The following is a 68696-nucleotide window of genomic DNA, read 5'->3' as shown; positions in this document are numbered from 1 at the left end:
AAAAAAAAAAAAAAAGAAAAAAAAAAGAGGACTGGTGTCTGGAAAAATAATAATAATAGTAAAACCAAGTTTTGAAGTGTCAGACTGTAAAATTCAGAGTTTCAGCCGGGATAATGTTATGCCTTCTGGCAGGTGAGCACTGCGCGGGGAGCCCCTCACCCTCCGCAGGGCAGGGAGACAAACGAAAATCGCAGACAGTTTGGGGACATGCGAGTGCTTTATGAGCCCAAGGGTGACCTCTGTGCCAGCCTGTCACCCCTGTGCAAGCCATGAGGCGCACAGGGTTTCATAGGAAGGACCGAGGGCAGAAATCACAGCGTGAAGCACCTCTGCACCCCTTCACCCCCAAAGGATGCACCCCCAGCCCTCTCCAGCCTACCCGGCCGGGTGACTATCAGGTTGTTATTTCTCTTTGGCTCATGGGTCTTGTTCCGGGTGTATATTTATTTTTGAAGTGTTGAAGCCCCAGTAACACGAGGGTTTTTTCTCGGAAGGAAAAACAAACCCTAACGAAATCCCAGAGCAATCTTCACCGCAAACCGGAGCTGCCTGTTTCTGGAAATGATGCTTGCAGAAAGGGTGAAAGTCATGAGCCTCTAACCAAAAATGTAACAAACCCTGGCCAGTATCACAAGGGCAAACTTCCCATGGGCCTCAGGGTTTGCTGTTATCCTTGCTTACACTGATAAGTCCTTTTGCTAAATCCTCCAAAGTTGCTTGCTCTTCCCTTTCATGTATAAAGTTACCGAAATCTGACAGATAAGACAGATTTACTGTTTCTGGATAAGACTTATAGCCACACATAAGAGACCACACTGCAAAAGATCAGTTAAAATGTGTTACCGCTTCAGTGAAAGACTGTTGAAAAAAAAAAGTGGTTTTACTTTAAACGATAGCATGAGAAAAATCATAATATAGTAAGAGGAGAAAAGAGGCAGCTCCCAGAAGAATAAAGACATTTTCTGCTCTGCTGTCACTTGTGTTTTCACCTGTATCTGTGCTTTCAAGAGCAGGCAGTGTGGCTCAGGGAGCCGCTTCTCTTCTCCTTTTCTTCTATTTTATTTCAAAATGCAGCTGACATCTTCACAGGTACACGACATTATCTGCACTCACACTAGAAGATAGGTCTGGAGAATGTGCTGGAAGAATGTGTCAAGGATGAGGCAAGAAAGCAAAAAATTAGAAAATCTTGGAAGTTTTTCTAAAAGCTACCTGAAAAGACAAATTAACGGGGAGTCCTGGGATTTTAACATTTTTGTACTCTTTTTGGAGACCTTTAGCATTTCAGGAAGGATGACCAATTTCCTCAGAGTCAACTGTTTGTTTCTTCCACTTCAGTGACAAGGTTTTGCCTACATTTGCAGCCGCAGGTGTTTCGCTGCACTGTTGCCTTGGGGGAAGAAAGCCCAAAACCAACTTCCTCATCTCACCAATAAATTCCAGCTTTCCTTTGGTTATCCAAAACTATTTGAATTTGAGCTAGTAAGCCCCGAAACTTTTACAAAGCTGAATAGAGAAATATCCTGTGTGAAAGTGTGTTAGAACACAGGGAGACAAATCACAATGCAGTGGCTAAAATAAAAATTTAATAAAATAAAGTATGGGCTCTCGCTCAGGTTTATTTATTTATTTATTTATTTTTTCTTTTAATGGTAGTAAAAGAATCGAAGGGACGAATAACAGCTTTGAAGTTAAATAGGAGAGGAGAATGGAGTATCATAGGAAGAGAAAAGCCAGGCAGGAGTGCGGGTGTTGGAAACCAAGCATTCCTTGGCGAAATCTCTGGGAGATGGGAGAGCAGACACAAGCCTGGAGCCAGGCAGTAGGATTTGCCCCTCTGCTAGAGGCAGAGAGGGCATCGTTCTTCTCTGGGTCCCCCCAGCCCTCGGATAATAAACTCAAGTGTCTGCATGTCTCAGCCCTGCCCATCTTCTTTAGCCAACTTGACAAAGTGGAAGAAATATGACATGTGAATTATTAAAGAGGAGGCAGTTGACTCCTAACCTCTGTTGCTTTTTCTCAGAACCCATTACCTGAGAATTTATCTTGCGGGAATTACAGTGTCTGAAAGCTTCGGGAGGAGCAGCGAGGAGGGAGGGGGGCGTTAGAATAAGAGTTTTGAAGAAATACCGCTGAAAAGCACCAGGTTTCACCTTAGCATTTGCACCACTCAAGAGGTGGATAACGTGTTAGAGAAAACAAGCCATTCCTCCTTAGAAGTGGATCAGTTCGCCACAGGGAGCCAGGGAATAAAATCCGGACTGAATTTAAAACGGCTATCACCACTTAAATACCTTTAAAAAGTAGAAAGGGGGAAATAGAGAGCTTTTCCGTGGTTAAAGTTTGTCCTTTAGCCCCGTTCTTAAAGTTAACGAGGGCTCTTGATAAATAATCTCCTCACCAGTCCTGGGTGAAGAGGGGCTCTGCAGTGTGTCTGCTCAGCCCTCGGCACCCAGAGACGGGATTTAGTTCCCTGTCAGGAATGCAGAGCCCGGAATCCCGGGGGAAAGGCACAACTCTCGGTACAGACTCTAAAGTTTGGAAGATCCGACATAATCTTCCTTACAAAAGTTTCACAGTGCGATGGAACTGCCAGGTAACTCTCAGGTCGAACAAAGTGGTGGCTATTTTTTTTTTTTCCCCCAGGAATTCGTATCAGAGGGACAGACTGAATGGCATGGACATGGATTTTTTTTTTTTTTTTTAATATTTATTTTATTTAAGAAAGGGAGGAAACCCACTTTGGGAGACAAGAAGAAGGGGGTGATTTTCCCGGTCCTTTGGGCATAGATTTGTATCTACCGCTGCCAAGCCTAAGGTAATAATTGAATCTCTCCCAAATCTTGGTGATAGAGCAGTCAGAAATGACTCCATCTGACAGCAGAGCCATGAGGCAAGTGATGGATACTATTGTCCAAGCCTGACCCTCCATTAACACCACCTATCAGCATCTGTATTCTGTCACCAATTCCCATGCCGGAGCCAAGAGGGGTGACTCTAATATTCTGAGCACATTGAAGGCTTCCATGCTGAGTTCAACCCTGCATCAACTAAATGGGTGGAGAGGATGACCTAAACCTTGCTCTCTCTATCTCCACTCGCCTTATTACCCCTCTCCAATCCCATTGTTTTGCAGGTGCCTGCAATTTGCTCCTTATCTCCTCACTGTTTATGAGGGCTTCTTTTTATTAATACAAAGGGAGAAATGTTATTAATATTAATTAACAAAATAAAAAATGAAGCAGTTTTGGGAATCCACCAAATGAATAATCTCATCCCCTAATTGGAGATGAAGTGTGGGGGGGGAGGAGGTGTAAGAGAAACAGATGACCTACTGGGTGACAGGCACAGGTTGGAAGGGTGACATTTTATTGTAAGCCTCCCTATGAAAGGAAGAAAAGGAAAGGACCAGTCAATTTAATGCAGGGACCAAGAGTGCAAGAGTGTTGCTAAGAGACAGAGATGCTGCTAAAGTTCTGTGAGAAGCTGTACCCTGACCTTATGCAAATGGAGGCTTCCAACTCTTTGTGGAAAGGCTGCAAATTCCACCCACTGTGTCACCAATACCTGGCATCGAGCCTTTTATTCAAATGTTCTCTAAAAACACACACGCAGAGGATGTGACAAAGCATGACACATTTAGGGCTGGAAGGGGGAGATGCGGAGAAGGGGGAGCAGAGAGGGGGAAGGACAGATCTCATGGTGGAAATGTCACCCATCCATACCTCCCAGAGCCTGTCATCTTCCCGAGCTGAGAGACGAACGTAAGGATTCCTAAATTACCTTAATCCAGATGTATTAGGAGTCATAAATAGCATCTATTTCTTGTGCGTGGGGGAAGCTTTGGGAAAACAGAGGAGCCACCACGATCTGCTAGCTAACAGATATCTAACCTACACCTGCAGCACCTCTAACTGGGCAGGGACTTCCTTCTGGATTTGATTACTCCTCATGGTCAAAATTAGCCCAAGAAAAACTCTTGGTACAGCTTAGAGAGGGCCCAGCCCTATGGGAAAGTGTTAAATCTGGGGGAGCAGGGAGGTGAAACACTCCCAGTGAAGTTCAAACACAACCTTCACCAAAGATTCAAGGTGAAGAGTGACTCCACAGGGGCTTTTTCTCAATGCAATCAGCAGAGAGTAAATACCGGGGTAGATCAATACAGTCCACCTCCTGACGGAAAACAAGTCGGGTTTTTTTTAATGGAATGTGAGTTCCAGGCGGGCATCAGTGTAATTGAAGAGTTATCTCGGGGAAAAAAATTCTATCAAACAGGTTATGCCAACTATCTTCCTAGTATATTAAACACCTGTAGATGCTGGATGTGGGCTCCCCAAAGCCCCCGGACGTTTCTCTCCCTGCACCCTCCTCACACACAAATGGCAAATTTATATTTTCCCAGGAATGTGCAGGTTTGCGATGCAGAGAAAGGAAGGGCTGTTTGTGCTCGGAATGTTAAATAATAATAAATAAAAAAGAGCAGAATGACCTGGGCATCTCTCTCGAATGGGAGCGCGATAAAGTGCTCCAGGAGAGGTTCGTCCTGCCGGGCTGAGCTTTAACCGGTGGTTAAATTCGATACCTCTCTGTTTTCCACGCGATCTGGAAATTATCGGTTTACTTTCATTTCAGTTGATCCTCGGGGCACTTTTGGGACTGCGGCGGCCAATTTGCCTTTCACAGGAGATAGGATTTCTCTGTCCACCCTGAGCAGCAACTGAAAAGTGACTCAGCTGCGGTCTGCGAAGTAAGCTGATGCCCGATTACTCATCTCTGAGACGCTCAGAGTTTTGCTTGGGCTTCAAACCGGCTCGAAAAGTCGAGCTGGGGAAAGCAGTCAAAAAACTTACAGCTCCTCTCTCACCACCGAACCCACCTGATTCCCCTCGGCCCCATCGCTCGCCGGGGTAAAGCTGCTCTGGGCATCTCCTGTCCTCAGGATGCCACAGACCAGATGGAAAACGTGACCCTTCACAAGTAGATGACTCAGTTCCGTGGGTGGAGGTGGCACTGAGAGGAACATGCTGCTTCCTGCGGTGCCACCCCTGCTCCGGGGCTGCTCCCAGTGCAGCCCCGCTCCACCCCGCGGCCCCCCGGGCAACCCTCCCCGCGGGGCCGGGGCTGCGGGTCCCCTGCACCAGGTGGACACAGTAAATGAATTTTCCCGTGCCAATCGCCCGGTATATGTTTTTTAATAATAAGAATTTTCATAATGTGCACAATACTATTAATATTTCATATTAGCGGCGCGTGTATGGTGAACTTTGTAATGGGAAATTCAATCGCCGCTGTAAATATTAATAGAATATGAAATGAAGCCACAGCTTCCATGTAGCACTGACAGTAAAACGGAGTGAACATGTGGTGGCCCTGGGGCAAGATAGGCCTTTCCTCTTGTCTCTCTCGCTTTATTACATTAGCCCGAGCCTCTCCTTACAGTCCTGGGCTCAGAAGCTGAAGTTCACAGGTCAGCCATGACAAATGTCCTCACGTCTAGCCAAACAAGACCCCCTGGCCTTGCCATTACATCTGCCCAACAAGCCCCTGGAGAGTGCTTAAGGGTGGCTGGTGCAGGTAAAAGGGCTCTTTAGCGCAACTTTCCAAACAGATCAGAGGAGCGGAGGCCCCCTCAGCTACTCCAGGGCCGGCTGCGGGGACCCTGCCAGCCCCCCACCGCCCCCGGGGGGCACCGACCCGAGCCTTCCTCCCGTGCTCCGCGCTCACGCGTGGTGCCCTGCCACGAGCTGTCCTTTCCCGGAGAATTCCTTCCACCCGAGGTGTCCCGACCGCACCCGCGAGGTTCGGGACATCCCCGCGACGCCCACTCGCGACGGGTGAAGGGTTCCCCAGGGCAGATGGAGAGGACCGGGAACCAAACGCCTTTTTGGCTTCTCAGCCCCATATATTTTGGCCGACATCAGCCCCATATATTTTGGCTGACATCAGCCCTGGATCTGCAGCTTCCTGAGCTTTGGGGTGTTTTCCCCCTCTTTCCCCTATTTCCAGGATTTCTCCTGTATAAACATCACTTCCAACCGCTTTTTTTTTTTTTTCTTTTTTTCTTTCCAGCGGGCATTAATCTCCATTTGTTAGGGGAAACCTCGTCAGAATTCCCTTCTGCCTTTCCCCGTGGAGGTTTGGGCCGCCCAGTGATTTATGTTGTATCTCCCTTAGGCTCGGTGGGGACTTTTCCCGTGCCTTGAGGGGCTTAAGGTGGGCGAGGAGGGGCTCGGGGAGCGGGGGAAGGGGTCTAACGCCGCACTGCTGCCGCCAGCCCCACAAACTCGCCGAGGGCTTTGCAGTCCGCCGGGAGACCCGGCAGGACCAGGGCCTTTGAGGGGAGGGGGTGAGGTGGGGAACTGGGACAAGGCACCGCAATGGGAATTAAAAAAAGTGAGTGGAAAGCGAGGAGGTAACAAATGGGCGATAATCCCAAAGCGCACTCGGGCGACGGCCCTTTTTATCTCAGTAGGTAAAACTTCCCTCACGTGAGACGGGGAAAACACACATTGCACCCCGAGAGTCCCCCTCCTTCCTACAAAAAAAACCCTATCCAAACAAAAAGCCCCATGATCGGACCTTACCAACAACTTCTGTTTCAACAAACACCTGAGAGAACTGATTTCTTTTAGGAAATTATAATATTTTATTATTTCTTCGACAAAGTATTAAACAAAATAATCTGAGCATCCTTGTCTCTCCTGCTTCTCCAGCCGCTCCAACTGTCCGGCAGCTGCGATAGATGCTGAGCTGGGAAGGAAGAACCCCCGGTCGTTTCCTCCTTGGAGGGGCTCGTCCCTAATTACATGCCAAGAAGAAACAGTTCGGGAGCCTTTTAGCCACCCTGGTTGTGAAATCATGAATGGAAAGGAAATAAACCCTAATGCGCAGCCAGGATTCGGCTCCGGTCACTTCTACATTGACTTGTTCTTTTAACAGCTTCTGTATTTTTCCAGCATCGTGGCTCAGGTACTTTGTACAGTGTCTGTGGCTTCATTAAAAGCTTTCTATTATATCCCCCAGGAAAATGCAACTGTCACCTCTCCTTGCCTTTTAAGAAGAGTTGCACTTTCAAAGAATATTTTTCTCCCCTTTTACTAAAAGAAACAGCACTGAATTCAGGTTTTGTAAGTGTTAAATAACTTTCCCAGCGTGTATTAAAGGAAGATTGTATTTTATCAACAGCTGATTGATGCGGCCATGTGATCCTCTCGGTTTGTCTATAGTATCATATTTATTTAACCTGCTGGGGGACTGTGTTCAGGGGCCGCTTGCTCCCGCTGGCAAGAGCACACACATTACACACTACCCCAGGTATTCTGATTGATTGTTCCCACCCCACAGCCTTTGGATCATAATTTAACACAGCAGGTCCTACAGCACAGAGGAGGTTTTCGGGAAATACAGTGAGGGGTTTCTATGAGCCAATACCGAACAGCTACTAGGCTTTTCTGAACTAAAAATTTGATGTATGTATGGAGAGAGGTGGAGGAGCGCTCGCACAATCGTGATGCGAACGGTGGCACAAGCAAATGCCTTTAGCCCCTACATTTGATCCAAGCCCTTCATTTTTAACAGGTTCTTCCTGCAAATGAGCATTTTCAGGGACTTTCAGGGCACCCACCATCATCCACGTCAAATGATCCATAGCGGCAGTCAGTCAATTATATTCAAGCATATTTAAAATGCGGAGAGAGTCAGACGTCACTTTTCTCCTCACTTTCCCAAATGAAACAGTTCAGAAAGTCTTTTGGCTGCCAGTTGCTGTTTGGCCCCAGAGAGGAGGTAAAACCAAAACACTCTCCACCGACTCCCCCTCCAAAAAACCCCCTCGAACAACCCAACTCCCCCCCAGTCCACAACATGCTCGCCCTGCAAATTGTTTAACACGCTCTGTGATGAATTAATTTGCGCGGGGAGATCTGGATCCCGGTGGCTGCTCCCCGCAGCGGGGCTGCTGGTCCCTTCCCGGGCAGCGGCGGTGCCAGAGCGGGGCGTCCCCCGGAGAGGTGCGGGATGCGGGTGGGGGCTGCGCCCCATCTAGGACAGGTTTGTTTAAGGTATTACTTTTTTTTTTCACCGTGTTTATCCTGCGCGCAGCCACGCTTTACTGCGAAAAGCAACGTTTCTCAACTGTTTTTTAAAAAGAATTATTATCTTTATTCCCCCCCCCGCCTTCCTCCAGCCGGGTCAGGGATGCGCTCCGGGTCAGGTCCTCGCCCCCGAGCCGTCTCTTCGTGCCTGTGAGTGACTTTTTTTCCCCTCTTCCCTGTCTGTGCCCTTTGGAATGGTGGGGAACTCACTCATTTACTCTCTGAAGGCTGCACCCTTGTCCCGCAGGAGCCCCTAAACCCTCACGTTGGGTGCGGGGCCGGGAGGCGCCGGCCCCGGGCGGGTACCCCGGGCACAGCCTGGCACCCGGCGGTGTTTACCCATGACTCAGGGCCAGGCGAGGGATGCAGGGGCTCACCAAGGTGAGGGAGATGGCAAAGGAGGTGCCAGGTAATAGATCGGCTCCGGTCCCGCGGGGCAAAGGCGTATTGACAGATCACGTTAATCAGTAATTCTTTTTATATATTTTTTTTTTTTCCTGCTGGGTGCCGGTGACAAACAGCTCCGGTCTCCGGGCTCGTTACCCTTTCGTGGCCGGGGCCCCTCTCCCTGCCCACCCTCCCGCCACCCATGTGAGTTTGTCCCCCTCACTCCCTGGGAAATCCCCCCCGAGGGAGGCCGGATGGGTTTCTCAGGGCATTTCTCCTTTCCAGTTTAATTTTGCTCGGGGAAAATCCTGTCACTCAGGACTACCTGTGGTGAAATCTCTTCAGTTGGCCAGGAAAGTCGGTTTTATGGTCCAAATGTCTCTTTTGGAAGAGAGGACGGGAAAAGCTTTTACTCTCCAATAGAGACTTCCCACATTACCTGTTCTGTTGACAAAGTAAAGTAAATCCCGCTTAAAAACATGATTCCTAGGCTCTGTGAGAATGAGGCATATATGTTTTTAGGGCTTGTTAGTGCCAGGTCATATTGACTAATTCCTGAATAGTTGCCATTGTGCCGCGCTTGCTAAAGGAACCCGAGCAAACACCGCCCGAGAAAGGCTTGTGGTTCCCTTCCACTGCCGGCTGCAGGCTCGCAGCCAGCCTGTCCCTCCCCTGCCTAATCTCTTCCTTCTAAATTTGTTTAGGAAAGAAAAAAAAAATAGATAATTCCTGAGAAGGTGGAGAGGGAGAACGGATCAAACAGCACGGCGAGGGTCATGCACCTCCGAGGCGGTCCCGGGGCGAGCATCAGCCGGAGGGAGATGGAGCGCGCCCGGGGGTTCCCGTCGCTTTTCCCGCTGAGAGGCGGTTTCTCCCTGTCCAGGAACGGGATGAGGGATCCCTGCGTAGGCTGCGGAGCAGGGTAGGGCTGTTGCCTTTGGCAGGGTGCGGGGCAGGACCCGCGCCCTGCACGCACCGCGCTGCGGGAGCGCCGGGGCCGGACCCGCCCCGACCCGCCGTTCTCCCTCCCCGAGGAGCTGTGGGAGGAAAACAACAACGTTTGTTCATTCCAAGCCTCGGCAAACAGCTAAACTAGTTTACACAGTTGGTTTTGACGAACGAATAAATTGTTTTCTTTAAGTACACCGTCCTAAGCAAGCACACACTTTAACTAGTTTTCCTAGGAGGGAGCTTTTTACTAGATTGCTTTTTCATTGCGTGGCTATCGAAATAAGATAATGACCAAAGAGGTGGAACCTAATCAGCCTTTTAGTTGAGTTTAAAGAGTCTAGAGGTAGTTTAAAGGTAGCTTTGGTCATGTTTGCTGGCCAGCTGCGATGTTTGCACTACCACGTTATGATGGGGAGAGTAATGTGTTTGACAGATAAGGGAAAGAGGCTAGCCAAAAAGCAAGGTCAGGTGTGATAAGGCTTGACACTTTTACTCATTTTTCACACACATAAAAGGAAACTTTAAAATATGAAGCGAAAAGAAGGAAAGACTCGACATGCTAACAGCTATCATAAAAACTGTACATTAACAAACCTTACTTCTTATTTAATTTGCCCAAAACCTTATCATAGTTTGGAACGTGTCATGCCTTTTAAAAAGAAAACCCCAACTTCTATTTTGTCAGCAACTAGGTATGTTCTAAAAATAAACCCTCACTGTTCATGGGATAACCACACAATTCCTCTTCTCCTTTTTCATGTTTTATCTTCACTTTTTAAAGTAGTTAATAAAATAAGTTATAAGCTGAAGATAAGAGCTTGTGAGTGTAATCAATAGTGAAGGGAGGGCATAAGGTTTTGATAGAGACAGAAATCCTGGGGGAAAAGGAAAAAAAAGTCTCTCTGGAGTTAAAATCAGTTCAAAATAAAAACACCAGGAACTGATGAAGAAATATAAAGTCCAATGTAACCAAACAATCAATGGCAAAACTCTCACAACCTTAAATAAGACCTGCTGTGACTTGAATGGTATTTTAGAAATACTGGTGTCCAGGAGCACAGCTCCATATTATTGATCCTCCATTCTATGAAAATGAATTGATTTTTTGCCATATACACAAGAATTCTAAATCAGAACTTACTATATTTTTTCTTTCAGGAAGCATTTCTGCCATCTTCAGTTGAAATCTAAGCTACATTTTGAAGATCAGTCCCTCAACATGTACCTTCCATTTCAGTCCACATTCAACAAAAAAGTAGTAAGACAATATTTGCAGAGCCATCTGAAACCAATTTTCAAAGGCAAATTAGGCTAATGTACAGAGGCACTTACACACCCATGTCCAAAATGTGGCTTCTCAAAATGCCTGTGCAGTTGCTGGTCAAAATAAATCCAGAATTTGTAGGCACTGCAGTTTTTCTCCTTGAAGCCTGGCAAGCACCTAGAATTTGCCTCTGGGCAGGTCTAAGGTGCTCTGTCCCTTGGCAGGGCTGAACAGCTTGGTGTTTTCTGCTTTTTCTCTGAGCTCTTCACAAATGAGGCTGCTGTGCTTGCCCAGGGGGTCTCTAAAAGAGAAAATGAACCGGGTGAAGAAAAAGGACTGACCTGTTGTCTCTTCCCTCCTGGAAGGTGTGCTTTTCCTAACTTTGCATCAGCCCTCTGGGGGTTAGACTAGCCCCAAGGGGATGGTGATCTAAGCTCAGGATCCTCCTCCATCTGAGAGGACATAAGCCCCTGCCCCATCTCTGCTGGGAGACGAAGAGGAATGGGTCACATTTTCACCAGTTCTTCCTGAAATGGCTCCATTCTGCAGAAAAACGGGGCCAGAAAGAATGCAATATGAACGTGACTCTGTATCTCCATGGTTAGAGCCAGCACCAGGGAAACAGAGGAGGAAATGTAGCTCTTTGGGGGACCTGGTAAGTCTGGGATCCCCTGTGCTTTCAGGCACCTAAAGCACCACTGCTGCAAATCCCAGCCCTCAAAACTCCCCAGTTTCTGATATCATTCCAGCTCATAAGGGAAGGAGATTGGACGTTGAACGGTCCCTTGATTCCCACTCCATGCAGGGCACCAGGGCAGATCCCTGAGGACGGACTGAAAATTCACCCAGAGGAGCCTGATCTTGGCAGAGCTTTCCTGCAGAGCTCAGTGCAGTGCTGGGTTTAGAGGTCCCTGAGCAAACAAGAACTCACGTCCCATGGCTGGTACCGTCACGCCAGCACAGCCCTGTGCCAGCAAACAGCTCCTAATCAGGTGGGGCTCAAATACCTGCATTGTTCCCAGCCAGTGCATTTGATGTGCACTCACACATCCAAGCATAGGATAGGCTTGAACACACACCTAAGGCTTATGAGATTTAGGTGCCTGAACACCTACAATGCTTTGGAAAATCAGTCTGACAAACCTGAGTCACTCAGGTATTTTTTATGATACTATTCTTAAGCACCTGCTTAACTGATGCCACATGGGGGATCTCATAGACTTCATGGAGACACCTCATGTCTAAAATAGAATTGAGGGCTGTGGTGAACAGGAATGAGATCACTCACCCACTTGGGGATCATACCATGTCTTAACACGCTGCTGGATCATGGCCAAGGCAACGAAAGTACAAAAAGCACACATGGGATAAAGAAGGTGAAAAGCAGTTTCTCAAGCTCAGCAATAGTCCTGAAAATAACCCAGCTCAGTGTCTTGGCAAAATCCACTGCTGCACTTCCAGCAAGGACTCATGTAAAGATGGTAAAGGGTTTTCCACATCACCCCAGCCTGGGAGAGATGTTTGTCTCCAGTGTGTCTCTCTGCCCCTGAGTCCCACAGAAAAGTGACTGGTGGGTGCAAACTTCCTTAGAGTAATGGGCAGGCAATGGTGGCTCCAGCTGGATTATATTTTCCATTTAAAAAAAAAAAAAAAAGAAACCTTAGGTTTCAGGAATTATTTTCTTCCTATAGGGACCACCTTGTACACTTTTTTGGTCTCATTTTAATAATCTATATCAGTGTTGTTTTTTAGTTGATTTTAATGTCAACTGGGGATTAATGTGCATTAATTAAATTGACTGTATTTTCTTTAATGAACACAAAAGGATTTTATGTTAATACTGATGATCCTAATAAGGATTCTGTCTACTTATCTGTGTTTTCTCAGCATCCTGAAATATTTTATTAGGAAGCAAATTAATTTAGTTACTATCACAGGGTAAAAACAAAAGCTATCAGGTGACTGCTGACTGGGTGTGATGATTAAGCTGTTAGAACTGCACTTAGCTGCAGGACTGTTCGTTGCAATGCATTATTTTAAACTTAATTTATGCTTTTTTTATGTCTGGTTTGGCATCGATTGACCTTTCTGGATTGAAACACACTATTAAATGAGCACCTGAGTAGCCTTAAAAGAGATGCTGGAAGTGAAACTGGGTTAGGGTCCATACCCCTTGCCTTGGAGAGCTGCTAAGAAGTAGAAAACAGGGAATTAGCTGGGACCAGATGCTACAGAGTGATTACAAACAGGTAGACAGGTATTAATGTGCAACCCCCTTTCAGCTGTTCAGATTGGTAACGCAAATTAGTTTTTAACTTGCTAAAAACCTATAATATAATAACAATCATTCACAACAAATGAAAGAAATACATTTATTTGCATGCATGAATATATCTGTGTCAATATATTTTTATACATTCACAGCTGCTCGGAGCTTGAAAGACACTTGACTTGCTGAGCAAGCATTTAATAAAAAGCCCATGGAAATGTTAATTAATGGTATTTGGTACTAAATGCTCACTTTGATGCTAAAATGTTACACTGTGCAGATTTAAAATTCATTCGGCATTTTTTGCCCTTGTTACCATCTGCAAATTTCCACCCCACACCCCATTCTCACATCAGGTTGCTGAAATAATTTGATAGTATTATAGCATATGCCAGTAATGAACACTAGGGATGGCTTCTGATCCCACTACACCTGTTTAACATCGTGGCTCTCAACTGCCTGATTCTTGTCAGTCGTTCGCCTCATTTCCTTGACTATCCCAACTCAAGCCACCCTTGGTTTTGCACAAGTGTGTAGGAAGAGGAAATGTCCTTCAAAGAACTCCCAAGAACTTCAGCAGCTGTCAGCTTTTAAATAAATCAGAGCAATTCCAATGAACTCAGAAAAAAAAATATTCTGCTGAACAGAGTTGTTCAGGCACAAAATAGTTTGTGAGATCCAGCAGCAAGTAGAGGTATAAGAAATCTGACAGTGGCTTTAGGATATGCTGGAAGAGGGGATCTGAAGGCTTTCAGGGGCTAAAAGCCCTCTTTGCACACTTTGACCACGGAAAGGAGCTCTGTGAATCCTACCTGTGATAATTCAGGTTTCCTAATGCCTGTGGTATTGGGAAATTCAGTCAAGAAAGTGGTAAATATAATTCAGGGCTGATAATAAGGTAAATTGCAAACTCTTTGAAAATATCTATATGACTGAAAGAAAATATTGCTTACATTTCAAAGACTTTAATTTTAACCTTAGTTTACAAAAATGTTACCGATCTGATTTACTAAACTACTTATCTTTTATTTACATTTGTCCTCAACAAGAACGTGCAAATGAAATCACAATAACAACTTAAACATATTTTAAAATAATTCCATTGGCTAAAATGTTTGAAAAAGGATTGATTTCTTAAACATACCAGAATTATTTTTTTTTTTTAGATTAAAATTCTTGCTGGAAAAAAACCTCACTGATGTGTCATTTGTAAGGAGAGAATAACACCTCTAAGAAATCCAACTACTCTATGAAATTCCAATGGATAGATGGCTGTGTAGATGTTTAGACATTTATTTCTTTATATTGTTTCTTTATGTTCAGTTCAAGTTTTCAAATGAATGTTTATATGGGGTTTTAATAACATTTCTGTTTACCTTGTGTCTTTCTTGACAAATTAACCTTTTTCAACAGTAACTATAAATTACATAATCACATTACAGCATTAATTAATTGAAGATATTAGTAGATGACCTATAATTAATATAAAATAATTACAGAAATTATTGTTAGTTTCGGCAATCTGGAGCTGAAACCCTATTTGTGATGTCTTATGCCAGTATTCCTCAGTGTGATTATAGTGTATGTTACAGTAAAATATCCCACTATCATTTTAACTGTGTGCACAGGAGAATTAATTTTTATGCCAGATATCCCCAGCATGTCCAGGCATTGACTTTTACAGAATGGACTGGGGGCATAATTATGAGCAACACATTTTGCACAGGTCACCAAAGAGCTCCAAACTATAAAAATATAGAATATAAAAATATAAGTGACACATTCTACCATTTTTTTTTGTTGCTGTTGTCTCTGTAGTCTGTGAATTGTGCTGGCATCTGGTTGCTGTCCTCTAAGGCTGCACTTTTCCTTTCTACCTGGCAGCCTCTACCACATCCCTCTTGGTCCTTTTGGAGCATCTCAAATGCAGTAGAGCAGAGTGTCTAACTTTGCCTAAGGAAATTCAGCTGTAACTTGACAAATTGGCAAAAAAAATTGGCCAAGGGGTTAATTCTCGTTTTAAAAAGTGTTTTGTGAGACAGTTAATGACCTATCCTAACTTATTAAAAAACTAGGCATGGAATGTAAGAATGCAGCAGATGTAGACTTGAGGGATTCTGTTTAGGTCTGCACTCTGGGTACTTTCTATACGTGAAAACTAGACCATAAATTGATTAAAATCCATCTTAATTCAATTATCTTTGTAATTGTTTTCTGTGTCTTCCTTTTCTATACATTCTTCCCCATTTAATAAAATGCATAACTCAATTTGCAGAATCTCAACCTTGCTCTGTCTCCAGAGGCCAATTCTGAGTTCTCACTCCTAGAAACACAGTGAAACCTTCCCAAGGATCCTAAACCTTCCTAAAGAGTAAACTAGTCTTCCAACTCCAAACCTTGGTCCCTCTCCTTCCTTAATGAACTGGGAGATTCATTTACCCACAGTTTGAAGGTAAAACTTTTCATATTAGACTTTCACAAGAAACAGGTTCATTTGCAAATATTTAGCAGGGCTCTGCAGCCCTCCCCAGGGGCAACTTGGGCAGAAATGTCAGCCTGAGAACTGTAGGACTTTCAGGAGAGTAAAACCACAAAGCTCTGAGCTGACTATAAATGTTACATTACATTTCATTATTGGTTTGGCACACACTATACAAGATGAATGTAGACATCTTTATCTGTGTGTTTGAATCTCTGTACACACATCTGTCATGAGTGATATTTTTAAGGTTGCTGCCTTGGTTAGATGAAGACAATAACATTTATTTGTGCAGGGATTGCACTAAATATTGGCATGTGTATAAATGGAGGCTGTAGCCAGAAAATACAATCCATAAAGATTTAGGGGATGTCGTTCAAAGCACACAAATCTATGACTTGTTCATATGCATCTATAAATAGCTGCATAAGAAACTCGAGGCAGTGTCCAGTCTAGATCATGGCCTTATAAAAGCAGCTCCTGTGCAAGAGTCCACTTTACAATTTCCTCTGCTCTAACCACCTCCTTTCATTGCAAATTTAATGAGTACTTTCAAGTGCACGACAAATACAAGATGAGAGAGTTTGGGGAAGCCTCCTTGTCGGGGAAAAGCAACACCTTGAATTAAAGGCATCAACTAGTTGAGCCTCTGCAGTCAAAGCTGTGTTTTCAGAATATAAAACTAATAGCATTCATTGAACTACTGAAATACTATAAAATAAAGGAGAAAAGTCCAGTAAACACAGCGCCTAAAAACTGCAAAGAGATGCTTTCTTTTGATCTGCAGGAGTATCCGTTTCTCTATATTGTGCAGGAATGATCACTCAGCTTAACCTGTGGGTGCTGCCTAAAGCAATATTTTAACAATTTGATATTTTTTAAAAACACCCTTGCAATTTCTTGGGACTTTCACTATTCATTTTTCCCTGGTTTTTTTTTTTTTTTTGTGTGTTCTTAAGCTAAAGAAAAATAGGATTTTTTTCCCTTCTCTTGTTTTGTCCGTAAACTGATTTATGTTAGAGTGAGTAGTTGCATTACACACCCTTGTGTAAAACATGCTGAACACTAAAGAATAACTCACTATCTACCACTTGAAGATTAATCTTCTCTTTTTTTGACTGTCTGAGACTACAGGGTACTCACAGCTGGAAAAGAGCATTCCAGCTACAGGTTTGTGTTTTTAATAGCATATGAAAGTTGTTGTCAGTTTTTTTGCAGCAGAATTTATTTATCATCATCATCGCCAGAATAAATCGTTGTAATTCTACTGTACATTTCATCCCCCAACCTCAGAGTGCTTTACAGGCATTAATTATCCCAACCAAATTATGCAACATGTAAATGATGCACAGGGATAATTTAACAACTACTAAAAGGAGCTAACTGTGAGGTAGCTCCAGAGAGGTTGTAAATTAGTTGTATGGGCTATCTGAATGAGTTAGTTGTAGCCTGGGAGAGCTGAAAGGTATATTACCCAACTAAAACAGCAATGTGGCATTAGCAGACTGAGTATAATTATGTTTTGGTCAAGTTTTTGGATCAAATTATCACATTATGCTGAGATTCACACTGAGACGGGTAAGAGCCCTCCTTCAGTACCATGTGTGTGCTGGCATCTTTGTGTTCTCCATTCACTAGGGATGATGTGCATTGATGAAGTCTACAGAAGATAGATAATTTTTACCTAGACAGGCCAAACTTGTGACTTTTGGCCCAAAAAAATCAAGGAATAGAGAGGAGTTCTGTTAATTTGATTTTACTTTTAAAGAAAATGAAACCATTCCTCATAAACTGCATTTACAAGGCTTTTCTAAGTTGCATCCCAAAGACATTTCCAACAGCATAGGCAATGCCACTGCTCTACTGGAATGTGGGTCACTCTAACTCAGACTAGAAACACCAGTACTGAGCTGTTATCTGGTGAGATGTGATGGAATCACACACCTAGGCAGTAAGGCTGAATGAATACAGAGATGCAAATATTTCTATTACCAATACAGGAACCAGGGGAGATGTTTCCAGCATGACTAGGCTCTTGGTGTGCTCCTCACCTCCAAGTGGAAGGAACTTAAAACTTTTATTTTGAATGTTTTATAGAAACTTTAATTAAGAAACAGAGAACATTTTGGTCTTGAGGGGAATGGTACTATTTTAAAATTTTACTGAAGCTACACTTTATGGAATACTCATGGTTTTAAAACACATTTGCAACAATAATGTTAATTTTGCTCTTTTTCCTAGGATTTATTAAAAGGTAATTGCCATCACTCTTCCCATCAGCTACTCACCTCAGAACAGTGGCTGTCCCTGACATCAGTCAGATGTTGCCATGGGAAAGAGTAAGTTGTCTTAATTGCACATGTTGCCACTTAAAAACACCAGAAGGAAAAAAAAAAAGACAATCCACAACCAAAAGCAATGACCAGGGAACATCTACATGAGTTTCTAACAAAGGCTGGAACGAATACACAAGGAATGGAAACTATTGCCTTTTGTAAGATCAGCAAGTCCAATTTTCAAACAACAGTGCTAAGGTGAGGTTTAGGGGTGCATGTCCTCAGCTACAGCAGCTCATTCCTGCTTGTTTCAGGGATAAGACAAAGCCTTTCACCAGCTGAGGATGCTCAGATATCACTCAGATGCCACGTGAGTGCTCCATCCCCTGGGTTTTGAAGAGATGTGGAGTGGTGACCTGTACACACGCGTGGGTGTCACAGTGAGAGGTTTGTCAACAGGGTTCAAGGTCAATATGTATCAAAACACGGGGCCTGGCTAATTTATTATCATTCATGCACTTGGAGTTAAGCAGCAAAGAAGGGGTTAACCATAAAGTATTTCACCTTGAACCTTGCACTCTCTTTATCTAGCACACCATAATAAAAGATCAAGAGTTCCTGCTTATTATCTTATTTTTCCTCCTTGTTCCACTAGGCTAGGGCCCAGACTAGTTATGGATTAACACTGTGATCAATAGTAAGCTTGCTGTCTCACTCTCGGCAGGGGAAAATGAACTCAAAATGCAGTCAAACTCTTATTGATCAAGGATATAGGTCTCACTTTCATTACCTCTGTCTCCTGATAACCCACATATAATGTGATGAGTTGCTAATCTCTCTGATTTTCAATGGACCCTTCACCCCTCCTGTCTGCATGGTAGAGCTTTTATTTTTGCTTTTTCTCTGTAATGCTTGTAGCATTAACTCTCACTCTATTACCATCATGCCTGGTCAATCAGGACTCAGAGAAGGACTTTTAAATAGAATTGGGTCAACTGTGTTATGATTTTATTTGGGTATCTCCAAGCAAGTGAGTTACCCTTCAGTAATAAACCCTGAGAAGATTGGGTAGTCTGGACAACTCAAACCCATCTCAGGAGAAGATGTTTATGTGGATGCTTGAATTAAAAACATATGCTGTGCCATAGAGCACCTATAGCTTTTAATTTCATTCTTCCATCCATTGTGGATAAAGACTTATTTCATGTCCATCTATCTCATCTGTCATTTTGGATACTCACAAAGAAATACTTATTAGTTCCTTTGAATAAACTTGGTTGGGTGTGCACAGGCGAGTGCATTTTGTATGCAAAGATAACATTTCCTCATATCCCCTGAAGCAAATATCTCAGCACCAAAAGAAAGGCAGAAAAGCACTTTATTGACTGGTACTGATAGCCAGAGACATGCAGAGCATTTGGTCACCTTCTGCAAATTTTTAGTGTGCTCAGAAACCACCTTCCATTTGCAGATTCCAAATGAAGAAATATCCTTCTGAAATACTGTGGTTTGCCGGCTAAAAGGAAGGTTTGTATTGATTTTTCATTGAATTTTTAACCCAGTATTATAAAAATGTTTCCCTTTGATGGATTCTAAATTTTCTTCATTTATTTCCCATTGATAATAACAATGGTAATGATAAAACTGAATCAAAATTAAATTCTTATCAGAAGCTTGAAAGAAAGAGTAAGAAAACCTGGTTCTTAAAATAATGAAATTTGAAGGGATTTTGTTCTGATTTGGAGGAAAACAAGGCTTGAAATATCAGAATTCCCTGCAAGAGGAGATTCCCAGCATCAACTAACCCCGCTATCTTGAAAACAGATAATTTGCTGGTAATCTAAGTCACTGGATTAAAGTAATCAGAACTGTGTTAGAATGTGTTAATCAATGTCCCCAAGCAGTGCTTTTCCCAGTTAGTCTCAAACAAGTAGTCTATGTACTTCTATCAGGTAATTGAACCAGGTCCCCTTGCATACAGTGTCACAGGAATTCAAACAGCAGTTCTTGTAGATCCAGTCCTTGTAGATTCTACAAAGTCAGTCATTATTAGCATAATTATTTGTGTGATCTTCAATCAGGGATCTCATCACATTTTCTTAAACATAATATAGATTAAAAATGAGACGTTATTGATTGGTTCTGAAAGAGAAAGGTCTCAGGTTTCATGTGTACTGTTTGCCTTCAGTGGTGGTTTTCTTTATACACGAGATAACACTCATAACCTCGTAGCCATTGTGAACACTGAGCTTCCTTTTGAAGCTTACATCAATCATATAATTAAGACATCTTAATACCACTTTCACAATCTAGCCAGATTGCGATCTGTGCTCCCTGGGCCTGTTTCTGAAACTTCAATTCATGTGCTTTCTTTTTTGTATGTGTGCATGTGTCACGTAATTACCGCTCTTCTTTCTTTATGCTTCTTCCAGGTACTCTTTGCGGTTGGTCCAAATTTCTTTAGATTAGCCTTCCTGTTAGCTCTAAGTCCTTCCATTTTATTACAAAGAAAAATTAATTGGGTTCTAATAATGAGGTAGGCATGCGGGGCACTTACCAATGAAATACAATTGTTTGTGCATAATAGAATCTCTATGGTGGCATCTGCTTGAACAGCTAAATCAAAGACCAACCAAAATCGCTGGTTAGAGATAATTATCTTTGCTGTAAAACATGCTCAGATCTATATGGTAAGATAAAAGCTCACCCATGATATCACTAACTAATACCTTTTTTGAGGGGGGGGGGAGAGGCACCGATGCATTAGTTAAAAAAGCAAAACCACAGATCAAAATATTCAGATGCTCCAACGTTAAGCAGCTGATCTTTCATTTTATCATCTTAATAAAAAGGGGTCTGGGCTTCAAAGGGGTTGTTGACACTTCATGCTACCCTTACTGCTATGTCTCTCTTTTTTGTTTCTCCTCAGACATGTCTTCTGACACCCAACATTCTCTGCTAAATGTGACATATTGTCAATTTGTGTATTAGAGTTGAAGTTTCTTAAAAATTGCTCATTTATAGGTGTCGGACCTCCCCATATGATTTTCTTTACTATTTCAGTTCTGCATTGAATAGACAAGAATAGAAAAGGATAAAGGCAGATGTGAGGAGGAAAATATATTTTACAGTGGAAAATATTTTTGTGGAAATGATGAAGGTGTCCATCATAAGAAATAAAAGCGAGCTGAATTTTTGATGTATAAACCTGAGATACAGTCTTGCATGTGTCAAATGGATATGTCAGAAAAAGTGACAGTGGTATTTTTTCACTTTATGACCCAGTCTGATTCTTATCAAAGTCAAATCTGGCCCATAAAGATCATGGACATCAGATACTGGATAGACCTAATAAGGCAGGTTTAATCTTACAGTCTCAAATGCATTTTATCATTGGAGACCTAAAGCACACTTAAAATGTTGCATACAAAACAATGTAAGCCCAGGGTATAATTTGATAAGACTGGCAAGGTCCCCACTATGGAGACAATTTATCTCTAGCAGAGGTTTGGTAGAATAGCTGTGGTGTAAACCAAAACAATTTAACTTTAAATACAGAGGTGGTTTGAGTTTAGTACTGTATTTGTGCTACTTTTTCAATCAAATCAAGGCCCAGGTTTTCCATTTAGTTATTATTCCCTCTTTCTCCAGAGAGACAAACAGGGATAGGCCATCACCATGTGAATTAATGAACTGCTGGCAATAATTACAATTATAGTTGACAGTCACACTGCAGTGCTCTACCTACTAGTCATGACACCAAGAACAATACCTGAGAGGAAGAATTAAATTCTCCAGAAAGGAAAGAATGGGTTAAAAAGCCATATGGAAATTTACACTGGGGATAATTTAAAGCAACTGCTAAGATTAAGGGAAAAAAAAAAGTATAATCACAAAATGTCCACCAATTAAGCCTCAAGAAAATATCCTTTTTTTTTTTTACTTTCGTGTTTCGAGATGCAGAGTTCACCCTAGAGCGCTGAATTTCCATTCATGAGCATAGTACATACATAATTAATGCAATCTGCTGTCTGTTATGACTAGAGATGACAGAAATTTATGTGACAGCTACCAAATATGTATATATTTGGTTGTTGTGTATATGGCTGTTAATAGGTTTGACTGTATCTGGCATTGATAATATGCCACCAATGTGGTGAAGTTAAACCCATCCCACGTCTTCCAGGCCTGGTGTGTGGTAGGGCTATCCAATTTGAATAGCTCCTTTATGTTCTTTTTCAAACCAAACGTTTTTATTTTTGTCAATAAACTGTGTCATTTATTATAGTTAAGAAAACTCATGTTGTTTGAGGTCTTTATCAGAGTTCCTACAAATCAGGTTAATTGGTGATCAACAGAGCTTTTCTGCCTTTAATGAGCCCTGGTAGCCCAAGGCAAGGCCCAGCTCTTGATAAGGGACTTTCCCTTTCCTTATTCAGGACTCTTTGATCACTTTTTTTTAACTGGGAGAACAACCGCCGGGAATGTCATTGTTTTTTAATTGCCTGATTACCAAATGTTGGAGATAAAAGATAGATGTTCTCAATTAATAACATTTACATAGATTAGCATCACTAACAAGCCTCATTAGTAGCTGCTGACTTTTGTTTAGACTGCGTCCCATGTCAGTTGTGCTCTGATAGTGCACTGGTAACTACATTCTCCATATTAAAATACATTTCTTTCTAACCTATTTCCATTAATCAACCTATATATATGATATTTTAAAGCACAAACAGGCTTCCATTAAAGTTAACTCTCACTTCTCGGAACATTCAGTGCAAAGTTGGACATATTGGGAGGCTTTGCATCAAAAAAGCTTTGCCTTCAGGAAGAGCAGTCAGGCCTGAGGTACATTAATGTATTTAGAATAATAAACAAGCCAGTACAGCCAGTTACTTGTGTTCCTCTGCAACTTGTTTTGCTGATTTAGTTATTAATTTTGAACTGTCAGATCATTAGCTTTTCTCTACTCATCCATGAACTGTGTACACTGATACATGTTCTTCTTAAAAGTGCTTCGAATGTGAGGCAGAAAATACACTGGTTGCACTCACAACATATTGAATAAATATCTGGAGTGAGAAAATAAATCTCTTTTACACCATTCTGTTGGTGCAAGTGTTATTCCTGAAATCTGACCTTCTCCTGAGGCTGTTCCTCAGCAAAGCATCTCGTCCTAATGATTAAATCATAGATGTCAAGATCCTTCAGGTTTGCACTCCTTGGTCCTCACCCTGAGATTGACTTTTCTGTTGGCCAATGCACAATGCAAGCACTGTCGGGGTGGTAGGAGAAACCTCCCTCTCCCCTTCCATCAAACCCTCCTCAAGTTGGCTGTGCTTTAAACACACTTGATTTTTGACAACAAAAGTCTATTTGAGAACTTGTGCTTTTCTGCTTCAAGAACAAAACAAAACACACCAAGTGAAAGAAAGAAAACAGCAGAGGAGTACTGTTAAAAAAAATAAAAAGGCTTAACATGTATAGCTTGCCACAAGGGAAGGGAAAATGGTATTCTGACTGAACTGTCAATGAAATCAAGCTAAAAGCTGAAATATATATCGAATGTCAAATACTTTGGGAGATAGAGATATACTTCTGCATGTCTTTGTATGTGTGCGTACAACTGGAGATACAAACATGTATGGACTTGTGCAGATTAAAAAATGCTTCTATCTATTATTTTGATCAATGGTCTTATTTTTTTGTATTTGCAACACCTATTGCACTGATACACACAAACCCAATATTTTTTTACTCCATCTGCTTGAAAATCTCTAGTGTCACGGCCTTTGCTTCAGTGTTGAAGCTGATTTCAGGGTTGCACACAAAAAGTGAGCTCTATAGTTCAGTCAAGCAGCAACGGCAAAGTGCTAAAGCAGAAGCTCTTGTGCTATCAGTGGATGGATTAAATAAATAAATCAATCAATAGCGAATGTAAACTTTTTTTTTTTTTAAATCTCTCTTTTCAGTAGAAAAACTAAGACACAGACTCTTCTATCCTTAGTCTTTAAGACAGAAATAGGTTTGTTGACTTCCGCTAGAACCTGTGGTGTAAGATATTTCTCCCTTGTCAGCAAGGGATATCAGGATGTGAAATCAAACAGAACTCAGGAGGGATTAACATATTTTGATTTGTCACATTTTTCAGCCTGTCATGTATGTTTAATTTTTATATTTTTTTAAAAGTGAGAAAATAATCCTGAGCTTTGTTTTATCGAGGCATGCACTTCATAGGGCAATACAAAGCATGAAGCAGAAAAAGACAAGAAAGGTGTGGGAACAAGATATTCCATTTGTGGCTTTGCAGCAAAAGATGACAGAACTGTGATTACAGTATTTATTATAAAAAATACAGTACATGTACTTATTTTTTAATTATCTGTTTTAGAGGAGAAAAGGTAGTACTAAAATTTCTCATGTGCACAGTAGGTACCAAGACTGCTAAACACCATCATGCGAGGTGTCAGAGCCCTAACATGACAGATGTGCTCAGAGAGTGAAATTCATCTTTGTTTATAGGGCCAGTGTGGAGCCTGTGAACCACTTAAACCCCGTTATGGGGAGGGACATGGCCCACAAACCCACAGTGCTTGGGCCCTTGAAGGGCCATCGCTTCAGACTCGGGTTGGGTCCAACCACTTCCCCAAAGGAACTGCTTTTGTGCCATTCTCTGTCTCCTGGACTACCTACTCCACAAACACAAGTTGTCGTTATTTATATTTTAGTTCTTCTTTGCTTTTCCTTTTTAAACTTTCACCCTTTCTTTGTGACCAACAGAAAAGAAAAATAAGTAGAGAGAAAGATGAGTCTAAATAAGCAAGTTGGGTCTTTTTCTATCCTTACTTTTCGAGACCAGGTAATTCCAGCATTCTGCTCCTCCAAATTCTTTGATTCATGTTCAGCCAACCAGAATATTTTCCCTCTTGACAAGGTATAATTTCAATGGAGCTGTGTTTTGTCTCTGTATGATGCACTTCATATTTTTCATGATTTTGCATCCCTCACACAAGACTCTGTCAATTAAAATGATAGCTACTTATGTGGGACAATAAGTGACTATGAGGGAAGGGATTTGTGGAGGCAATTTACAACCTCTAATTCAGCTCCAGGGATGTGCTCCAGCACAGCCACCCTGCAGTGGCTGTGCCAGGTAATTTGCTGGAACACTCCACTGAGGCATCAGCCTGTTGATTGCCTGATGTGTAAGAGGCCTCAGACTGGGTCATATTCGACAATTAGTTTTAGTAAAAAAATCAGGAATATTTCTTTCAACATTCCTTTCAAACTAGATTACATGCTCCCATACTGCAAGGGTTAAAACACTCAGAAAGAGGGAAGCTTAAATAGAACACTAAAAAAAATTAAATCACTGTTTTGGCTGAAACAAAACATCACAGATTTACCTAAGATCATGTTGTTTGTCGCATTGCAATAAACCTTTACATCTGTCTTTAAGTGCTGACGCAAATCCTATTTAGAACTTGATGTTCAGCCGCAGAAGAAAAACCCCCAAACAACTATTTATCACCTAGATCTAATCCTGACCACATTTTCTCCTTAGCTAGTAGAATATTCTAAAAAGAAACAGATGGTTTTAACCATCTTTCCAATACCAAAATATAAAACTGGTTTAATTAGTGTGTAAGCAGTCATGGCCACGCACTGCATGTGCAGCTCCCCACAGTATCTCCTCTCCTCCATCACTGAAATCCTCCCATTCCCATTACTCTTATAAACCTTTAGCCCAGATCTTTGATTGACATAAATCAGAGAAGCTCCACTGAGCTGGATGAAGTTGTGTCAATTTGTGGAACTTGAGGTTCCATGCTCGTGTCCTTATTTCCCCCCACCCCCCAAAATGTGTTAAGAAAATGAGAGAATACAGAGGGAATTCCAAATGTGGTAGCACTGATTCATGGTTTGGCCCTTTCACCAACTGTAAATACACTAGAATGTTGGTTTGGGTTTTTTTCCTGAACACTGTTCTCATTTACATATGCACTTTTAAATAAAACAGGGCATTTGCCAATAAAATGGTGCAATCAGAAGCATATTATTACAGGATCTACAGAAAGAAGACCAGTGAAGATGACCAATTTTAGAAAAATAGCTTTTTCACTGCAGAGAAAACAATTTTTGCAATTGCTTTTTTTTTTTTCCCTCCTCAGTATTTTATCCTTTTCTGATTTCTGGGGAAATTATGATTTTTCTTTTTTTTTTTTTTTTTTTTTTAAACCAAAACAACCTTTTCCTATTTAAACCACATGACGATTCAGGGCAGCTTAGTGGGTAAGGCAACCAGAGATCACCGACAGGACCTCAGCTTGAACCAACTCCAGGTTACAACCTAATTGCCTTCTTTGTCTGAGCTCAGTGTCTCCAGGTCGGGCCATGGATCACTGCCAAGGCATTAGGGAAACTTGCAGCGGAGTTGAGTGGCCTGGAGATAGACAACTTCACTTACAAGCTCTGCCTGTCCTGACCCTGATCCTTCCCTTGCACGAATATCCTCTGCCTGGTTAAAAGAAGAAAGAAAATCCACGCTCTCCCCGGATCAAAGCCGTTATTTGTCTTTGCTTTGCAAGGCATCCGGGCAAGCAAAAGGAATAAAAAGGTGGTTCGGGTTGTTAGTTCACTTTTAGTTTGAATATGGAGCAGAACTCCGGGAAAAAGTAATAGAAGTTGAATCAAATAGCTGGAAAAACAGTGTTTATGTAGTGGCTTTGAGGCAATTGGACCCAGGTGATCAAAGATTCATGATTTCTAGAAAAGAAATAAAAGAATAGGCCTAAGAAGTGGGACAAATCCAGAGTCAAGCCATTAGCAAAACTGGAGGAGATTTTTCTTAGGATTCAATTAAAACAAATAGACAAACAAAAAAGGAATCATAGAATCATTAAGGTTGGAAAAGACCTCTAAGATGTCCAAGCATTAACTTGAGGTAATTCATTAATTCTTCAGTGTAAATTTTGCTATGGTTGGACTACATCAGTGATGGAACTGTGGAGCATAAAATCCCAACGTTAACACCAGAGGACTGACAGGAGACCAAACAGGTGTCAGAAGGGAGGGACCTACACTAGGGAATGTATTCTTGAGAAATCAGATTAAGCCCCCTGAAGAATCTCTCTTGCTTTATTCATTGTTTCTCCTGAATGAATAGTTATCCAACGAGGTCTTTCCATGTTTCTTCATGCAAGGACTCTCTTTTAAAAATCTTCTATTGGTTTTGGTGGCTGTACATTAAATAAGTATATTCATCTCTTCAGCAAATTGATATATAACTTAAGCCTGATTATAATTTGGATTTATTGGACCCATTTGATATTTTTTTTTCCTTAAAACATTTGGTGAGAACTATTTTTAATAAAAAATATGTTCCTATGAGGTTGGCAGTCATAAAACACTTTATTTTCTGCAGAAGTGCAAAACTTAACTACCAACCAATCTCTTGAAATTTTAAAATTCTATTCTCAAAGAATGATTTTAAAGAAGATTCTGGAGCTTTATATTTGGGTGGGAAAAAAAGTGTGAAAGAATGTTAGTGATTTGTTTTTCCATCTTTTTTTTTTTCATTTTTTTGCTGTTTCCGAATTTTTAAGTATTTCATGGCTTTTGGAAAGTGGCCAAAAGAAAGAGGAGGCTGTCATTTAGTCAAAATCTAATTTTTCTAAGCTGGAGGAAAAGAATAAAGTTTATAGAATAGACAAATAAAATAGAGAGGAACAAGAAAGTAACTGAGTGGAGCCACTTCTGTCCCCGCAAATAAACAAAACGAAACCCACCAAATAAAAACAAACCAAAAAAGCCAAACTACAAATCATGTTGTTTCAAATGCTTTGAAAAGCAAACAAACACCAAAAAGGGGAGGAGACAGTTTGGGGGGGGGGCATTTTTACAATATTAAATTGCAGAATTTGAATTATGGTGACAAGTCTTTTGGAGAAGAAATGTAAAATTAAACTATGAACGGGGTTCCCATTCCATATTTTTCACAAATACTCTTTTTCTCCCCTCCAGCAATCTTTCCTTGCACCTCTCTTGCTTTGTACTACTTCCAGTGACAGTGATGTTCAGTTTTACAGGGTCAGATGTGCTCTAATTTAACTGGTTTTTGCTGTGACATGGAGCAAGACTCCACCATTTCATGCCCTGGGGCAGCCCCTGTCACAGAGCAGTTTCTGGGAGAGGTTTGGGACAGGTGAAATGGATATGTAGCTCCTGGTGGTAGGTCTAGTTGTCATCCCAAAGATTGGCACAGCAGGAAATGAATGTCAATAATAATTTTTGGCAGCCTTGTCATCACGTGCAAGTGGTATTTGCTAGATCTCAGCCCTGATCTCTGCACCAGCTGAGAGGGGAGTTAGATTCTGTAAATCCCTGTTTTTCCTAGGAACTGAAAATGAAGGAAATCCTCACATTGGTGACTGTGAGCGAGGAACGCCTGCCGTGACTCTGTTCCAGAAGACTCCTCATGGAAGACACCAACAGGACAATTCAAGTCAAAACTTGACTAACAGGTGCCTCTTCCAGCCTTTAATCCCATTATCAGCCAGGTTTGGCAGAGAAGGGGAACATGTCATTTCAGCCCTGTGCCCTTGGCACAGGAACAGTGTCACAGCACTGCCAGGTGCCCGTGCCACGGGCTAAGAGTCATCTGTCATCGATTCCCCTGGAATCAGACAGAAATTATCTTTTGTTGCTTTTTGAATCTGTGGTTTATTAAAATCAGTCACGCTTCTGGGCTGGGAATTTTCTGAGTTCTGTTAGGAATATTTTTTTTTTTGAGTAATTTTGCATCATTTGCAATTTCTGATGCATTCAAATACTACATTAGGTCCCCAGAGCAAAACCTCTCTGTCAATACACCTCATCTGACAGCAATTGTGGAACGGAGCTTTGAAACTCAAGCACTAGTTTTAAATGCTGGAAAAAGCTGCCCAAGAGATAAGAAAAGAGGAGATAACTGGTAGTCCTCTTAAAAGTGCTTCATGTCACCCTGAGAATCTCTTGAATATCTTATAAGAGAAAAAAAAAAACATGGCATGAATCAATTCAAATTAAATACTATAGAAGATATTTTCTAGATAAATCAGAATGTCTCATATAAATTTGAGCTGCACACCTCAAATTAATTTTTCCATTGTGTCTTTTTCAGTATATGAGTGGGTATAAAATGCTCCATAGACACTCCTGTCATCTTTCCCTATCACATTGCAAATATGAGATTTACTGCCTTTTCCTACAATGAAAATAAATAGCGAATGTTCTTTTCTACTCACCATGTTATATGTTTCAGAAACTTCCAGAAATAAGTCAGAGCAGCAATATTTATATAGTTAGGCCTGGCATATTTGTGTATATTAGGTAAACATGGTTATTTGGAACCAAGCTGTGCCTGTATGGTTTCTTCACGCTGTTTTGTTGTCTAGAGGCACAACGAGGCCAATTTTTTAGAAGAAAAATGTGCCATATAATTGCCACTGTGTGATGCATTCAGCTAAAATTATGGAAAGAAAGAATCTCGGTTCTCCCTTTGATGCATTGTGCTGCTGTTCCACTCTGGCTTTTACGAGCTTTCCGATGCAACTGTCCTGTTCAGTAGGAGAAAATACCGGAATTACACACACAAGTGCACACACGTAAACACACACACGCATACTGATAAGGTTTGTCTAACCCCTGACTTGAGCACACAGCTCAAAAATCGCCACAGAGAAAAGGATATATTTGTTTGAAGGGGAAGAAAGGCTACACTGCTAAGAAAGGTGCGAGCTGACACGGTAAATAAAAGCAACACAAGTGAAGGCACAATTGGAGCAGGAGATACCTGGGAGATGTGATTCAGCACTTAGGCTGGGAGATTATGTTTAAGGTGAGGAGTGGAAAATGTAAGGCAGCTCCTCCTCGCTCTGTGTTCATCCTAATCTGGCAAATGGAAAAATGAGGGACAAAGCTCATTTGAGACCAATGCCGTGCAGTCCCAAGTTTTCATCTATTGCCATTAGAAATGTGGGAAAACAAAAAGACTGTATTATTGGTGCATTAAATCACTCAATAGCTCCACGCAATGTTCTGTGGCACCAGGATGATACTTTAAAAGGGTGCAATTACATTCTCTGTACGACAAAGATGACCCTTCAGAGAACACCGAGCCTGACTTTTTTTTTGACATTGTCACAACAGAAACGCAACAACAAGTACCTCTACCCACTGCCTGTAGACAGTTTATTTATGCAAGAAGAAAATAGGAGGAATGCTCAGATATTTATGTTTTAACATGAAAGAAAATTCAGGTTCAGGCCAGCACACAGCTGAAAATCTGTTCGTCATGGAGAGGTTATCTCTGCAATGCTGCCAAAAGCAGTAAAACATCGTGTTACCTGTGATGTGATTACCATCAGAGAGAATGGATGGAGTCACCTTGGTCACACCAGTATTTCTGTAAAAACACTTTGTGTATTTGTGGTGGGTTTACTTCTCTCTTTTTCTGATTTCACCATTCTCCCTTGCAGACCAGATGCTGGGAAATGCATTCAACATATCTACAGTCTTCCCAAAAATGGCACTGCAGTTCCACTACATGCATTTTGCTCCCACAGGATGTTTTACACCTGTGGACTAAAAATTAAGAAACTGTGTGTAAACCTGGATTTTAAACTTCATTGAGTTTTTGACATTTTGTTTCTTCCTGCTTTTGGATGAAAATGCAGAATTTCAAATCCTTTAAAAATGGGGTGCCTTGAAAATGTTTACCTCTGAAGGCATCAACATCACCATTTTACAACAAATGCTGAAACAAAACTTTATTGAAAGCATCATTTAAATATTTTGTGGTTTAGAACAGAATATCCTTTTAATTCAATATATTTGAAAATTCCTGGTTGAAAATGTAACATTTTTCTTTCACAATTTTTGAAAATTTTTATGCAGATATGTTGATAGGGCATCTCATTAAAGTGCTAAAGGAAAAGAAATCTCTGCATGTGGTATCATATGCCAGAGGATATGTAATTTAAAACCAAAATATTAACATTTAATCAGAACAGTGAAGTCAAAGTGAAACAGGAAAATCTGACAGATGATACATAAATAAGAATAAAATGAAGTACGATTCCATTTTATAACCAGCCATCAGCACTGTAGACAGAGCTGGTAAAACTTACAAGCTGGTTCAGCTGAAATGAAATGACACTCTTCACATAATTTTTCCCCTGAAATTGTGCAGTAAGTTATATGAATTTAATTTCATATGAAAATGCAATTCCCTTGAGTGCAGAATCCAACTCAGAGTACATCCTCTTCTCTTGTCACAAGACATGAAGACATGAAAGACCATCAGGCTGGTTTCAACAACTTGAGATTTCTCCTGATGGCTCAACTCTGGCCACAAAGAAATATATCAATACACCTCTCTAATGAAAAAAACACACTTCAGCAAACAGACGTGGGTTTCTTTCCTTTCCTTCTTTAATTACCTGCAATTTTCCAAATGTGTGAAATGATAGCAGCTTCCACTCCTTGCCATTGGACAGAAGGGGTAGGCATGTCTTAATTTTTTAGGGGGAATGGCTTGACCTGAGCAGTTTCACAACCCACTCTAGATTAGCCACATCAAGGAAAACTTATGCTCAAATTATTTTTCATATTTGAAGAGACAAGGTTTATGATACCTCTTGTTCACAGGTGGTCAGTTCAAGGACTCATTAAAAGTTAGACAAGTTTCCTATTGATAAATATGTGGGAATTGTAGTCAAACTGTCTTAAGAAGTCACAGCCATTAAAGAACATGTGCAGCATTAAAGGGAAATAACAAATTATTATTTAATGAGATGACTACTCTTGCCATTGTTGCTTTATTTTCAAGTAACACTGAAATGGGCTCCCTGGTGTTTGTAGTTTCTGGCTATCTTTTTTTCCCTCCTCATTATTAATTCCTTTTTCTCCATGCTAATCAGCCAAAGCACCGTGTGTTTGGAAGACTGATTTTCATACTTCATTCCCTTTGGATTTAAGGGTTACTTGTCGGCCCAGCCAAAAAACTCCAGCAGCAGGTAAAGTCAAGGGCAGTCCTCGTGACCACTGTGACACACACACACTCACACGCAGAGTTTATGTGACTGCTACACCTCCGGGTTAGGGTTCATTGAGGATTTCCATAAATCCAATGGGTAATGTGCCAAATAAGATTAGAGAAGACTTCACATAATTGTACAATCCAATGAAATATCTGCTAAGCTCCTTCTGGTGGTGACGGGGAGCAGGTAGCTAATATTAGCAGGTGTTTGTCTCAGAGGCAAAGAGAAGGCAGGAGCACCTGCTTATACCTCTGCTGAGGGTGGGAGCACCTATTGTAACTTCACCTGTGGCAAAGTCTTCAGTAAAAATGCAATTTTTAAGAGCTGAAATTCCAATCATTGCCACGTTGTGTCAAATTCCTTTCTCTACCTTTGATTACACTATGTTTAATCTCACCCTGGTTTGTATTCCCAAATGTATCTTGATTCAAAATTCTGTTTAAATTTATCTAGCTGTACTTTCATATGCTACCTAATTCCTGACACTGTACTTTCACATGCAGAACTGCATTAATAAATGGAACAGGTGGATTTTTACATCTGATCTGTGGCTGTTTTATCTATACACATATTTTTCTTTCAAACCTTGACCTGCAAGAAAGCAAGAAGGAAGAGTCAATTTTGATACCTACATCCTGGCACTCAGACAATAATCATTCAATATGTTTGTATTTGAGAATAAAGGAAGATGATTTTTTTCTTTTTTTGTTCCATGAGGCAATAGCAGAGGAAGCCTTAAAGAGGCAAGTGCATTTGCATTCTGTATTTGTCTCCTTCACAAATGTGGTTAACTAATTGCCTCTCCTTTCATCAGTTATCAATCCTTTGTCCCTGAACACTAGCAGAATCAGATTCTGATGCCATCACTGAACTTGATGAGCTCCTGACTCTATTAGTCATCCTCTTGAACTCCATGGTCCAGATTCTCAAATGGTAGAAATCAGCATAGCCCATTCCCATAATCAAAAAAAGCTGACCTAAGGAGATAATCTGTGGAATAAAGTCCTACGTGGTGAGAGTAAGGAAATTGGAATCATAATGTTCTAAAATCTTATGAAAAATCCTTATCCGTAAAGCTTTAAAGAAGTAAGGTGGGAATAAATACTTTTGAAACAATCAGCTGTGTTATTCCTAGATAACATGGTTTGATGAAACATGATCTGTAGTTCTGCTCTGAGGTAGAATGGATATATAATATATATTACATATAATATGCTGATGTTTATGAAATGACTTCAAAGAATTTAACCTGTTTAAAGATTGCCCAATATATTCATTATTCATAATTGTTGGATACATGTGAATAATCCTAAATGTTACTCAGGATCTGTAAAATGGGAATGTTGCATACTGAGACTCCTGGAACTGAGATATACGGCAGGTGCAAATAAATGATACTGTTACAGTAGCCTGTCTAGATGGACCTTATCTTTATAAACTGCCATGTTTGCATAAAAATGGGTTTTGCTTCATAGCAGAAAAAACCTGACTTCATGCTGCCCACTCTCTGGTAGCTTGTAACTGTACCAGAAATACAGCTGTAGTATGCTTCCAAAAAGTTGAATGGAGCAGGCTGAGTACAAGATCCTGTCTACAAGTGACCAAAACGTTGGAGTCACAATAAAGGAACAGTGCCCAAATCTTAATCCTCTGATGCTGACAAGGAGGAATGATGAATTTCCACAGTTGGTGTGCAAAAGTGATGTCCCTAACCATGGCCTTGGCAATCTCTCAGACCTCAGAGTAAATTAATGCAGTCTGCAGCTGTTCTAAATTTTGTCAAATCAAAAAACATTTAAAAAAAAAAAAAGAAGAAGAAGAAGAAAAAAGCATGTATCCCATTTCTGGCATGATTCTCATTTGCTTGTTCTCCTCCTGGCTCACTGCCATTTGCCTTCCAGTGACTCAGTTATAACAAGGAGGCATGGAAAACATCTCTCATCTCTAGTTCTCCCAGACCTTTAATAGCACAGTGGTTGGGGAACATATGCAGAAAGTGAGAGATTGGATTTTAGTCTCTACAGGCTCAGGAAGAAACAGAGATCAGATCTCCCTTAGGAAGCATCCAGAATATGGCCATGGCTAGTGATCTTCAGCTTCTACGTAGGGTACAGAGCTTCTTGCAAGCAGCAAAGACACAGCAGTGCTCACTCAAGTTACAGTCATGTGTCCCTGGGGAGTCCATCCCCTCATGTTTATAACTTACAGAGTATATACTATGCAATTCAACTTTGTTGACTTCTCAGGAAACACAGTTAATCCAGCATTGAGTGTTTGTAAAACACCAACCTGATGGGCGGTGAAGAAACGCTACAAAAATAGAGTTCTGCTCTTTACTTCCAAAAGTACCACCCTATCAGTGAAAGTGGGAAAGGTCTGCCAAGGTAACGCATCCCACATCGGCCAGAGATGAAGGTTCATGGGAGATAGGATGAACTTCATAAAACACTTTTAATCTTTGGCCTTTAAGCAGCATAGCCAACAACAGGTTCACATCAGGGTAGTGGCATTAGCCAAGACAAGTTTACAAATCCCTGAATGTGCTTCCATCATCCTGAGCTTGAGATATCTGTCAGTCCATAGCAGATGCTGCTGTTGCTGTGCGTGTGTCATGTTACTGAAACCCCTAGATAATGATTACGACCGATTATACAAGATGCCATGTTCCTTAATCATATCACTTACATTTCTGCTGAACGGCAGTGACAAGGTTTTGAAAGGAGAAGATCACAGCTGTCCAATAAAAAAAAAAATAATCAGATAAACCAGACAGTGTTTGCAGACAGAAGATTATGCTAACCTGAAAAGTAGCTTTAGTGCTGTTGATTTTTGCACTCTCCCTAACTGAGCTGAACCCTCATTCATCCTCTCTGTTTGGCATCGCATCTGAAATGGAGGTGATCAATGCACGAGCGGGTATATTTCAAATTTTTGTGTGTGTGTGTGTGTGTTATTTAAAATTTTCTGTTCTGCTAGTGAGCGTTTGAGTGGTTGTTTATTTTTTTCCACTTTTTTCTCCTTCCCTCAACAAGATTGCAGGTCTCAGAGTAGCAGGAACTGAATACCAGTTCCGATGCAGACAGCTGGAGTGAGAAAATCCCCTCCTTGCCCTAGAGGTAACCCCAGCTCTAAGCTGAAGACATTCCCCTCCTTTATATGCTGGCTCATTTTGGAGTCTCACTTGTGCAGAGGCTGCCAACTGTCCTGAATTAAATGCAGTGCATTTTGATATGAGTAACTGCCTACTAATGACTGAGCAAAACCAGTGTATTCATTTAAGTAAAGAGTTCAAGCGGGGTCCCAGGAACGAAGAGCCGTGTGCCCCACTAACAAAGCTATCTAGTTCAGTGCACAATCTGAACTATACAAAAGAAAGAACCTTCTACTTTTAAGTTGTTATAATGCTGTACTAGAGCACTTAGAGTTTTTGGTGGAAAAGTCAGATGTAATTACTGTTTGACACAAAGAGTTTTTTTTCTTTCCTAGCTCTACCGACGTTCTATTTTAAATAATTAAAAGTATAATTTAAAACTTAAATTGATCGTTTCAATAGACCTGATCCTGTCCTCAGAGGGAGCCACTTGTGTCATTGTTAAACTGTTGATCAGCCCAGTGTCACTGTTCCTCCTTCATCAGAACATGTACCATCAGATCAATAATTCTTTTTTGCTTATGATGGCAGAGCTCCAACATGGGTGTAGTTTGACCCAGGTTAAGCAGATTTAGCTAAATGCATAAATTGTTCACATTCTGTCATGTGAAAGATATAGGCCTTCAGCCAACGTTGGGAATACAACTGATAGCTCACCCAATGAAGAAAGTAATGTATATATACAAATTTTCATAGATTCATAGATTACTTTCTTCAACTCCTACCTGTCCAAAGGAGGTATATGGATTAAAACAATGTCTTTGATTTTTATAAAAGTTTAGATGATTCTGTATCCTGATGTTAACAGTCATAGAAAGCAGATTTCAAGGATATACAACTCACTGAAAGTGGGCTCCTTTTGGTTTTCCTGGCCCATTTCCACCAATAAAATCACATGAAGAATAAACCCATAAGCCAAATAATAAGTCAAAAAGTTTTCATGGTATAAACCACAGACCCAACAGGATGCCAGTGTCCTGCAGACCAGGTTTATTCCTCTGGATTCCTTGTACCATAACACAGAATCTGGTTTCCAGTGCATTCCTGTCCATTGGCAGCTTTGGTAGAACTGTCCTATCAGACATGTCCTCCAACATCTGTACTATCTTTTCAGACTAGTTTTCATCAGTGTGCAAGGAATGATATTTCCACATGGCACAACTTGCAGAAAACAGAACTCAGCCCTGAAAGCACCATTAATTTGTGCCTTAAACTATATTTTTAAACTATTAGTTGTTAAACTAACAGTATGATGGGTTTCAGTCTCCAGGATTTTCTGTTCCATACAAGATATTAAGGAACTTCTTCTGCCAAATAATGTAGATATCTAATTTAAATAACAAACCCATGTTTAATCTGTGATAATGGTTGAACTCAATGATCTTAGAGGTCTTTCCCAACTTAAACAACTCAGTGATTCTATAAACATTAAAACAGTCCCTCTCAAAACCAGTGTTTCACATGACGAAGATTTGCTCCTTTCCCCTCAACTCTGGATACTGGACTTCACTAAAAATCAGGAATACCTCCCTGTGATTTCTGGAGGTAAGGGGATAAGTTATACCCTCCTAAACAAAGTAAGATGGTTGCCTGGTGTTTGCCTACACCTCCTAAGATGACATCTATGGCCCATATGTGACCACATGTGGTATAAATAAAATGGAAGTATAAAAGAGAAAGAGATAAACATATAATTAAAAACAGCATAACAAACACTTGTGCTCATTCATTTTAATGACTGCATGCTCCAGTTTACAGAGCAGTTGCAGACCCACGCCGTAATAGCTGTGTTGACCACATGCCATAAAATACATCAGGGTAGGCTGGGTCCAAATTATTCAATACTTGTAATAAATCCATCCCATTAACTGGATAAATATGCACAAGCAACAACTCTGGTGATAACGCTGGAAAGTGGCATGTTGTTATTTAGCAGGAATGTTAGTTAGGGGGACCTGATAAATAGTAATACCATCGCCTTTTATTAAGAAACAAACAAACAAAAAAGATTAGTTTTGCTTTTAAGATCTCATAACTGTGTCTTTCCTTCTGTTATCTGTAACTTGAAGTGAAAAAAGAGACTGTGGCCTTGAAAGCTTCAATTCTGATTACTTTTTTTGTAAGCCTAATAAAGGCATCAGTCATACCATGTATTTGTGAAAATGAAATCTTCATATATTGAAGGTCAATTTTAGTTGAACTAATATAATCACTAAAAGTCAAGGTTCCTTTACCATTAAAATTGTCCATGCTCTGAGTCTTTTGATATTCTATGCTTAACCTTGAATCATGCTGTGTATGTTGCATGCAGGGAGGATAGTGAATTCACGTTACAGTATAATGACTGAGTCATCTTGGCCTTGATTTTCAGCTGGGCAAAGCAGATATCCAAGAAATATAAGACTTCTTTAAAATTATTTGAAATTAATACACTCTTGAAGTACTTCCTCTTACCTCAGAATAAGCAGCAGGTCACCTAAAGTCTACAAACAGCTTTTCGTTACAGTTTTATGAAATATTTATTATCACTCCTGAATATATTCCTTAAAGTTGAAAGATGGTTACACATATCTAGAGCAAGTATTGATATCGAGAAGCGCTTTGAGGTTTGCACAGAAGAAATCACACGATAATTAAATATTTAGTGCAGCCTGTGATTAAAATGCTCCCAACCACTGCAGGCTGGCCCTTCCCTGTGCACAGCCCTACCTCACTGTGCCAAAGCTGTCGCACTGGGCTGACCAGGAGGAGGATTTGGGCAGCAGCTCACTATTCACAGTTTGAGTAGGAGAAGTGCCTGCCCTGCTTCTGCCATGTCAGCTGAGAGAAGGGTGAACCGAGGGTGCTGTGGGCTGCTTTGAGAGCAAAGCTTGTCAGAAGATCCACTGGCTAAGCAGCTCATAGGTGATTTCTTCAGGAGAAATCATTCCCCTCAGGGAAAGGGAGTGGAAGAGCACTAAAAATTTGTATTATCTTGTAAAGGTGCAAGATATTTGGCTGGAATCTGGGTGCCATGGTTGCAAATTAGAATTCCCTTTGGATAGAGAATGCCTAAACTTGAGCTTAACTCTACCTAATGGTCAAACTGATGAAATGCTCACATGTCTTCAAGCACATACTTCATGACCTCTGGAGTACTGTGAAAAGGAATAATGTTGTTCCACTGTTTGGGATCCTTACTTACACCACAGAAAAGCCACACTCTTACCTCTGTCCCATCTATGATGCCTTGAAGGAAACACAGAGCAGAAAAGATTGAGAGGCTGCTCCCTGAAAGATGACGAATCCTGTGTTCAGTTTTAGGCCTCTCACTGCAAGACAGACACTGAAGGTCTGGAGAAGGGAACGGAGCTGAGGGAGGGTCTGGAGGACAAGTCTGATGAGGAGCAGCTGCAGGAGCCGAGGGGGCTCAACCTGGAGGAAAGAAGGCTCAGGGGGGACATTCTCACCCTCTACAATTACCTGAAAGGATGTTGTAGCCAGGTGAGGTCAGTCTCTTCTCCCAGCTAAGAAGTGACAGGACAAGAGGAACTGGTCTCAAGTTGCACCAGGGGAGGCTTAGGTTGGATATTAGGATTTCTTCCCTGAAAGAGTTGTTAACCACTGAAACAGGCTGCCCAGGGAAGTGGTGGAATCACTGGAAGGATTTGATTTGTTCCAAAAACTTTCCCTCTCTCTACCTCTTCCTTTTCAGTACAACTATCACATAGTAACCTGATCATTTGCAGTGAGGAATGAAAAGGCAAATCACCGTGACACTGCCAACCCCGGATCAGGGTAGGGTCAGGCTGGATGGAAGCTGTGTGTGAAGGACATTGACCTGAAAGCACTGGCAGGGCAGAGATCTTCACAAGCATGAGTGCCACCTGATTTTTAAAAGAGAGGTTTAATTAAAGAACACATTCAAATCAGTTGGCTCAGAGATGTGTTAAAAGCATCACACACAAAACTGCCAAAAGTACGAAGCAGGGCAGGTTTACAGCAGTGCCACTGCTCACTCCCGTGGATTGAGTTCTGATTTTGATCTGTGTAAATGAGGTTAGGCCGGGGCCTGCATCTTATCTCTCGGGAACTGGATATCTGGAGATGACATAAAAATATATATTTTGTGTTCTGAAAGCAGTCCTGCACCAAGAGAGAACTTGAGAGATTTATGTGCTGAAAGATCTAAAGAAAAGTTGTACAATGGGAAGTGAAAACTAAATATAAAAGAAATCATGGATGTATAGGCTGAAATGGTCATTCTATTCATGATCATTCTGTTACAGCAGAAGTAATTTTTAGCCTGTGGATTCCTTAATTTCTCTTCCCCCAAAACCCAGTCCTGTTCCTCCTGAGAAAATGATTAACTACAAACAAAGGATATGTTGATTTTAGTACTGATTATCCAGTTCTAAATTTTAACTTTCTTTTCAAAGTGTCAAGTTTATTGGAAGGTCAGAAGAATACGTAATTGCAAACCCTAGGCCAGCAAAGAAAACCTTCTGATGCAGGACTGAGAGTTGGTCCTGGCCACAGAAAACAAACTTTTTAAACCCCTGTTTCAAACTGATTCAAACTGATTATTATTATTTTTTCCCCAGGATATCTGCACTCTAGAAGAGGCAGTGTCAGCAGTCTATAAATAGACCAGGACAGTATAAACTTTTGAACTGTGAAATCTCAGGGATGTAATCTTCCTGCTAAACAGAGGCTTACAGAAGATATTAAATGCTCTGATGGGACCATCGCCAGTGTTTGAACTGTTGGTGAGAGGAAGGGAAATTCTGAGTTATTGTTAGCACTGTGCACTGGTGTGGTAGTGAGGGTTGGTTCAGAATCCCTTGTCCTGGTTGGATAAGTTGGCTTGGTTGCTTTCCTGTGTGCATGTTTGGGCATAAACATATTGCAGCCAAACTTACCAGCATTAGAAGTCTAATAAAGAGCCTTTGGGTCATGAACAATTAATTTAGCAGACATTTAGATGTTATGACACACTCCTTAAGCAAAGGATTTATTGGAAGAAGCAGCCTGTATTGCTGTTTGTGTCACATTTTTGTGGAGCAAGCTAATTTTCATCAGTGGAGAGTTTGTTCCATGGGAAATAGAACCAGTAAATGCTTACAGCTGTTTCTCTGGTATTGTCGAGTTCCTGCCTGTCACACTTTGAGCACAAGCAGGACAGTGCTACCTTTTACACAAGAAGTAGCTGAAAAGCAACATCACTTCCCAATATAATTATTATGCTATAAATTAACATTTGTGTCATGGCTAAATCCTCACAGCAGTTATGCTGCATGGAGAGGTTGCTTTTCAGCAATGCCAGTGTGCAGTCTGGGCACTTTGTAGGAAGGGGGAATGGAGACCTCTCAGTCCACATTGGGCTCCAGGAATGTATAAAATGAAAAGGCACCTGCGTGTGTTTGGAGAGTTTTAGGCATTAATATTCTCAAGCAACCATCATGGCCACGAATTGGACAATGAACACATAGACCCCCTGACTCCAGCAGGTTTGGTTCCCTCTGTGGGAAGATACAGCAGATGTGTGAGTAACCCAGACTTTGTTATAACCTCTGATATGTCTTGGTTCTGGGAGGGGCTGAATATGTCAGGGTGGTTGCTGGCTGCTCTGGGGAGGGCAACCTGGGGTTGTTGAGTGTTTTCCCAAAGCCAGCAGCAGCTCTGGGTGCTCCTTTCCTACAGACAGTTGTTTTTGGCTGTGGAAATGGCTCGTACTGAGTGGTGGTGGGAGTTTAAACCCTGATGGCTGGCACCCAGATGTTGGAGATAGGGTTTTTGGTGGTCCTGGTGAGGCAGAGACAACACATCTCTGTGGTTTCAAGCTGACTGTGTCTGAACAGTGATTTATTTGCCCTCTTGCATAAGCGTTTGGTTTGTGTTTTCTGTTGGACTCCTTGAGCCTGATGCTGTGGGTTGTGGTGGTGTTTGCAGTGGCCTTGTGGCTCACCCTGTCAGTGAGCACATCTATCACCCACATGGGTTGTGGGTTATAATGTTCATGAGCGTCTTGGGAGAGGGATTTTTGGGGCAGATTATAAAGTTCTACCTTTGCAAGCTGAAGGTTTGTGATGAAAGCTGCAATAAGGGTCTCTACCTCATTGTGTAGAGGACTTCTGTCTGGTACACAGTTGTCCTTGGGGTGATGGGTTTTCTTGGTGGGCTACAAGTGGAAAACCAGCCAGATGTGACACCATCATGCCTGAACTTCAGCTTTGGAAATTAGCAGGGGCTTTACAGTCCACTGAAATACGACCCCAAGCACTGAACACTATTCTCCCCAGTGAATTTTCTATGTAAATTGCTAGAGACAGAGGTTTCACTTACTTTACTTCTGTAGCTAGACTAACATATTGATTTTTTTTGCCATCTTTCTTTTTAAACCTGAAGGAGAAATTCAAATAAAACCTAATTATGTCCCTCTGTTTCTGAACAGTTTTGGAAATTGCAGAGCAATCAATATTAAGTACACTTTACACCAATTTAGAGCCCTATTCTGTCCAGACATGTGCTTTATAGAGCTCTGATTTTTGAGTAATTTAGGCTGAAAAGTAGGGTAATGTGGATTTTCCAATTAGCTTATGTTAAGTCAGTGTTCTTCCACCTGAATATTTTTAATAGCTTGGTTTTTAAAAGCATGGGTGTATATATCCAAAGTAGGTGAATAAAAAGGAAGATAATCTTTTCAGAGGGATGAAAGACAAGTGGATTAATGCAGAGTTTGAGATTTTGTGAGAAATTCAGGCACGCAGGCTGGTGCTGCAGAGAGAGCTTCTACTTGTGAAACTGTCACTTGTTAATTAAGTTAATGTCTACGGTGCTCTGAAAATGTAAAGCAGTATGTAAGTGCTAAGTATTATTATTAATGATGCCAATTTTGACAGGTTTACTGGAATAGGCTTTGCAGTACAATATAAGCTAATGTTCTAATGCTTTACTCATTTACAATGGAACTGTTACAAATAAGAAAGTGGGAATAGAAGGCCAGCAAAGGCCAGCAGACTAGATGGAGTCTCATTTAGTTTTCTCTTCAAGCACTGACTGGGAATAAGGTTAAAGATAATGTGGAGCTGTCTTGTCATCTTCTAGAACTCTTCGGGGAAAACGTCACGTGTATGATGGGCTGCACCAGCTTATTGTGACTTCCAGTTGTCCTTTTAGGAGATCTGTTGGACCTCCAGAGCTGTAACACAAAGTGTTGTAGCCATATGGCCAGTGTGTCCTGCCTGTCACCTACAGACTCGTTCCTGTCACAGACTACAAAAGGGGAATGGGTACCCCGAGTACTTTCTCCTCTAAGGGAAATCCCCAGTGGCCAGTTAAATGGGTTTGTGGCCCTTGCCTTTCTAAAGGGGTTGCAGAAGGAAATAGGTGGTTCTGATGTTGACCGTATTTGTAGTAGGTGTATTGCCTGCATAGGTGCAGAAAGCCGGTCAGTAATACATATAAAAGCACATATTAAAAAAAGTGAATAAATTAACTTTCACATTTCATTGAGTCATAGTAGTTTGCGTGTCATTTGGGTAGGGAAGGATAGCTGCACACAGGTATCTGACCCAGTAAATAGAATAGTGTCCTCAATGTCTTGGGCATGTTTCCTGTAATAACTGTAGACATTGCTTTTTCTCTGAGCAAAGCTGTGAAACGTGACCTGTAAAGGGAACAGTCTGATCTTGAGATGTTTTTCTTCTACGCTCTTTAAATTATTTTTTCATTGCCAGTCTTAATTCTCTCCTGTCTCAATGGCTTTTCAGTGGGGAAAACATTGTGCAGTACACAACAGATAGTATAGAAATCAGAACTGGGGTGTCTTCGTGCAGATGTCTCTTTTCAGGTCTTCCCTTTCAAACCTTAAGTAATTTCACAAAAAGTCAAGTCCAGTAGATATCCTACTGGCATGGTCAGAGTGGTCTGTTTAGCTTAATTACTGCAGGAAAAACTGATGGATTCTTTAGCAGTTTGGCTTGGTTCTGCTAATGTGTCGGGAGTGCATGTGCACACACACCTACACTCAGCGGTTCCAGCCATATGAGACCAGGCACTCCACTGCCTAATTAAATTCATTTACTGGCTGGCAGACACTCCACCTTTCAGTGCCATGTGGATCCTGGTTGTGCTGGAAGAACTTTAGGGCCAGTTGTTTTGTTGTCTGTTAGAGACTAAATTGTTGTATCCTCATTTAATATGAACTTTGGTATAGTGCCGCATTAGTCAAACACTGCAGGCAGTATTGGAACAGGGGTGATGTGGTTGCTTTGGGGGCCTGGGAAATTATTCCTTTGAAAAGTAACAGCAGCAAGGGAGATGAACTCTAATAAAAACCTATTTTTTTGCCTCTTTCTGTGTCTTCAGTCAGTTGCCTTAGAGTTGGACTTCATCAAAGGCTGTTGGGAACCAGCCAGGACTTAGTCCTTCTTATACATCCAGAAAAGTGAAAAATAATATTTTTTCTTTTTAATATTGGTCAGTGATGTAGTGTTATGAGAATATTGCACTCTTTACAAGATGAATTGGGGATCTGAGTAGGAATGGCTGTCTGGAATCAATGCTTTCATTTGTCAAAGCATCTAGAATAACAACTATCCTCCTCTGCAGGCAGGTAAGAAGGAATGGTGCCTTGAGTGGGAAGGTCTATCAGTTTACTCCATTTTCTTGCCCTTCAACCACCAGTCAGGTGTTAATCACTGTGTAAAGCAGTCTTGAAACACCTTAGGGGGCAACTTTGAACTGCTGCTACTGAGCCCACAAAGAGGGGTTTCTGACTTGCCTTCTCTGAGCTGACTCATCTCTTGATGTCCAGATGTCTTCTGAGCCAGATGGTTTCCTATTTACAGAATAGCAGTGCTGGGATTTGTAAACTAAGTAGGTTCACACTATTGAGACTCTGCAGCCTTTCCCTATGCAGAAAAGGAAGCAAACCAACACAACAGAACTAAAAGTAAGAATAAGCTCCAGTGGTTGCTGGTGCTTTAATACGGAAGGAGAGACTTAAAAATCTAGGGTCGATGGCTGGATGTTGATACTGGAACTATATGAAATATCAGTTGTATTGAGAACTGAGTCTTTCAAAACAACCTTAAAAATAATAACCTTAAAAATGTAACAAAGGCAAGCTTCTTGCTCTTTTCTAAAGTGCAGTAATAGGTTGTAATTCTAAACCAGGTATATGGGCATTGCTCCGGTTACAGAATATGGTGCAGCTTGTACATCAACCCTGTCATGAAAGCACGATAGTCAGAATATAGAGTCCTTAGGCATCACTGTCTATTATAAATCAGTTAGAATAATTCATGCTATAGATTTCCCAATGCTGCAAAGCCTCTTATTCAGTAGAGTATAAACATGTATCACATCTTAGACTTTTTTTTTCCCTTCTTGGCATGAGTCAGAGAATTTTGCAAGAGAAGAACAATGCATTGTACAGACAATTCCCTAAAAACCTTCATAAATAGGAGGTGGAATGGAAAGATGTTATTTAGCTCCAGAATTGTTTTAACAGCTCTAGTCACACCTTCGTTATTAAGTTTGGAGCATGTTGTGTAGGAGCCAACAATAAGCCTGTGTGTGGAGCATACAGGGGCTGTGTCTGGAATCAGGCTGAAAATGCAAATAGGAGTTTCTTTCCTGGTTTGGTTTCTCAACACAAGTTAGAGCAGCTTGCACCAACTGGTAAAGGCTGCAAAGGGCCATTTTGCCAGCTGGGAGGTGCAAGGGTGTAATAATGCTGCTGGCTCCTTGCCTGTGCCAGCCACAGGGAGGAGAGTGGCAGAGAAGCCAATGGCTGTCTCAGTGCCGCTGAAGAGGAGAGATTTTTTCCACAAACCAGGCTTAAAGACAGCTTGTACCACTTGGGAGTGGGGCATTATGGATCTAAAGTATCCAAAGTCCTGCCATGAAATATTTATGCTGTGACTTCCTGTATACTTCATATCACTATTAAACTAAAATTTCCAGGACCTCCCATTAAATTCAACGGATTTAAATCAGGAAGCACCGGTTAATGCACAGTTCTCCAGGTTCTGATAAATGGCCTTGGGGAGTGAAGGAGTTAACTGACCATCATCAATTACAGCATCAGAGGGGGTGATTAGGACTGAAATTGCAGGGAGGTTTTTAATTTAGCCGAGTAGAGGAGACTCCCCCAGCTTAGCCAGGCTCATCAGATCATATACGTCTTACAGCCTCATCCGCTTACCATGCGCTGCCACTCAGGGCTATTGTGCATGGAGAGGGCACTGAGCAGACACCATGATATCATATTATTCCCTTGTCCAGAAATCCACCTGAGACTCACTGACACTTTGCCTGCCACACAAATGCCTCGCGTGCAAAATTCTCAAAGACCCCCAAATCAGGAATCAGTCAGCGAATTATGTAGAGGAAGAAATGGCCCAGTTTTAAAGCTTAATATGAGCTAATTTATTTGTCTTTTTTTTTTTTTTTATTGTCCTGGTGAAGTAGCTAGGACTACTTCTAGGAGTAGAAATGCATACAGGCATATGTGTTAGGATCAGGTAGGAATCAGTTGGATACTTGTATTTTGCTTGGCTCCATAGGTATTCAACACAAATGAGGTGCACGGAGTGTAATGTATAGACAGCTTTAATTTCTCTGGTGTGTTCTCCTGGTAAAATTGGTTACCTGGGACACTTTGGTCATTGCCTTGGAAAAGAGCATCAGGCTTCACCCCATGAAGAGCTGTGGAAGGGAGGGGAAAGGACTAGCCCTGACATGAAACCTCTTGGGGAGTTGCACTCATGGGCTCCTGGAGGGATGAACTGTCTCTGCCTGCTGGGACCTTCTTGGTCACCCTGAGGCTGCTCCCTTCCTGCGGTCAGGGGTCCCAGCTCCACCCAGGGACTGGCCATTGTCACTGGCTTGGCACATGCTGCTTGGCAGGGCTGTAAAATGCAGGAGGGGAGAAAAAGAAAAAACATCCCCAACATGCACTGAACCCCATGTTTTTTGTCTGCTTTTATTTTATTTCTGGTTTCTGCCAATGTTACCATTTTCCTTGAGTGTTTTGCTTCTGGATTTTAGGATTTTGTAGGAGAAACTCCAAGTGGACACTGTTATAGGGGCAGACTTCATGTTCTTAGGGTGGAAAGGAGAAAAGGGGAAAGGAAGACAGCAGTAATCCAGCCAGAAAATGTTCAAGATGGGCCTGACGCAAAATTCAGAGGCAGTTGGGCTTTGGTGATTTAAAGATAAGTTTTTTAGCTACTTTTGCATTCCTAAGTCTTGAAAACAAGCCCCTCTCTTCCATTAGAAACTTGAGAATAACAAGAATTGAGATCAGGCTGATACTGGCGCGGTGTTAGCGATGCAGAGGCAGTGGGAAGCAGCAGCCCCGTGTGCTCCTTCCCTTGGGTTTTGTTGCTTGTAATGTTGTAGAGCTCCTGCCACCGAGGCTGGAGTTTTCTATATGATCATGTAATTAAAGATTGACTCATAGTGTGCAGGCATATGGAGGCTAAAACAGTTGCCCATGAAGCTTTCGGTAGCATTTTGTGTGGCGTTTGACAAACCATTTTTATTTTGATTTTTGTTAATATGGCACTTTGTGCAATCACGGAGACACTTAGCATAGAACATCAGTCACCTGTGTAATCCTAATGAACTCATGTAAATGGAAATAAGGGGCTTCTGAAGAGTATTAACAATGAGGTGCCATGATGCTGGAGGAGACTTGGCAGCCCTCTCAGCCCACCCCTGATTTTGAAATGTGAGAGCATAGCTTTTCCCATTGCTGAGGGAGAATAATCAGACCTAGTCCTTGAAATGGTCTGTAGTGAAGCAATAGATATTTTAACTCCAGGGTTATCACCGAGTGAACCCTACTCCTTACTCAGGCAAATTCCCATTGATTTCAGAGGAATTATGCCTGAATACAGAGAAGTACAGGGCTTGAGTGTAAGCCTTGGTGTGACCTTTTTCTGTTGTTTCTTCTCCAGCTCTCAGTGGCTGTGAAATGTTGTGTTACTAATACAATAATTTGGATATATTGATTACTGTCAGTTCCCCCTCTGCAGTAAAATCCATATTATTCATATAGGGCAACTGGAAAGGAAAATCTACCTTCTCAACCTGAGAGCAGCCTGTGGAGCCACATTGTTTTGCTTTTGGTGTGCTCTGAGCAGTGTCTGTGTATCGTTGTTTCCCTTTGCAGTGCTCTTTGCAAAGGTGGAAAGGAGATCCTTGGTTAGGCAGGTAGAATTCAGGGCTCCTCAAGCCCTTTTGACCAGGTCTGAGTTATCCATTGTAGGATCTGCTGTGGAAATTTTATAGCTAGAGGATCTAAAAGCATTTTCCATTTTAGAGGTGAAGCCCAAATTTTCTGGGAATGGCTATAAAACTAGGGCTTATTGCAAAAGTTGTTAAAGGCCCTGAAGTAGAAATTAGAGATGTGCAGTGTTTTCTGGACACTTGGACCATTTCTTCTTTCCTCTTGCACGTAAACTCATATTTTGTAAGAAAACGGGACTGCTTTTTTCCAGTGGGCTGTTGGAGATCTTGTGGGTCCTCTGCACTTCCTAATGCTCACAGGAGGCTTTTTAGACCCCCAGCAGAGAAGCCATAATGTTGCTGGGACTTCCCAAGGAGCTTCAGCAAGTGGATCTTTGACAGGTCCATGCCAAAAGTTGCTGCTGGCTGTTTTTCACCTGTCTGCTTTCATTGTGGTCTTGCTGACCGGTGAGCTACATGTCACAGCTCTGGTGTGATGTGTGTGGCAGCTGCTTGTCCAGACCCATCAGAGTTTGTATTTCAGGTTAAAAGTCTGTCTGTGCCACTGTTGAGTCGGTGGGAGTTGCACCATGGGCTAAAGCTGGCAGGGACATCTCTGTGTGGGGGCTGTTATTGTGCATTTGGGGAAAGCATACTGGTCAAAGTAGGCACCAATACTCCTGCAGAGGGGCAGGAAAGAAAGAAGCCTCAGTGTGCCCAAAACTACTCAAAAGGGAGTTTCTATAAGTGCAGCCTCTCAGAGATTTGCTTCCTACAGAGCCTTAATGTACAATGAAAAACAGGGCTCTAACCCTAGAACAGACACATCTTCTCATGCTGTTCAATGTCAGTGATGTTCAGGCAGTGATATCAGTTATTATTATTAATCCAAAAATAGATTATAGAAGAAAAAAAATGAAGCTGTTCTCTGAAAATTCAAGTAATTTTGGCAGAAAGTCAAGTTTAATTTGATAATAGCTCAAATTAAGAGGAAAGAAATTCTTTGAGCCTGTTGAGGATCCTGGTCTGAGCCCTACTGAATTCAGGCAGACTGTTACAAAGATTTTGGTCAGATTGCAGGACTGGAACATACTTAATATTTTTCTTTTGTGGGAAAGGAAAAGATCTGGGTTTTTGCACCTTAGTTTGCTGAATTGATTAACACTTGCATTTTCTAGTACCAGCATATTAAATATCTAATACGTTTTTCATCTTTTCTAATTTATCTTATTAGGAAAAATGGACAAATTACAAATATGTAAATATATAATGTTTATACTTTAATATAAGCTGTATGCTGCATTCAATAACGAATGTTGTTGACTATAGTAATTAAGTATGATTCCAGGTCCAAATAGTTATTTACTTGTCAATATTAGTGAATCTAGTTCATCTAAAACTCCAAGCAGTTTTCTGTTTACCATATAAACAGTAATTGCCTGTTTAAGTATTTGCTAAAATATTGTTTAAGTCTAAAATCAAGATCGCAAGTGGATTTCAATAACCAAGTTAATTTACTTTAATTTTGGAATTCTCTCTCTGCATGGGAAGAGAAATATGAAAAGTAATTTCATCTCTGTATAGTTGATTTAATTGTACGTACTTTTGATGGATTAAGTTTCCAGTTAATTGTGGAAAATGCAACAACAATATTATAAAAAGAGGCTTAAAATAAAACAATTGCTGTCTGCTTTCCATGCTATTTTAAAAAACGTGTTTAACATTATTAATTTTACAATGGTAATTTATAAATATTAGTTACATCTTCTCACTCAACCCCCCTCCCCAAATAGATGGTTTTAATCATACTTATTGATATTATCTACATAATTATTTTTCATTATGCAGAGATGTCTCAATTGCAGTGTAATAATGCGATGGAAACAGTTTCCTGTGCTTTAAAACACTTGCTTAACTAAATCCAGGAGACAATGGAAAACTGGAGTGAAAACCAGAAAAAAATGGGCTAAGACCTTTTTTTTTTTTTTTAAGCTTAATATCTGTAATATTTAACACTGAAGGTTCAGGTGGTTTCAAAATACGCTATGAAAAAACGAATGAGCAGCAATGACACTTTAAGTTTTTTAAATAATGATCTTTGGTCATGTTACTTTGTATCCTTAGTTAAAACTGACACTAGATTAAAATCTGACTGATTTCTAGTAAACAACATGATTTGTTAGTCTTTTTTGTATGTGTAAAAAATGTAAATAGCCAGCTTCTCATTCACGTATATTTCTCAGAACTTTCTGCGGGTGCCTTTTCCCAGGGAGGAACAATATCCAATGCTAGACCATTCTGAAAAGTTTATTTGAAAGTATAATTAATGGCATATTCAAATAAAAATAGACATTAAAAAATGAAGAGGTTTCATTTTAAAGCTTCTTCTATTTGGAATTTAAATACTGTGAAGAGAAATACGATCATGGGGGTTGCTCGGGGCAAAATTGCAGCGCCAGATCGAAGTTTCTTGACTTTTTAGGGTAACTAAGATTGTGAGATTGAGATAATGTAGACAGTGCTTTCTTTTGTCAAAATAAAGTATTATAATTTCTAGCAGTTGTTAACTTGTGATTTGTTCTTTTTTTTTTTTTTTGTGTTGATAGTTAAATAAGTAAATAAGACAGGTTTTTTTTTTTTAAGGATTCTATTGAGTTTAGTGGAGTTTTAGCTTTAAAACAAAGTAAATGGTTATTACTCTTGGTGGCAAAAAAACCCCAGGGTTGTTTGAAATAATAATTTATTGGATGTATGTTCTCTGTGGATTTTTCTTATAAAAAGTTGCTTTAGTGCTTTGTTTTATTAAAGAAATGTATTCACATATGTAAAACTCCTGAAGTGTAAGTGTTGCTTCAGCCTTTATTGCAGCGTCACTGTCTGCAGCTACAATTTCAGCCCTAAGCTTAACTTTTTCTGCAAAGTATGTGGTTTTCATTAAACCTGTAATTAGTATAATTAATAATTATTCCCTAATTGAAACGCAGGTTAACAAACTTCCATATGTAAAAGTAAAGGGGGGGGGAAATGTCATTCATTCACACTGGGCTTTATAAGCCTATAAAACTCTTCAAAGGACTTCAAGATATCAAGCAATCTTTTATTCAGCTAAACCTACCCCCCACCTTCCCTCTTACACACACTTAAATACGCAGTATGCTCACAGCTTGGAAAAAAGCAAGAAAAGCCTTAATGGATCACTGATTCTAACCAAAGAGGTAGGTATGTATTCCATATAAATGGTTTCAAAACCGTTTTGGTGTTAGTATTAATAATTTTCATCAAATGCAAACAAGCGTCTGGGCGCTATAGAAAGCGAAGCTTTCAGCTGTGCGTTTATTAACACAGCTTTTATTTCAAGCTCAAAACGCCTAAAACAATTACACTGGAGCAACTGTGTAATTTACTCCTTTCTTTACCACACAGGTATAGTCTTGTAGACAGAGGCTAATAAAGATTTAAGGGTAAAGCAGAGAGCTAAGGTCCAAATTTTGTTCCTCTTTACACCCGTGAGTAATTAACCCATTTGAATAGACTATGAGACAAATAACATAAGGAGAAGCGTTCACATGTGCAGAGGTTGCAGTGCCCAGTTCGACTTAGATACTTTACAGCTGATGTAATAAATCAAAGAATAGAATAATTATTTCTCAATTTACCATGACACAGATATCTTGTCATCACCCTGGTTCTGTGCACCTTTAAGAAGTGGTGAATGTTAAAAATCTATTTAACCACATCAGTGAAACAGAGCTAACACAGCAGGAAATATTGGTCTTTTTTTTTTTTTAAATACAAAATCATTTGTCAAGATATTTGCTCGTATTAGAAACCAAATATTTTCAGTCTGGAACTGAATATTTTGTACGTAGGACATGACTATTTATTTTTAAATGGTTACATATTTAAATAATTTAAAATATTTTGCTGCTGGGAATATTTTGTTTTCTTAAAAGAAACACTAGATAAGTCTTATATTTAGCTATGTGCTTCATGAGCTGTGCATTTATCTGAAGTGTTTACATTTCTTTTGCGGAACTTGCTCAAAATATTTATTTATATCAAAAATATGAAGGGAAGGCATAGACAGCCACAAAGAATGCTTTTCTTGCAACCATTTGGATCTAATGGAGTTATTTATTTAGGAATATTTATTCAGTAATTTTTGTCTGCATTTAAAAAGCACAATACTGAGCTAAAATTGAACATTACAGTAAACTAAACACGAAAGTCTTCTCTCAATATCAAGCTTCAAAATGCAATTAAAGTAGTAACAAGTCATGGAGAAATTACTGCTGTGCAGTTCCGCGGTAGGCACTGAAATATTATAAGCTTTGCTTTTATAATGCTGCCTTTCAAAATCTGTTATCTGTAGTTATCTTAAAATTGGAGTGCTTTCTAGAACACCCAATTTCAAGTTTCTCGGGAGAATATACTGTTTCAATCAGATAGTTTTATAGAGTACACGTTAACAAAAATCCTTACAATTCTCCGATATCTTTGTCCTTTTTTTAAATGGAAGAGAGAATGCAGCGGATAATGACTTATGCTTGAATGCAGTTCGGTGTATTTCGTGTGTTTTATTGATAAACATATGCATCTACGTATATAAACACAAGCAGAGGTATGTGTTTATTTGTTACTGAGTTAAACAAAAGCTGTTAGAGTTCCCTCAGCAAGATTTAGCAAGTTTGTCCTACTTGCGTATTACCGACAAATATCAAACCCAGGTCAAATAGTAATCAAATGCTCAGGATGACTGAAACAGCATCTTTTCCTGACTTAATCTGTCTAAACAGGTAAGGATATTAAAAAAAAAAAATCTGGAGACCTTGCTGTACCTTCAGCTTCCTAGCTGATACCTGTCAACTTTTTAAAACAATTTTTAAGCTGGGTTTGGGAAGGTGGGAAGAGAGTAAAAGCTCCTTTCAATTCCGGATGATCAGTGAGAACTGTGACATGGTGGTCAAGCTTCTCTTATCTCTTAAGGGTGTCCTTCATAGTTCAAAAATATGTTCAAACACTCAAATGTATTTGAGGTGCACGCTGGTGGTAGGGGGGAGTCATATCTCTGCTGGTATTGAAGTTTTTCAGAGTTACTTACAGGTGATACCTACTTTTATAACCAAATCCATACACTGCATTACAAACCTGGGACCAAAATATATATTTATTGCCTCTACAGTGTGTCCACATAGATAGCAACTAATAAAAATACTTCCTGTTTTTATTTCTTGATCTTACTGGAAAAGTTTGTATTATGTGCTTGTTATGAACACTCAAAACTTGTTTCACAGGATGGAAAATATCTAATAATTAGAAAATGGGTAACATGGTCTATTCATACTAGTTAGAAAAGTGTGTTCTCTAAAAATCAATACAGTAAACTTGCTTCTTCATTATCTGACTAGTAGAGTGTTCTGTCCAAATAGGATTTCATCTACACTGGGTAGGTCACCCAGGAGAGTAAGAGACCTGTTAGTTAACTACTATGTTTTACTTTGATTCTTAACCTGTGGTAATAACAAAATATGCTTAACTGCTGGTTTTCTCATATGAAAACAGCACAAATGCATTTGAATGCATCTCTTGATTTTTTTTTTTCTCACCTGAACTGTAAAATTTTTAATTTAAGGGTATAAGATTAATCTATTAATTATTATTTGTAGCTGGAAACATTCAAACAGTGACAAAATCTCTGAATACCCAGAATAAGGCATTTTTCTGTCCTCTTTTAACTGGTTCTGTTTCCCTAATTTCTTTCATGAAGTAGTTTTAGCAGACTGGGTCAGTCTGACAAAAGTATTTTACGAAGTAATTTAACTGTATTTTCATGGCACTACAGAGATCTCATAAAGGGCTGAATCTTCGAGCATCTTTCCTTGTAGGGAAATTAAGGTCAATATGTGTGAATTTACTCTTGTGCCAGAGTTGGAATGCGTAGGTAGGATACATATGCACATATTTCAAGTACTGGAAAATAAATCAATGTAAAATAGCAATTATTTAAGGTAGGGCATAGTCTTGGCATATATCTAGGCAGCATTTAGCATCTGTGGGTATTATTGTAGCAAAATAGTAATACTGGAAATTAACTCGGATTAGTTTCACTGATAAAGATGATTTTTGAGTATAAACTATGGGTTTGAGCCCTAAACCTGTATATTCCAGCATGCAGTGCCAAATTTTCACCTCATATGCAGACAAAATGTTTCTGCTTTAGTTGGCAAAACACTCATTTATCCAAGAAGACGTAACCTACATCAAAAACATTCTGATTGCTCAACAGCTTTTAGCACTTAACACATCTCTAAGCATGTACTGGAAAACTACTTGGGAGGAGATGTATGTACATGCATCTCACCCCAAAACACCCTAGAAACTGATTAATCTGTTTTGTTAATCAAAGATTTCATCTTCACATTATAGCACAGCCAGATTAGTGAAGCTGTGATGGTGGGACACAGGATAATTTGCTAAGTAAAGTCAAAATTAATGACAAATAAAATCAGTTTCCCTTTGTGGTTATTTCCAGCCAGCTGCATCCAAATATAAAAGAACTATCAAAGGGAGATACCCATTAATTATTAACTCAGAACAACTTCAGAAAGCACTTCTTAAACCTCCATTGACATCATCCTGACAGGCTCCTAATCTCAGAAAGTTGTTGGTAAGAGTTGCATTAGACTCAGCATGCCACCAATTCTGACTTGAACAACTGCAACTAGAGATGCACTGCAGCAGAGATAGGAGCACATGGGACAAACTACTGCCTCTTAAGACATCTGTGAGTAACATTTACAGCACAACATGCTGTATAATTCCCTGCGTAGCTCTACCTCTGCTGTCAGCATAATAGAGTTGTCAACAGTCTGATTGCAAGATGCAATATGTAGGGGGGTCATCCAAAAAAAGGAATCTCAGTGGAAAGTAACACAAATCAGCTGTCATTATTATAAAGCTGGACCAACCTTTGGCTAAACCATTTAAACCTCCAGATTAATCCCTAGATTTATCTATATAGATTGGATCAAACTCCAAGTTTGACTGCAGATGAAAGAGAAACTTCAAAACGAAGGCTATCATTTATGCCCATTAGACAATGCATTCAGCTAATGATCTGCAACATATATTAGCCTGGAAACAGTGGTTTTAAGGCTTAACTGTTGCATCTTTTTTTCTTTTCACTTCGACCTTTATTTGCAGCTTTTCTTTCTTAAAACATTTTTCTCAGAAGGTGAAAATATTTTTTTTTTTAAACAGAAGATTCTTTTTGTTTCTGCCTTTCCCTTTCTACCAACATATATGATTAAATATCGACTTTAGAAGTTAACTTGGAGCTTATTTGATTATGTGGCAACAGTAGATCTCTTTATTGGAAAGTGTATATGCTAAATCAAACAGTTGAATTCCTTTGAATAATTTTTTAGAATTTTATGCTACTAATAAAAAAAACAAGTAGCAAAACTGCCAAACAATTAAAACCAACCAGTGCTGGAAAAACAGTAATACAGTGAATTGGGTTGGTTTTTATAATGATATCTGAAGTTACGTGTATATATATACTTACGTATATTAAAAAATTGACATAATGAGACTATTCCAACTCCACTGTTTCTTTTTTGTTTTAAAAAAGCCAAGCAAACTCAGACAAAGCTATCCAGCCCTTTCCTCCCCCCTGCTGAACAGGACAGGCTAGTAGTTTTTATTCTTTAAAAAAAAAAGATACTAGCCATTCTTTCATCTTATGGGGAGACATTTAAATTTAGAATAATTACAAGACAACAATAAGCAGCTCTGAGCATGAATGACAAAATGCAGTTCAAGTTGATGTTTTAATGCAGTTTTCCCCTCTCATCAGTGATATTAACCCTTCTGACTACTTCACTATTCTTCTCCTTATTTTCCAGACCATAATATGAACGATAGATTATCAGAATATTACCAATTTATAAACATGGATGAATGAGCACTGAGTTCAAGTATATATTTTGATATACTACCTCAAATTTCAAGACTATTTCTTTCTGTGTGTTATAGGCCTTGCGTGTGCTAGGCAACGGATCTTTTAGAATAGCTCCTGGTTGAATGTAAAGAAGTGAAAAGCAAGATTACTGGCGTATCTCAATCAAAATAATTAGAGTTTTAAGCAAACTAGATTCAATATAATTTCCTCTTTTAAAAAATGGTTTCCTACCTTTGCTGGCCTGTTTCATCTCTTTCATTAAAGATGCAACTTTTACTGATGCTTCTGCTCATCCTATGTTTTCATCAGTGTGAAACCTAAAATGCTCTTTGCCTAAAGTGTAGGTTAATATAATAGCTACTTGAAGCAGGAAACCTCTGCTATGTGTCTATAGTTGTCTTTATTTGGGCCTGTGCAGCATTTTGTTTGTCCTCTAACCTTTTACGGCAGCTGGACCCTGACCTTCAAGTTCTTAAAAAGAGACGGAGGGGGGGGAAAAGTATTCTTTTCAGATTCCAAGTTCCTCCCTTTTTACCCTCCCACTGACACCGTCCCATTCAATACTAGAGATAACTTTATTCATCTATACATCATTGTATCAAATTCAATAGGCAAACTGCTTCAACATGCTTCAGAGTTGGACAGGGCAGTAATGTCTTCATTTTTTCTTAATGCAATGAGTTTCTTATCGCAGTCCTTTCAAGCACAAAACAAACACTGTAACAAAAAATGATCTCCAAGTTTTTCCCACCCTGCTATTTCACCATGGGCTTATTTCTTTGTTCCATCTTTTAGTGGACAGCTACAGATACAAAGCTGTAAAATTGATTACATGCATACCTACCTAACAGGAGTTAAAAAGGGAATTGGGGGGAATCTTTTATAATTAGATACTGTATTGAGAAGATTTACTTTGGGCTCACACCAAGAGCGTGGAAGTAATTTGTTCCTGAATCGGCTCTCATCCTTTAAACAGGATACCAAAATTAAGTCTCATCTAGAAAAGCCAGTAGAAATGTCATGTCAACTGCAAATCTAGCTGATCACTATCTGGAAAAGACGGATCTTTTTCCCAGCTGTAGTCAGTGTGAATTTGATACACCTAATATTACAAAACTGTCTATCATTAACTGCCAAGCTTGACTTTAAGCTAATGACAGCAGCTTCATGGATGTTAATAGAGCCCCAGCAGCCAGGAGTCCAGCTTTTCCTAGTTATTCTGAGTCCTGCTCACCTGCAGATGAGTTTAAAGGAAGGGAATTGAATGCTTGTCCCACACGTTCGTGTTGTAGTGTGGTTTAAGCTTGTTAGCTGAGCTCAAAAAAAATATGCTACGAACATACTGATAAGAGGGATAGATCAGTATTTTAATGAACCACTTCAAAGGTTTTGTAGTGCCTTTTTATTGTAGCATGAAATATGTAATATTAGGATACCCAAATCAAGCTCATGTCTCATTGACATCTTTGTCTTTTAAATGGAAACTAAGGCTGGAGGGGAGAAAGTTGGTTAAAATACAGAACTTCTGAAGTGCTTAAACCAGCTAATGGTACTAGATCTCATTTTAGATTCCAGGATGAAAAAGAAAGAAATAAAAAAAATCAGACTTACATCCCTGACTGGGTGTTTTCCACTATAGGCCCTACATGTTTATGTAGAGGGTATTGCGAACGTTTGGAAGGATTTGGGAGTTTCAAAAGGAAGAAGTTTATACATTAGTGCTGCAAGTTGCAAAACACTGTTGATATTCAAATGTTTATTGTGTAAAATCTGGGATAAGCTTCAGCATGAGAGCTCCTTTAAGTGCCTACAACTATTGCTAATTCCCCTCAGCATTGAGGCTTGCACAAAGGCCTTAATCCAATTCCACTTTTTTTTTTTTTTCAGAAAGCCTATGCTATTTTCTCTCGCATAAACTAACAACACTATCCCATCACACTGCAGAATGGGTCAAAGAAAAAGGGCCCTGTGTTTATACTTCACCAACACTTTGTGTTTCTTGGCCAAGTATGGCAAGAAACTTTAAGTGGGTCCCCCAGGCCCCACGCCATCTTTAGAAAGAAAAATAAGCCTTCAGAGATTGAAAACACACTATTTTAGGCACTAAAAAACCTATGAAATGTCAACTGTTCTTTCAGTCACTATCCCTGAAAAGAAATCGATCACTGCAGCCTCATTCTTCCAGCTCTGATTTAAATTATGAAACACAGGAATTGCTTTGATATAACAGTGTATTCCACCTAGCATGTAAAATGCTTGAAGATATTTTAAGAGTGTTCTCAGATAGTAGAATAAAATGTGTATACACAAATATTACTACAGCAAGAGTACCTACTCATCAAAATGGCTTAAAGCAGTAAGTTCCATCAGGGAAATTCTATAAGTTCTCTATGTTTACTTTTATGAAGTGCAAAAGAAACTGTCTTGCTTTATGAAGGATATTTGTAGGCTTCATCCATAATCTGTTCTGTACAGTGGATCCCAGTCCAGCTCCAAGTGGTCAGGTATTGCCTGTATATAAACCTTCACTTATTTCTGACAATGCCAGCAGTGTTGCCAAGGTTTAAACAACAACAAAGACTGAGCTGCTTTGAGGCTTGACCTTCCACTAGCAGGAGGGGAGAAGCTGGTCTGGTTCCCATCTGATCATCTATGAAACCCTACAATAAAAATTCTCCTATAACTAGTGGGGATGTGAAAATGCCAGAGCATAAATCAACCTTTAAAAAGGATAAAAAAACCCAGAACAAAAACAAAAGGGGGGGGTTGGTTCCAGCAAAAGTTAAAACTTATTTTATAATCAGTGCTAATTAGTTTTTCGCACGAGAACCCAGCCTACACCCTACAGCACCAGTTGTGCTAATTCTAATTTAGACAGCATTGATTACAGTCTCCAGAATAAGCCCATAGTTACCTTGTCCCTGAAGGAGTAAGTAGAATTGAGCTTGGAAGGGGAATCACTTACAGAAGGCTTTGACAAGGTGGAAGTTATTCTCCCATCACAATGACTTTGCTCTTGAATGTGTCTTTTAGTGACTGAGCTAAATCTTCTCGTGTCTTTTCACTCCTCTCTGATTACATTTATGCAGCAACTACAGGAGGGACTGTGTTACACTTAAATGAGTTTTGGATGCTTTGTCGTAAATTATATTTAATACACTCAGTTTTCCTGTGGGTTTTACTTCTCCAGAGAGCCTTAGTATTTTCCAAGGAGCTGTTTTCCCCCTACTTCTTTTAGGATTTGTCTCTCTCCAGGGCACGCAGGAGGGGAGGGGAAGGACCTGCTGCCCTCATGGCCTTGCACTGCCACCTAGAGCCACGTGCTGCCCAACCCTGAGCAGTGCCCAGCTCCCATTTTCCCCAGGGTGGGTTAGAGCAGTGGAAGATTCCCACAGATGTGATGAGCAGTCTACAAAGTTTGTGTAGGTCCATGTTCTGCACAGGAAGAAGTCTGAAGCAGAGTATTTCAGCATATTCATGAGTTGCCCCTCATAAACTTAAATGAACTTAATCCACTGTTTCAGCAGATAAGGTGATGGAAAGTGATGATGGCTGCTTTGAGGCACTGTTTCTTAGCAAATACTGAAAAAAACATGTTTTCAAGGGTAGTTTATTTCCTCCAGCACTTTTTCTGAAGTAGTTCACATATTTACATGGCCTCCTCTCTCCTGACTGGCTCTTAGCCTTTTGGATCATACTGTACCTGTTAGCACACATGGATTAGCTGAGTGCTGAAATCACACTTGGAGGTTTTGGCTTATTTCTGAATGGCTTGGAAGGCTACAGCTGTAAGAGGGTTTTATGTGTTGAGGTTAAAATTATCCTGTATATGTAGCTAACACAAGACTTAAGTATCACTTAGTTCCTGTTTAATTTAGTTTGAGCTTTGTGGCAGGGCACAGCCACTGGAACTTGTCCCTAAAAGACACTTTTCTGGAGCATCCTCTTTTTATTTTATCCTTCATGAAAAACATACCTGTGGAAAAAAACCTCCTGTGAATGACATGCATTCAAGTTAGAACCTCAAACATTTCAGAATAGGCACCAAAATTCTTCTTGAGATTTTAATTTTGCTATGCTACAGAAGTTAAATTAAACACATACATTTTATATCCACAAACACATGAAGAAAAGCTCATTTTGCCCCAGGAAACAGAAAATCTGGGATTTTTTTTTTTTATAGGATCATCAAATGACTAAATCTTTCTAGTGAGAGATTAATTTCTTCTGCATTGTGCTGTGTGCAGTACTTATTGTGGAGAATTTATAAGAGTTGATATTTTAGTTGACTGACAAGTCTCTCGATGTATTTAACAACTTTAATTATACTTGTCATTTTCAAAATGAGTGAAGAAATGTACAAAACCAACAGAAATATGTCAGTTGGTTATTAGTTACAGCAAAGTCTCTCTTTTATCTCTCTTCTCTCGGGTGGAAACCATCCATTCTATTAAATAGGGAGTCAGTTCAAAAACTTGAGACCCATCACTGTCTTCAGGGTTTTTAATTACTCCTCTGCCTTTTTCTCTTTCTTTTGGATTGTCGCTGTGTTAGATGACTTCTGTGTTTTTAGATTTCCTCCTTGCCTTGCTGTCAGCACATAGTGTCTTTCCTTTATCATGTCATACAATTCAGATCCCCGATTGTCTCATTTTTGGTGCAGCACTCGCTCCGCAAACATGTCCTTTGTGAGGGGGAACGCGCCTTGTCACCACGGGAAAATGAAGGGAGAAATTAGTGGTGGTACTGGGAGCAGAGAAGCAGAGTTCAGGAAGTATGCAGGAACTGGTGGGTGGGTTTTTTGCTAGCCAAAAAATGACCCCCAGGCCCCACTAGTACGTGCTGAAGTGAATGTCTTGCTATTTTATAAGTTAACTCGCTTTAAAGGCTGCATTTTCCTTTCCTCTCTATTTGTGGTTCAGTTTTTCTTGATGTGCAGGTTCTTTCTGTTGTCACTCCTCTCCTTCACTGAAAGGTTTCCATGAAATGCAGATGTCTTAAAGGGTTTCCTTTTGGCTTGGCATGGTGCTTGGAGGTTCCTTCTGTGAGCACTGGAGGTTTGGATCTAGTATCAAAGGGTTTAAAGCTAATGATTTTAAGTATGGTTGAATTTTACTGCTCCTCTGGTGGGCTAAAACCTTCAGCAACTCTTTGACCTCTTCCCAGTCAATCCAATTCCATCTAATACTCTGTGACTAATATGGTGGATATTTAATCTACTTTGCTGCTGAAATTACTTTTAGAGTCACTTTTTTCCTTAAATCTTCCTCTTTAGAGAAATTGCTGATCGTAAGCTCTAAATATGTTGCACACTACCACATAGGTTTTTGAAGAAAAAGCTTTTCTTTTAGTAAAAGAAAATTAAGAGATGTAATTTCTTTTTATAACATAAATGAAATGAGGGGATATAATTATATTATGAAAGTAAAAACCAGGTTAAAATGAAAAATTGACAGAAACCTCTCTGCTGATGCTGGTAATAGAGATATCATGATGAATAGCCACACCTTAGCCAAATATTTCCTGTAATATAATTAAGCTTTGAAGATAAAATTAAAGGAAGCTCCTAAGGACACTATTCTCCCCCTTTAGACAGTACTTACTGAGTTAAAATTTGGAATGTGGATCTTTTCCTGTAAGTAGTATCAAGTAACTGTGCTGAGTTTTGCTTATACCATATTTTTTTTCCTTACAAAGTGACCAAACTGAATAGTTGAGGCCATGGTTACAAATTCACCATGGTGCCTATGATACTTGGCTGCTTTTCCCTGTTTTCATCTGTTAAGACATCCAGCTTGCAAGGACTCTGCTCTGTGCAAACATGAGCAAAAGGGATTTGCTTATCTGATTTATGTGAGGACCCACCAAATTGGGTCATGGATAATGATCTCTACATCCACAATCCTGTGCCTTATAATTTAGTCATGGGCATAGGCCCATTGAATACAATGGGCTTGAGTAATCTGAATTTAATGGAATTATTTATATGCCTGAAATTGGGTGTTTAGGTAAGTTTTTGCAGGATTGTGGCATTAACCTTTTCCATATGTAACCTCTTTAAATAAGTGTACCATTGCATCAGTGGAAGTGATACAGAGTTCGAGCCTCAACTTTCTGTCTGAATCCAGAGCAGGCTGATATAATAGCAAGGGTGATATGAAATGGGATTTCTGGTCACAGTCTAACTACTAAGAAAGATGTACTTACTGTTCCTGTAAAAGTTGAGGCTTCCACTGCCAAGAGGGAATGGAAGGAGGAAAGTGAATTCTCTTACCTGTCCGTAATACCAAGAATATTATTGGTGCAATAACATAATGCTAAATTAAGGGTGGAAGTGAGAACACACCTTTGAACTGTTCAAAGAGTGAATCTCAAAGCAGCCTGACCATAGGAGCAATGGTGGAAACAGAGAAGATGAACCCTCAAGCCAGGCAGGTTGATTAGCCCATGAAAAGGAATATGTGTGGTCTGCAGGAGCTGGGAACCAGACTTGGTGATCTAGCTCAGTTTTCCTAAAAAGTTACATCAGGGGAGTTGATGCACTAAAGCAGCAGTGATGGAAAGAATTGTGCTCTACTACTCTTGCAAGTCAGTGAAGGACTTCAGTCTTCAGAGCTGCCCATATGGCAAATTTCACATGCGCTAAAATTAAGAGAGGGGTGAGGTGACCCAACCCACATGTAACAAACATCCATCCCGCTTTGGATGGAAGTGTGTGCTGAGGGAGTTGGCGGAGAGCCTGGGGCGTTCTGTGATACAGCCTTTCTTAAATAGGGCCCCAGGCTCACGGGAGCAGAAGCCAAGCCTGTGGTGTCTTTAGAGCGTGTTCTGTACTGGGAATACCTGAAATCTGTGGATTTCCTGGAGAAAAAACTCCCAGTAATAGCATTTAGCTGCTGCCATGAGTACTGACTGCTGCTGGAGAGCATGAAGGGGTAACACAGTCTCACCCTAGGGGTCAAGAAAAAATGGTTGGTGTTGAGATGAACACTATGAGGGGTTTTTTTGGTGGGTCTTTAACTAGATATCTGCCCTGCAGGCCACTGCCATTAAAGGCAGAGCTCTGATCTTCTGTCTGTAACATCATGGAATCATAGAATGGTTTGGGTTGAAAAGGACCTTAAAGATCACCTAGTTCTAACCCTCTGCCATGGGTAGTGACACCTTCCACTAGACCAGGTTGCTCCAAGCCCTGTCCAACCTGGCCTTGAACACTTTCAGGGATGGAGCATCCACCACTTTCCTGAGACACTGGTATTTGAAGATAATTCAGCACTTGAGATGCTGTAGAAATAGAGGGTTGCTTTTTCACCTTTTTTACATACGGTTGATGCCTTGGGCATAAATTGCATATAAAAATGCAAAAATACATAGCTATGTTTATACCCCTCCTCTTTTTGCCTGATGAATAGAACTGTAATTGAGGGAACACAAATGATGTATTAAATTTCTTGAACACATGGATAAAATAAACCAATGTGAAAACCACCATGTGCAGTTAATTTATAGACAAATATATTTGGAGCAGGTACAAACAAAGGTGTAAAGTACTATGTTTTAACAGATTTTCATGCCATATGCATTTGCTTTTACTGCCTGAAGGAAAAAAAAAAAAGATTGAACTAGATAGCTTAAAAAAAAAAAAAGTTAAAATACCTTTTGAAATTTATCTTTTTTTAAATTACAGGAACATTACTCTTCATGGCTTATTAGTATGTTTAACTGGTTTAACTACTTTAGATTATTTTAATAAATTAATGGTTTTCTTGCCATTTGTTTCATTAAGAAAAGCAAATTCAGAACAAAAAAACCCTGAACTTTGACATTCTTTCTTGTATTTATTACATATGTTTTGAAATTACCTAATTTTAGCAATTCACATGAAAACAGTGGTCACATCTCGTCATTTGAAATTAAGTCTGACAGCTCAGAAGTTAAACCAGTTTAGCTTGTTTTAACAGCTACACTTCAGTGATTCTGGGTTATTAAACTCTTTGGGAAACCTTCCACACTTTATTAGGGAAAGGAAATTTATATAGTGGAAAGAAGAAAAATATATGTAATTGCCAACATATACATAGTGACTCTGGTAATAACATCACTTTATATAGATTGTTAGTATCCAGTACAGAACTCTACATATATATGGTTTTGTGGGAAGGAAGTTATATTGGCATGACAAACAGCTTCCCTTAAAACAATCCTCAAGGCAAACATGAGGGGCTTTTCCATAGCTCTTTTGGGAAGCTAAATTCAGTGAAGTGAATTTAATCCACAGCATGACTTATTCAGACAGAACTCTTTACTCCAACATTTATATAAAATTTGGTCAAGCTTGCAACCAAATCTGAACATTAGGTTTATCCACCACTTGGATCCCGTGGTGAAGCTGTGGGGGAAGATTCAGAGAGAGGTTCATCCCATCTCCTGTCACAGCTCCTGTCTCACAGTGTCACCTTTGGAGGCCGTAAACATGTTTGTTCAGCAGGATGTGATGTATCTGTAAGGACCTTGACTCTGTTCAGGGATCACAAAAGCATCTTGCTCACCAGATAAAAACTATCAGGTATTTCATGTCCTACCATGGCTCCAAGCCAGCTCAGATCTCAAGCTGAAGCACTTAAAGGCAGGGTATGGAAGCAAGGAGCCTTGAAGGCATGGTGGACTTGGAAAATAATTGTAGGCTGGGTGGCTGAGTTGAGCAGGACAAAGCCTGAAGTCGCATTTAATGTTTCATTAAGCTGTAGAGACACTTACGTGCACGGCTGCTGCAGAGTTGAACAAGCAGTGGTGGTTCCACTGGCCATGGAGGGTCCAGACCTGGGGGTGTGGGACAGGATGAAGTGGTTTAAAGGTTCTGCTGTAACCTCCTGTTTGTGCTGGGTACAAAGACTCAGGGAGCAGGTCAGTATGTCCTGAATACCCAATCTAATACCTTCTTCCCAAATCAATGTTTCTACATTGAAGTCAGGCTAAGTCCGAAATTTTGTGGGCAACCTATTTAAATTGAGGACTTTTTAGATCTCTTGCTACACAGCAGATTTTCCAAACTTTGGCTGTTTCTTTTAAATATTTTAGGGAAACTATCTTCATTTTCTATATCCAGTATTTTGATAATGACTAAATCACTTCTATGTATATTGCTTGTTCTCCCTTCTTACCTTTCTATCCCTGTTTATACATCCAAGAATTACAAGCAAATTTTAGTCACAGCTGGTGATCCACTATGACTCTTATGTGCTTTGAAAATTTGTGAATATAGCCCTGTTCTATTTCCTTCTGGTTTGTTGATGTATACACTCTGCAGTAGTGGATCAAGACAAACTGTGTAAGGCACATCTTCACAGGAATGCTGTTTTTTGACTGATTTCCTGTTAACAACGTGTTGAAAGCCATCACCCAGTTTTTAATGCCTTTAACATATGCACAATTGGTTTTAATAAAAATATCCTGTAGTACTGATTGTGTCTGTGCATTATCACCAAAGCTTGAAGCCCAAAATAACTGTGTCAAAACTGTTTGCCAAGGCTTATTTGCAGTATGTTCTCTGGCTAGCGTAAGGCCAGCACCCCTGCCCTGAAGGAAATGTTTAAAGGGCTGGAAAAATATTTAAAACTGACAATAACTGCTAATATTGGCTGGTAAAAGATAAGTAGGAACATATTTTGCTATGTTTCATAGTCTAGGTAGATACCAAGGTTTCAGGAAGCATTCAGACAGATGCTTAGTTGTCTTCGTTATCCTTCATGAGTTATTAGTCTTAGATTTTAATGAAGTGCAGGACTTAGGTGTTGATAATTTCAGGCCAGGCTACCTGCAAAGGTGTAAGGAGCATGTTCAGAAAACCCAAGGTCATGCATGGCCACTGTTGCACTGCACTAACTGATGCTGTCCTCCTGCTCAGTCAAGGTAATCTGTGAGCTAAATGACAGTAATTTCCATTAAAAAGACCCCTAGAAAAGCAGGAGTTTGTGTGTGTGTGAGTATGTGCTTTGAAAACTTTGCTTGATGATACATTTTCCCTTTCTTTGATCTATCAGAAATAAATGGAATGCATTAGTGCTATTTAACTTTGCCCTGAACTGTCAAAAAATGGGGAAAAAAAAGCTGACTGTAGTGTTTATTCTCAAAATCCTACTGACAAGGGTTTTTTTCTTCAAGGGAGAAGAAATCTCTTCTTTGCTGTCATGGTCATTATATTTTATTTTCAAAAAAATAACACTGTCTCAGTATTTGAAACTTCCTGTACGGGTGGGCAGTGTGAGCACGATTGCAAGATATCATTCCAAGTAGCTCATGTATAGGCTAATCATTAGGACAGGAAAGAAGAAAGGTAGTTTTAATGTACTTACATATCAAGGGCTAGTGTTATTACAAAAGCTGCTTTTGGTTTGGAAAACCACATATCATGATTATCATATCATTAGAGAGGATTTCAGTGCCTAAAGGGGCTACAGGAGAGCTGAGGAGGGACTTTTGATAAGGGCATGGAGTGTCAGGACAATGGGGAATGGTTTTAAACTTCCAGAGGCCAGGGTTTGATTGGATATTCTGAAGAAATTGTTCCCTGTGAGGGTGGTGAGGCCTGTCACAGGTTGCCCAGAGAAGCTGTGGATGCCCCATCCCTGGAAGTGTCCAAGGCCAGGTTGGATGTGGTTGGAGGAGCCTGGGCTAGTGCAAGGTGTCCCTGCCTGTGGCAGAGGGGTTGAAACAAGATGATCTTTAAGGTCCCTTCCAACCCAAACTAGTCTATGATTTTATGATGATGAGTATGGTTTTAATACTTAGGCAGATGTTGAGAATATCATGTAATCAAAGGGTGAGTGTTGATAATTTCTGGGCTGTTTGGGGGCTTAGACTGGTGAGGATGACTGGGGTACTGTTTTTAATCCCTAGTTAGCAAAGGGAGAGGCAGAAGGCTGCTAAACTCATGAAAATCTACAGAGATGTCCAAAGACACTACTAAAACATGACATCCATTGCTTGTTTGCTCTGTTCAGAATAAAATTCTAAGATTATATTGAATTAATTTGGAGAAAAGAAAAAGACAAGAATTTGGAAAAGACTGTCCCATAACGTGGCCTACAAAAGACAGAAGTGGAGCAGTCAGAATGTTCATTGCATAAATATATATATATATACACACACACTTGGAAAAGAAACAGAATAATGAAACTGTTCCTTACCTCAGAAACACTTTCACAAGTCCTGCATTGGGTTCAAAAATGAGGGATCAAATTTATGAAAATATAATCAATCATTTTTCCTGTTTGGCAGATGAAAAGATGACTCCTGGCTTTAAAAGAAAGTCTCACAGCAAGTCAGTGGGAAATACTAACCTCTTCCAACACAGGGGCCAGCGCAGTAGATAAAGACACACAGATGTAATCAAGGCACTATAACAGCATCACGATTATTGTCTCTGACAACACAATGGGTCTTTGCATGCACTGTAAGCCCAAAAGTGGGCTATGCTAGTGAGATTGAGACAATGGCAATTAGAAAAAAAGAAGGTTAAAGTCGTTTTGAGTGTCAAATTATCCCCTCCTGAGCCTGATCAAATGCCCACTGTAACTAGTGCAGACATCCCTTGACTTTGGTAGGCATTGGAACAGACTCTGTAATTCAGGTTTTTCCTGTTGGTTTGTGCTGTTTATTTTATCAGGCTGCTGCCAGAGTGACGTTGAGAATGACCTAAAGAAAAAGTCAAATTACACTTCTGACTTTTCTCTTATTTTGTTTTTAGGTGAGATAAGGAAATCTGAAGGCTTAACTTGCAAATCAGTAATAAGCAGAGGGAGAAGAAGCCACGTGAAGTAGTCTCCTCCTCCCAAAATGGGCAAAGAACGAACACTTTTAAGAATCAAAGGCACAATAAAATAAGATGTTTTCCCAGGAGGCAGATTGTGTTCTCCTTTACATAGATTTAAATCAGAAATGGCATGTTGAACCATTTTGGGTTATATCTGTAGGAATGCTGTAAATAGTGTTGAATTCACCTTTGAATAGCATGAGGGCCATGTGATTATCCATCACTTTTTTCTAACGCCTTTTGTCACAGAATTTTTCACCAAGGCAGACCTGGTGGGTGATAGTGAGAGCTCATATGAGAGTCCATGACAGGTTCAAAGTGGCTGATACCCCACTGTCCATCAGTTTTGAGATAAGTACAGCCCTTTCCTTCCTCAGTTTCATACACTTGGATTGGAATTTGGCTTCTTACCTGGAAGATCCACAAAGTACTAGAGGGGTTTTTGTGAGAAGCAACATGGACTGTGTTGGAAAAACTCTGGATTGAACAGTAAACTATATTGTAGTGGCTATATATTGGTGGTACATGTAGTAACTAAAACTGCAACAGGGAGATAAAATTTCAAGTCTGCTGAAGGGCCTCCACAATCTGGGCAATCTGTTAAAGGACTGTACATAATGAATGTTGTACTTCTTTGTAGCTGAATTCTTAAAACTCATTTTCACTCTCTGTTCTCTCAAACTGAGGTTGTCAAATTGGTGCCAAATAAGACAAGTTTATAATATATATTATGTACCTTGGAAGTTGGTGGAGGCTAGTTCCACTCAATTTAACTGTGTTGCTTTTGAGGACAATTTGTTCTGACCTGGAGTGTGAAGCCTGTATATGAATCAGTTGTTTTACATATGTCAGCGAAACAACTTATATGAATGATTTTTTTTCTATTAATTCACGCAACTCTGAGGGGGATGGGAAAACCTGGTTTACACAGAATCAGTTAATGAGAATGTGTTCGTCTACTGGTTTCCCATCCCCAACTCAGCTGCAGAAATACCTTATTTTTAAATTACTCAGTCTGGGCCCCGTAGAGGTGGGATCCATGCTAGTGGTTGTTTTGCAGCCTTCCTGTAAGACTTCGGACAAATCACCTCTCTCTCCTTTGTCTTTTTTCTGCGGTGTCAAATGGGGAAGACTGTAATCATCTCTCTATTAGTAAGTTGTTTTTTGGAAATGTTGGAGCTACAGGCTCAAGAAAGCATGAAGTATTAACCAAGCAGAATGAGATCTGCATGCTAAATAACAGAAAGTGCAAAGATGCATTTTGATTTGTTGTTCAAGTGTAATTTTGCCAATGCAGGTGTATCCAGCACTTTTAATTTGAATTATGGAAGTTACCTGTGGAGATTTTATTGATAAGAGCTCTGAAACCCATGTGGCCATGAGAGTAATGTGACATTCTTGGCCCTAACTGGGTAAGCTAACTCTTAGATTTCAAGGAAAGAGATTCTAATTTTAATGGAAGAACTAGATGATTAAGAGAACTTTAAACTGTTCTTTCTGGGTGGATTTTCTGTGAGAATTACTCATAAGTTAATGAGTAAGAATGTGTTCATTAAATATCTTTTGTACAAAGCAATTCTATATCATTTTATTTGACAGCTGTGAGGTTGGATACTACTTTGGTTTATCTGAAAGCTTTGGAGCTCTGGTAAGTATTTAATTACTTAATTCAGAGTACAGAACAAAATACTGGCAGGCAAGGGAGGCAGGCCCATACACTATTTTTCAATTTCGGCATGAGGGGT

At 40.1% G+C, this 68696-nt stretch overlaps 1 long non-coding RNA gene across 1 annotated transcript; it reads right to left on the bottom strand.

Annotated features, from left to right (window-relative positions):
- Positions 1-8648: 8648 nt before the first annotated feature.
- LOC113947719 lies at positions 8649-55532 on the bottom strand. Its single transcript, XR_003527841.1, has 4 exons — positions 55371-55532; positions 30109-30346; positions 10764-10996; positions 8649-9517 (listed from the first exon to the last, which is right to left on the bottom strand). It is a non-coding gene; the product is annotated as an uncharacterized LOC113947719 (long non-coding RNA).
- Positions 55533-68696: the final 13164 nt, after the last annotated feature.

Source organism: Corapipo altera, unplaced genomic scaffold (assembly GCF_003945725.1).
Source record: "Corapipo altera isolate COAL_440 unplaced genomic scaffold, ASM394572v1 50, whole genome shotgun sequence".
In the NCBI taxonomy this organism is placed as follows: Eukaryota; Metazoa; Chordata; class Aves; order Passeriformes; family Pipridae; genus Corapipo; species Corapipo altera.
The sequence above is the reverse complement of the archived record's forward strand: the minus strand, read 5'-3'. Positions and strand labels throughout refer to the sequence as shown.